At 37.4% G+C, this 60,773-nt stretch overlaps 1 protein-coding gene across 2 annotated transcripts; it reads right to left on the bottom strand.

The window, feature by feature from the left end:
* Positions 1–2,308: 2,308 nt before the first annotated feature.
* Positions 2,309–60,071, bottom strand: ACSS2 (acyl-CoA synthetase short chain family member 2). 2 transcript variants are annotated; one of them, XM_032218016.1, is made up of 18 exons: positions 59,687–60,062; positions 55,433–55,628; positions 38,193–38,284; positions 31,800–31,903; positions 30,747–30,819; positions 29,142–29,217; positions 27,932–28,046; positions 17,687–17,824; positions 15,912–16,082; positions 14,995–15,128; positions 12,686–12,818; positions 11,504–11,560; positions 9,913–9,993; positions 8,418–8,526; positions 7,425–7,493; positions 6,249–6,425; positions 4,324–4,398; positions 2,309–3,704 (listed from the first exon to the last, which is right to left on the bottom strand). In XM_032218016.1, the coding sequence occupies exons 1-18, from the start codon at positions 59,814–59,816 to the stop codon at positions 3,577–3,579; spliced, it is 2,058 nt and encodes a 685-aa protein (XP_032073907.1). In that variant the 5' UTR covers positions 59,817–60,062; the 3' UTR covers positions 2,309–3,576. The 2 variants fall into 2 exon arrangements, with proteins under 2 accessions (XP_032073907.1, XP_032073908.1); XM_032218017.1 differs by lacking the exon at positions 2,309–3,704 and having other exon boundaries at positions 4,344–4,427; positions 59,687–60,071.
* Positions 60,072–60,773: the final 702 nt, after the last annotated feature.

Here is a 60,773-nt window from a genome sequence, read left to right as displayed (position 1 = left end):
GTTACAAAAAAAAATGTGTCAATACGTCTTTAAAAAAATAGCAAATGTGTAATAAGTTTAGAAAACAGATCATCTGATGTGAGGAACATATGTGTTAATGTAGTGTGTTTTTTAACTGAGATTCTTAAATCTCCAAATGCTGTGAAACAATGGAATTTGTCTTGTGGCAGAAAGCAGAATATTCTTCTTGTAATAGCATTGACCGTATACTATCTTTTCAGCCTTTCACACCTTATCACTTTGCTTTAGAAAGATGACATCTCTATATATGTCTCTTTTATTCAAGAGTACTATCTCACTTTGCACGTGGATATCTTGACTACAGCCTTACTCAGTGCATTTTAGAGGACAGCCCTGGAGAATTAATGGAGCTATATGAGGACATAAGCATTAAGAATCAGTGGAATAATTTTCTAAATAATATACTTGATATCAATTGGAAAATATTCTGAAAAATAATTGGTGACAATTATGTGTCTGCTACCCCCACTTTTCCTCCTAAGGTTCTAGCCTAGGACCAGTGGGGGTTTTATTAGGGGGGGGGCTCATAACATTCTGACGTGTTTACCAGTATTATATTTGTAAAGTTGGAAATATTTTATGGTGTGATATTTGATATGCAATGATAAATCCTACATTTTAACAAACCAGCAAGTCTAGTTACTGTCATCAGCATATATGAAAGACAGCAATTTGGTATGACTATATAGCCATGTATGGCCTTACTAAGTGTAAACTGTAGATTTATATAGTCACAATTTGAAAAAGAATAAGTGGACTTCAAATCTGAAGCTTTGAGTAGACAAATTCATGATCCACCAGTACAACCCTTCCATAATGCAGAAGAAATGTTACTGATTTTTGCCTGCATTTTCCTTTAGCTTTATTATGTAATTTAGAATCAACTACAAGTTAGTAGACCATTTTCACTATGTTTGAAGCAAATGAAATCAATAGAACACATTTTATATGTACTTTTATCTGCCCTTGTTGATAAAAGTTTACTGCAACCAATTAATAATAGATACCATAACAAGGATATGCTTTGGATTCAAAGCAAAAACATGCTCTGGGACACAGTGACATGTACACAACACAGCTTTGCAATTATTTAAAGCAGTCATCTCTTCTTGGGAGTGCATGGTTGATGTCTGCAACTGCAACACACGCCTAGAAAAAGATGTACTTGGTTTAGGAAGATGCAGCCAGATGATGGTACATGTTCCAAATCACCTGTTTGCCTCTGAATCCAAAGCAATGCACAACCCTTAGAACGAGTCCCAATTTGAAAACAGGTAGTCTTCAACTTACAACAGTTTAGTAATTGTTCAAAGTTACAACAGCACTGAAAAAAAGTCTTATGACCATTTTTCACAGTTACAACCATTCCAGCATCTCCATGGTCACATGATCAAAATTCAGCCCCTTGGCATTTTAGTCATATTTAAGGTACCCTTTGCTACCTTCTGAAAAGCAAAATCAATGGGGAAGCAAGATTTACATAACTGTTACTAAATTAACAACTGCAGAGATTCACTTAACAACTGTGGCAAGAAAGAGCATAAAATGGAGCAAAACTCACTTAACTGTCTCAGCAACAAACATTTTGGGCTCAATTGTGGTCGTAGGTTGAGGACTATCTGTAAAGAGTTTAATAAAAGTCTTACTTTATGGAACCAGTTATGCTGGGGCCTCTTTAGTAAACTTTACAAATGCAGACAGAAGAAACAATACCAGAAATGTTAAGCAGAACAGGCGAGAATCTTAGTTTATCATTCAAAACAAGGAACATAAAACACCAACTATTATTGTATTATAGGCTTAATCTTTTTTAATTTATTCCAATTAAAACATTTTTCCCATTTCCCAACCATATTTATATCCAAAAATACAGAATTTGTTTCAACAGCTCTTTAGTAAGCCACTGGCCTACTATCGGTGCTGTACAACATAGTTATATGCATATCAATGTTGCAGATCACACACAATACATTTAGACTACCACCAGCAGATTAAAAAATGAGAAATATGCCCATGAGCAAAGATAAAGCAATGGTCACAGTAGTCAAATACACAGTATGAGGGGCATACAGTTGTAAGCTGTTTTAAGGAAAATGCAGACATCTTCAGGGATGCAACAACATGATTACCACAGGCAAAAAAAAATGTTTCAGATAGTAAATAGCAGTTTCTAATATAAAGACATTCCAAGGTAAATAGCACTAAGTGCTGTAATGCCTTGGCAATTTTGAAACAAACCTTTCCCATCTTATACATTTATTAATCTGCAAGGATTAAAGAGTTTGTGTTTTCCTCACTTAAGTACCCATATCGTATCTAAAACTAAATTTGATTTTGCCTTTGCTCTTTCAATGAGAACCACCCTAATTTCAAGAAGCAAGATTAATGAACTATGAGTAAAGTCATCTAACTGAAGAAAAATGTGTCTCTGCTGTTTGGTGGCCATTTTGTTTTGCTTCATAAGAGCAGCAGCTTGACTTTGGTCATACACATGATCTACACAATGATCACATGGAGAAAACAGGATCAATTTGAGTAAATTTAAGTATCTCTGGAAGACTTTTCCTCAGCGTAACCAGGCACATTCCAACAGTCCAGAATCTCTGAATATATTTAGTTATTCATTTCCTTTACGTGATTGTGGAACACAAGCTGGTCACACAATGGCTTCCTTTAATATTTATAGCATCTGCTTCTCATCTGTTAATGAAAATAATAGATATATCTCCCCCAGATTCAATTGGCATTGACATTGCACCAAATATTTCTAGCCAAAAAAAAAAAAAGAGCACCTCCCTCTACAGAATATCTAGGCAAACAGCACAGATTTAATGAGTAGGACAGCTGAAGTTGCATCCATCATGGAACAATATACTGCAAAAATTCAAATGTGTGCATTCAAGCACACAAGCATTTTTGAAAATTAGAATCTGTAGATAGTGTTATTCCTTTGGGGGAACAAAAAAGTATAATAATCCTTTCCAGTCTACATTTCAACAGAGATAACACTGGAAAAATAATTTTACACAGCTTCATATTTGACAGTTTTCTTTAAAATGTCTCATTTCCTATGCTGTGCAGCTGGGGCACTCAGGATAATTTTTGTTAAAACAAATGCTTAATTGTTAAAATATGTATTTCAGTAATACTGCCTCAACATGAGGATTACTGCTTAATCTATTAGTTCTCAAGCCTTTTAAAGGCTCATAACTACAGCTCAGGAGGAAAGCCTCTTCATACCAGCATCTGCATGTTCTAAGCTCCACCAATTATAGCATGTTAAGTGTAAAAATAAAAATAATTGAAATATTGGGTGAATGAGGCTGAAATTTCATATGTGGAGTATTGGACTATAAAATAACACACACAGTGCTAGAGGCACAAAGCTAGATTTACAACATGAAAGGACTGGATGTTGGAGCACCAGTTTGTCTTCTCTTCAGGATCTTCTATTCAGAGCAGCACACAGCAATTTCCCATCTCAAGTCATTGTCTCTTAGGGGCCATACTCTCATCAAATTCTTGCATTTCTGCTATTTTAGTAGGGTAGCCCCGCTACATTATTGTCTCACACCTGTTACTGAAAAGATGGTTTATAACTGCTGGATCTGCCACTGTTGAGGTATCGCCCAGTTCCCGGTCATTTTTTGCAATCTTCCTTAATACCCGCCGCATAATTTTACCTACAAAAAAAAGTACAGTTTTTAAGTTGACTTTGATTATGAGAAAGAAATGAGGGAATTGATTAATTATTAATCCTGTACAGATAATAATTTGTGGCCCTCTAAATCTGTCATGCAAAGAAGCTGGAGTCAAATGATTTGCAAAACAGTAAGATTTATGCAGCTGTGATTCTAGACAATTAGAATACATTCACAAATCCAATTTGACACATAATGGATACATCCAGGGACTATGGATCTTAAAATAATGAGATTCCAAACTGAGATACCAATGTTTGAATTTTTGGGGGGCCTTGTTGTACAAATATGTTTTGCCAAAAGAATAATCACTGTTGTAAAAGGATATACTCTGGCCAAAGCAACTTCGGCCTCGTCCTGTAATAGATATACACACCTACACATAGCTTGTAACACATGTGCCTTTAGTTCAGTAAGTATGTATGTGTGCAAATAAAATGACTGTCTAATTTACAAGCTGTAAATTTACAGATTAGTTGCCCATTAATTTCTAAAGATTTAAATTCTTACACTGATTCCTGAAGCACAACAACAAATATAGCATTTAGTAGCTAGCAAGAGCCTGCAATATACAGTAACAGGTATCAAAATCAAAACATACCTGAGCGGGTTTTGGGCAGGCCAGGAGCATTCTGGATATAATCTGGAGTTGCAATAGGACCAATCTTTTCTCTTACTGCAAATAAGAAAATGACTGTTTAGTTCCTATGAACAAAAAAAAGGAGTATTTTTTTTTAAAAGTCATGTTTAGAAAAGTCATTTGACCTCTTCTATGAGATGGTTGATAATGGGGATCTTGTCTCTATTTAGATATGTTCAGTCTCAGAACTGCAATCTACTACTAGAGGATGATACATATTCTTCTATACAACACACAGGGATTCCATAACATACATTATAGTTGCCATGGGAGCAAATATGTGTAACTCAGAGGTGGCACGTTGCCTGGCTTCTTGTGGCAGTCCCTTAAATATTAGAATTACATGTCTATAACCCAAAAACCAAGTTCAAAAAACTCAAGCAAGGCAACGTGCCACCTCTCAGTTACACATATTTGCTCCCATTACAACTGTAATAATGTATGTTATGGAATCCCTATCAGTGGTGGGTTTCAATTTATTTTACTACCGGTTTGCTCGTGCACTCACTCGCACACTCATATGATGCTTCTGCGAATGCACAGACGTTTTTGCGCATGTGCAGAAAAATCCGAGTGGATGGGCGGAGCCTCCTGCCACTGCCACTACCGGTTCGCCTGATCCGGGGCGAACTAGCAGAAACCCACCTCTGATCCCTATGTGTTGTATAAAATTTGGGAGGTGGAGGTATTTACATCTGGTGATAGTTCCCCTGGAGCCCTGGCCAAGCCTCTTCCTATATGACCTTGGATACTCCCACTCTCACAAGCTCTTGCAGTTATAAATGCAAGATTAAAAATCTTAGAAATCCAAATGCAAACATATTTCCTAGGAAAATCTTAAATCTTAAAATGCTTTCAAATGGCATAAGTATTTTTCAGAAATTATTTTTAACTGGAAAGGGACTACTCGGTAGTTACTTATCCCCCAAAGACTATTGTAGGAAAAAGAAATGCTAGCAATTCTTTCTCTCTGCATATTAAGAAATAGCAGAATTATGTAAAAGTCCTGGGCCAGATAAACACCAAGTATGCCAATGCATTCTTTACTTGCTGACAGTTGGAGAGTCACTATGTACACACTTTTTGCAGAATTCCCACCGTGTTTATGGGTGTACAGTGTGCTCTTAAGTACTGAAAGTGGATGCCAGCTGGCAGCAAGGGCATATCTTGAAAGGCAAGGACTAAATTTAGTTTTGACAGAACCAAAAGGTGTCCTTTTGATTTGAAAAGTACTCTTTCAGCCAGACTGAGGAACAAGGCATTCTGATAGACATGGATTTTTCCCACAAAAGCCACAGCAAAGCTCATGTGTAACCATGGGATAGAGACCACTACATCCATTACAGGACTTCCCTTTTTGCTATACATGTTGATGCTATAACAGCTCCGCTAATGGGGAAGACATTTCATTCCATAAAATATCAGACTGAGCTTGCATAATTTACATATCAAAGGTCCCACGTGATATTTAATTGATTCTTTTATTAGATTGATAGAGTTTTTTTCAAGGCTGGGATCCAGAATTCTGGCAAACCCCCAAATTTGGCAATGCTGGCTAGGAAGCTGCAGCTTTGAAAAATCTGAATTTGTTATGTTTAACCAGGAGAAACTCTAGTAATCTAATTAGATTACACTCAGACTTGAATACGGAGATGGGCATACCATAGCCTTCCCATAAAATAGAAATCCCAACCTTCCCCATTACTGGCGCTGCTGCAAATTAATTTCTGCAAGATCTAGAGGATCACAAATTGCTCATTCCTGCTACATTCTATATTCAGGATCCTTGTGTCCTATTCCCCACAATCTAATAGTTTTTTTATAAGTCTATCTGGATCGATGTACAACTTTCAGCGTGCTTCTCTCACGTCAGCCAATACAATTACCTTGTTTCTTCAGCTCATCAATCAGTTTGTTTGTGAAATCATGTCCATCCTTCAGAGTCACAAAACAGTAGAGGCATTCTCCCTTTACAGGGTGTGGGTGGCTAACTACGGCTGCCTCCGAGATCGAAACATGCTCCACAAGTGCCGATTCAACCTCCGCTGTGCTCAGTAAATGCCCTACAAAAAAAAACCAAGAAACAGTTTTTTTCTAAAATTGGTCGTGTCCCACCATTTTTTTCTTTTTATATAAAACCAGTATATTATTGAATCAAGCTATAGATCAAAATGTAAAGCATAAAGCTGGTCACATTTTTTAATTAATTCCTTTGTTTTCTTTTCTTTATTCTTAGGAAATTATCATACTGTAAATGTTGGAAAATAAAATTTGAGGTTATAAAATGCTGACACTAAAGAAAAGCCGATTTTATAGAGAATGAGAATTTATAGTTGTACAATACAGAATAAAAGTTAGCAATATTAGTAGGCACTTCCATTTCTCCCAACAGTGTTTAATAGTCTGCCATTAAGATAATCCATAGCTTCTTGAGGCACGGCACGGCTTACTAGGATTTTATTTTTAAATAGGTAATATTAATTGTATAATTATAATTTTAGTATATTCTATGGCAGCTTTCTTCATATTTGTATTTGTGAGATACAAATAAAGGATAACCTTTAGGCTACTTGGAGGAAATAAAAATATATCAAATAATATTAGGATATATAAATATAAAAATATAAGTTATGTACAAATTATGCTACACGCAATGTATAGTTGTGTGCTCTAGACATGTAAGTAAAAAAACCTCTTTATTGGTTCACAATTTTAAGGACATAAGCACTTATTTCTTGCCATTTTTATTTTGTAAAGACTGGCTGATGTCCCAGTAAAACTAGCAACATCAAATTACTTAAATTTGTTCATGTCCTGATTTAGTTTTTCTGGTAGGACAAAGGGTGAATACTGGATATTTTTCTCTCTTATAATGGGTTGTATTCTCCAGCAATGACCAAGCACAGTTCCAAACACATTTCTTCTTTCTTATTTGAAAAAAAACACACATCAACTTTGGGGTGAAGACCAAGACCAAGGTCTAAAGATGTTAAAAATTTTATTATGTCAACAAGATAGTTGTGCAAGCAACTTTTATCCTTCCATAAGAATTTGGCTCTTACCAGAAACATTCAGCATGTCATCAATTCGACCTGTGATCCAGTAATAACCATCTTTATCTCTCTTGCAGCCTGGAAGATAGACAAAATTAAAGCCCTGTAGACTTTAAGTTCCTCTCAATCTTTGCCCTTCAATTTTTCAGCCCTTGTATCTGAGTCTGTAATGAATGTGAAGAAATCCCAGGCCAGGAGGTTCAGACCCAGAAGAATTTATAATCAAACCTAAATCATTCATACTATTTAATCCAACAGTTTGGGAAAATCAAATTCTAAAAAAAAACTTCTGAGATTTAAACTCCCTTGGTTATTTCATGGGGTGAGCTGAATTGTGTCTTTGAAACTAAAGTTCTAATTGGCACAGGTGTGTGTGTAAAATATTGATTGTAGGTGTACCTCTACCCAAAATAGTAGCCACTGCATGATTCATGATATTTTTCTTTTTCCTTTCCCTCATTTACTATTAAATTAATTTATTAACTTTTATGTACACCATGTATTATCTTCTGGAATTACTATTCACATCCAGTATTTCTTTGCTGATCTAATAAACTTGAGAAAGGGTAAGGAAGTTGAAATCAGAAATTTACACACTTCCTTCTGAGTAAAAATGGACAAAGAATTGACTTTATCAAGGAGTGGCTTATGGAAGCCTACCCAAGAGGATCTCACCAGGAGCGTGAGAGGTGAGATAGTAAAGATTATGATGGGAAAGGCTGAGAACTCTACTTGAAGAAACTTGAAAAGCTAGTCAAGTGATTGCATGCATTAGAAAATGTACTTCATTTCAGGGCTGTGAATAGTATCTTTAAAAAGCTGAGCTCTATAAAAGAGTTCTGCTTTAGAAGAATTCAGTTGTAACTGCTGGAAACTGAGGAGGTCATAGTAGAAAAGTACATTTATGGGAACTTTTAACACGGTTAAATATTTCTAAATTAATCAGGAAGTAAGTTTCATAAGATAATATTTTTGAGTCAAAGTTCCTTTGTGAAGACTTACCATCTCCAGTCACATAATAACCAGGAAACTTTTGGAAGTAGGTTGCCTCAAACCGCTGCTGGTTTTTGTACACTGTGCGCATTATTCCAGGCCAGGGTTGCTTAAAAACCTAAAAAATGATTATGGGTGAGAAATGCGAGGAAAGTAGAAAACTTCACTGTTTAAGTTCAAGCAAAATACAAAGTATAATGTGATTTATATGATTATATGATTCAGATGTACTATGTATGAACCCAAACAGTTGGGTTGTAAATCATGGTTAATGTTTTAGCCCTCTCTGATCCACGCAACTGTAGTTTGTTCCATATACCATATTTTTGGTATGATAAAAAGAATAGCCCAAGTTCCCAACTACATGTCATCATATTAAGAAAGTACTTGGACAGAGGTCTGCTTGATGTCAAAGCACAGAATTAAAACAAACAAAACAATACAGTATACTGACAAATATTTCACTGTTCAGGAATGCAGCAGTGATAGGCCTTGGAATGTTTCATATTGTCCCCACCTGATTTTTAGAAATGTATTATTTTATAATTTTAGGTGATAGCATAATGAATAAATATTAACACAAACAATAAGGATTAGTCTGCTCTGAAGTCAAACTAATAACTAAGTTCAGAAACAAAAACGATATCATATCAGATAAACAGAAATGTGGTAATCAGACCCAGAGGCTGGATAGCTCCCAAGCAACTTTGTCCTCCAACCTCACCCTGTTATTTTTCAGCTACTGGGCATGAGTCTATTCTGCAGGCATAACTATGTATGGTTTTTTATGTTTTTATTACTCTGTTTGTATTTCCCCTCCCTTTTTGAGCTGTGAGCTGCCCTGAGTCCCTTCAGGGAAAAGGGCGGCATACAAATAAAATTAAACCAAATTAAACCATATCCATGATCTCCTACTCCTGATAAAAAGTTTTGGTAAAAAGCCATGCAAAGTAACCCAAGATAAGTAGACAAAGTGTATTGTGTCTACTTTTAGAAAGCAACCTGAACTTCCTAAACCCTCCCTCAAAACTATACGTAGTGCTGAACAGAGCCAAAATATCCATGGTATAGAAACCCATAACTGGATGTATTATTATTGATTGGTATGTTTAAATAAAAGCTGTGCTCAAACACTGGAGGAGAAAGAGGTGATGTCTTCTATACTTATTTCCTCACTGAAATCTTCCTGTAGTTTATCCAATTAAACAATTACTAATCCTGACAAATTGGAAAATACAGAAGTTTATGAGGGACAATTTGAAGCAAAACAGTCTTCATTGCACAACTACTTGTAACGTGTATTTTTTTTAAAAAAAACAGAAACAAACGTAGAGTTCTCTCATCAGCATCCATTCAGGATCTCAAAATGCAGTAAGGAAACTGAGTTAAGCACAAACAGTCCAGGCAAAACTTGCTATGAACTTGGAATTTGAGCTATAAAACTCCATATAGTGAATACATCATGCTATCCATCATCATCATCATCATCATCATGTTCTCTTACCAGATAACCTTCAGCTTCTCCTTCTAACTCTTCCCCGGATTCATCCAACACTGCAGGGACCACTCCAAAGAAAGGAAAAGTCTGTCCAGAAATATTTTTTAGAAAGATTTTAAAGATCAAATCTAACTATACAGACAGATGGCAGCTAGACTTGAAAAGAACTTCAACCTAGAACTGAAGACATCCTCTTTATACAATAGGAATGGCAACCTTGTTCAATCTGGAGGCTGCAAAGGAGATTCCTGGAATGTGTAGCCGAAAAAGGTGAATTAAAGATATTCAATCTTTTTTAAAAATGTGGCTGAAGGGAGTTTAAAGAGAAAACTTGGTGCTTGATTCTTGCAGAAGTTTGCTACAGAAAAGAGACCTGGAAACACCAAGTAAGCTATACATGGCTTACAGCCTACCTGTGCAGTTATATCAACAGATTTCCAAGGATTTCTTTTTTAAAAACTTCTGTAGCTTTAGCATTAAGTTCAGATTTCAGGGTGGATTTCAGGAATTAAGCCTTTTTTTCTTTAAAGACTACTCATTCACTTAATTGATTTATATGACTGCCCATTTTGCAAATGTGGTCATAGGTGGCCAACAAAATTTAAAAACCATACATCCAAAGGACCAGGAAACAAATAAAACATGAGACAAGCATGCTATGGCAAATGAGAAAACCAGCAACCAATCCACTTGTGGTCAAGTAACTGACCACATGGGTAAAGACAACTGGAAAAAGATGGTCCCTAAAATAACCCATGAAATACTTTATAGGTAGCCCTCAACTCATGATTGCCATTAGGACTGGAATTTCCAACACTAAGCAATACAGTCATAAAGCACAATTGTGTTGTCTAACAATGCATCCCAATTGCATGATTAACTGAATCCCACATTGTGAGGGAGCTTTCTGGCAGCTTCCCACAGCCAAGTCAATGGAGAAGCCAGCAGGAAATTGCAAGTCCCTGGTGGCTCACAAGCAGGCTGGCAAATAGAGGTGTCTGCTGTCAAGTTGGAAGAGCACAAGGGGATGTGCAAGGGGAGCAGAAGAAAGCTCAGTGGGAGTGTGCAGGGGGTGATGAAGATTTGGCAAGGGTCAGGGAGGGTGCAAGAGAAAGAGGCACATGGGGGCACAGGAGTGCGTGATGAGGTCTGGAACTGCATCTGAGGGTACATGGAGGTGTGTGAGGCTGCAATGGAGATGTAGCGAAATTCAGATAGGCGACACAAGAGTGCGGAGAGGTAACGTTAAGGAGGATGCACACCCGTTTGCATTGTGGGGCGTATCGTGATGTATTGGGATGTTTTTTGCCTTTGCTGAGCTGGGCGTGGCCGTGGCCATATCCAGTTCATGAGCCACCAGTTTCACAGGCCTGGGCTAGGGCAAAACAAGCACGGAGTGCTTGGGGAGGATCCATAGGTGGATGAGACTAATCCCAGGAACTTGCAACTTTCCTTGCCAGCTACCCTATTGACTTATATATATGAATGTCTGTGTATATCTCCCTCCTGGTCCAGATAGGGGCACAATTGGTACACAAGATAAAGCTGTACAATAACCCTCCTGCATACAAAGCGAATATGCCAGAGTTATACTTACAGCTGAGCCTGGCTTCATAGGTGTGGCATAAGGGAGAGGAGTCAACACATGACCACCCTGCAGGAAGAAACCAAAACAGCAATGAAACAGTTAAACCAGTGAAAAATACCTCACACAATGTTTTCAGAGCCTGAACTGATTGAACACAGAGGTTTATTCCAGACATTACCACCATCATCATTTCAATTTTCATTTTTAAAACATGCATGTCTGTTTTATTGTATTTAAACCAAGAAAGCATAAAAAGCACCATGAAGGCTATACAAGGAATAATTCTTGCCTAGCACAGCAGAGGGAGAGCTTGGGTAATGAAAGAAAGAGAAAAAACAAATTCTAACAGGATTTGGGATCTTGAGGGATTCTAATAGGATTTTGGAAACCTTGATGGTAAGGAGAAGTTGTCATTGCTTCGGGAAGTAAGGCTGGAGTACTGCAATGTGCTCTACATGGGGCTGCCCTTGAGGAGTATTCGGCGACTTCAGCTAGTCCAGAATGCAGCCGCGCGAGCGATTGTGGGTGCACCTCGCTTCACCCACGTAACACCTATCCTCCGTGAGCTGCGCTGGCTACCTGTCGATCTCCGGATACGCTTCAAGGTGCTACTTGCCACCTATAAAGCCCTTCATGGTAGTGGATCTGGGTACTTGAGAGAACGCCTACTGCCGATCACCTCCATACGACCCATTAGATCTCATCGTTTAGGCCTCCTCCGAGTTCCATCCGCTGGCCAATGCCGACTGGCCACCACGCGGAGGAGAGCCTTCTCGGTGGTAGCCCCAACCCAATGGAACGATCTCCCCGTGGAGCTTCGTACCCTCACCACCCTCCAGACCTTCCTCACAGCCTTTAGAATCTGGCTATCCCGTCAGGCCTGGGGCTAAAGATTGTAACCCGCCCAAATGGTATGAATGTTGCGTTTTAATCATGTACTGTCTTATATGTAAAAGTCTGTCCCCCCCTTCCTTTTGATTGTGAGCCGCCCTGAGTCCCCCCAGGGAAAAGGGCGGCATATAAATAAACAATCCAATCCAATCCAAGAGACTACATGGCACAAATAAGCAGCAAAGGATAAGTGTCTACATTACGACATGCTGTAATGAGTGGGTAGGCAACTTTGAAATCCAGGCCTTGGAGAACAAGGAATCATAAGGATAATAAGAAAGCTGGATATAAAGAACTCACAGTTTCTGTTTGCCAGAAGGTATCCACTATAGGGCATCGTTCTTCACCAACTACCCTATAAAACCACAACCAAGCTTCTGGATTTATGGGTTCTCCAACTGTTCCCAGCACTTTCAGGGATTTCCTGCTGTATCTGAATCAACAGGGTATAGGTTTTAAAAAGAAAATTGTTCCAGAAGGAAAACTTGTTTTACAATTTGATTTCAAAGCTAGCCATTTACCATTACTGAATAAACAAGAACATTTTCAGAAATCCACAATGCCTTTACCTAGTCAAAAGTAGATTTAAGTAAAGCAGAAACACATTAACTTTCCTTTACATAAGCAATTTACCATATTTTTCAGAGTATAAGATGCACCGGAGTATAAGACGCACCCAGGTTTTGAAGAGGCAATTTTTTTAAAAAAGTAGGTAGGTAGATAGAGGGATAGAGAGGGAGAGAAAGAGAGAGAAATACAGTAGATAGGTAGGGATAGAGAGAGAGAAAAAAAATAGAGAGAAAGACAGTAGGTAGGTAGGGGGAAGGAGAGAGTGTAGATAGGAAGGTAGGTAGAAGGATAGAGAGAGAGAAATAGAGAAAGAGAAAAAATACAGTAGATAGGTAGGGAGAGAGAGAGAGTAGGTAGGTTGGTAGGTGGAGAGATAGAGAGAGAAAAATAGAGAGAAATAAAGTAGATAGGTAGGGGAAGAGAGAGAGTAGGTAAGTAGGTATATAAGTAGATGGGGGGGAGAGAGAGAGAAATACAGGTAGATGTTTCCAGGTGTATTTATCCATGTGCTGGAGAAGGAAATTGCTGACAACCTGTAGCACCTAAAACTTGGTTTCTGCTGGCACAGCATTTGACCAATGTAATTCTCATCAATCCCTCTAACTAAACAGCTTTCTGAAAGGAGGAAAAAAACGTTTTGCACTCTGCAAACCTCCCCAAAGTGGCCCGTTTTTTGCGAAAACGGGCCCCTTTTTTTTAAAAAAAAGGCATGAATAGCCTGGGGAGGGGTCTTGCAGAGTGCTCCTAGGGGGTTGGGGGCCCCAAAAATGAGGGAAAAACCCAGCCCGTTTATTTGTCAAAAAAATTGCATGCACAGCCTTATGGAGGTTTATAGAATGCTCCTGGGGGCTGGGGGGGGACAAAATTGAGCAAAAAACAGCCCGTTTTTCGCTCATTTCTGCCCTCCCCAGCCCCCAGGAGCTCTCTGAAAGCTTCCATAAGGCTATGCACAGCCATTTGGTGAAGTGGCGGGGCTTCAGGAGGCAAAAAACACTTCGGTGTATAAGACGCACCCAGAATTTCAGCCTCTTTTTAGAGGAAAATAGGTGCGTCTTATAGTCCGAAAAATACGGTAATTCCAATGTCTTGTGATTTCCTATAATCGTGTGCTAATGACATGCTGCCTGAAATTAAGAAAAACTGAAATCCAAAACATTTAGACAGTTTCAATGATCTGATCTGATCAGTATCTATCCTGAATATTATATCAGATGATTGAACAATAAAAGCTGGCAGAGTTCACAAATTGCACTAATACATGATGGAGCCTGCTTAGGTTTGGTTTAATGTGTTACATGGACCCAACCATTGTGGTTTTTTTTTAAATCATGAATTAGTTTATGTATGAAGCAGCTACCACAAAATTCAACAAAGTTTATTAAAAATAAAGATGTTTAGCACATTTAATCTAGTCTAGATGCAGTATGTACAATTTGAGGTCTCAGATTACATTTAGTTCCCAGTGTCTTAAAAGCAATCCCCAGATTCTCTTAAAACCGGACCATATTTTTTATTGCAACGATAGTGAAATACATTATTTAAATTTAGCTTTTTTCTTGATCATACCTAGTCCTTTGTCCTGCCATGAAATATCCCTTGGAGTTCAGCCCTGATATGAATGCAGGCATCGCAACTGGCCTGAAAAAATATTATGAGGCCCTAATCTGGATATTTTCTAGTCCTACTTCCAGAGAAGGTGGGATCTGCAGTGCCATGTGCCTATTTTCTTCCATGTTTCCAAGACATTTCAATGTACCTTTTTTTAATTTGAAAGAGGTTCAGGCAGGCATTCTCTAGCAGTCACTAGAGCTCCAACTAAAAGCAAGCCTACTCACATGTATTCCCCTTTCCCCTGGCTTTAACATGCAGGACAAAAGTTAAGTATAAACATGTACACAAAACACAGATGCCTAGGGATTTGACTGGAGCAGTCTACTTTGCTCTAGTGTTCTAAACCAGTGCTACATATGTATTTCCAAAGGACTTTCCTGGAAATCACAGGCAATCAGCCTTACTGTTTTCCTTAAAGTCATACTTACTTCTTGACAGGTTCATCTCCATATTTCATGAGGAGGCGAATGGCAGTGGGTGCTGTGTAGAACTTGGTCACTTTGTACTTGTCAATGATGTTCCACATACGGCTAACATCTGGGTAAATAGGGAGCCCTTCAAACTGAAAAGAGATAGCAATTAACAGTGCACCATATTGACTGCTAATTTCAGCACTTGGACCTACATTTTACAGCCTATTATGCTCCCAAAGTTCAGGAAATATTGCTTAGCAGAGGAGAACCTCCACAACACTAAAGCACAGAGTGTCAACTTACAAAGCATCCCTGGCCTGCTCTCGAGTTGCCATAAGCAAGGGGGAAAGGAAACAGCTGGAGCAGCATGGCAGCCAAACACAGAAGTACATTCCATCCTTATCTCCTTCAAGGCTGTCTCCCAGGGCTACCCACAGCAGTGGGAGGGGAGTGATCTCTACAACCGGCAAAACTTCTCTGTTGGTGAATGTGATTTATGACACACCCTGGGGGGAGGCGGGAAACAGGAGCATAATTGGGGCGTAAATTACGTAGGGTCAGAGTTGGCTTCACTTGGGTAGTGCTGACATGGAGCTCGTAATAAACAACTGGATTTCTTTTGAAGCTTGGCTCAAAGCTCATGATTTAATTAGGGCATCTGTCAGAACCCTGACACAGAGTGGAGAAGAAATTCCATGAAACTTTCTTTTAAGCCTGTCGAAACAAGGAAAAACTCTTTCTTTTTTTAAAATCAGTATCAGATCAGAATATAGGTCAAAATATGATTTAGAGAGCTATATTTTTCAATTAGCTTAATCACATCCTCTGCTCGTTGCTGTTAAGAAAGTTGTAAGATAGACCGATGCTATTCACTCTACAAAGGAATTAAATCTAGATATTTCCATACAGTCAGACTTTATCATAGAACTTACTAAGACACTTGTTGCCCCATTTGCCAAGGGTCCATACGTGAGATAGGAATGGCCAGTTATCCACCCAATGTCAGCTGTGCACCAGTAAATATCCTCAGGATGATGATCAAACACATATTTAAAAGTAGCAGCCGTGAAAAGCATGTATCCAGCTATTGTGTGTACAACACCCTGAAATATAGAACACAGAACATCCATGCAAAGGAACATTTTAAATATAAATTAGTTCTCTTTGGCCAGGAATTGCAGCATTGCCTATAGCCAGCAGGAAATTACTTTTAATTTGCTGAATTTATCATATTCCAGTGCATGTCTGCAAGGTATGATCAGATTTTTCAGAAAAATATGAAGTGAAGCCATGAAAACCTGGTATTTCTTTCAGATGTTAGGGCTATATTGTTAGCAATACAGCATACATGTTCATTTGGAATATTGAGTTTTATATTAGACACCTTGTCTTTTGTACTTATTTATTTTTAACTGCATATGTGAATTTTATTTTGGTTTTGTATTGTTTTTGCCCAGGGTTATTTGCTTATGATAAGCTACTCTATAAAGTTTCCAAATAAATAAATAATTATTCTGGAATGTTCCCTTTAGTTTTATCAATCACTCCACAATTAATTCTTAGTGAAAAAGTGCATGTGTCTATAACTTGTGGCCCATACAAGCCTCTTATTTGTACTCTGCCACCTTCCACAGAATTCCATAGTACACAAATCACACTACTGATTTTCCTCCCCAATACAGTACATTTAGAATTATAGCATCCTATACAGGTTTTATTGTAAGAAAACCAAGACAAAACCAGCCCCAATATTCAATATACCATTCTTGAGCAATGTAGAAGGTGGAGTCCTTGGTGCTCTCTCAGCTTGGTTGTTTTCTTGCAGACATTTCATTACCAAACTTGTTAACAACGTCAGTATAAGAAAGTGAAGTTTGCAAAATCCTCACTCTCTTTTAGGGATTAAGCACTAAAGATCCCACAGTTCAACCTTCAGATAGATTCTCTTCTATTGTGTTAGAACAGTGTTTCACAAAGTGTGGTACGGGTACCCCCAGAGGTATGGGAAGAGTTTGATGAGGGTATGCGTTGCACCGGAGTTTGGTGGGGATCACATGGGAATATCACAACAGGAGAAGATATCTTTAATGTTATGAATACATTTATGCAAGAGAACAAAATTGATTGGAATAGATGTGTTGGAATAAGCACAGATGGAGCAAAAAGTATGGTCGGAATTAATAAAGGACTCGTTGCAAGAATTCAAAATGTTGCTCCAAATGTCATATCCACACATTGTTGCATACACAGAGAGGCTTTGGCAACACGTAAGATGCCCGCTGATCTACAGAAAGTTCTGGATGAAAGCATGAAAATCATTAACTACATTTTTTTATGTAGTTATGAGAGGTACTCAGCGTTTTTTATGAGGGGTACTCAGCGTTACGAAAATTATAGAAGGAGTGCACATATGTCAAAAGTTTGGGAAACACTGTGTTAGAAGGTGTCAGCTCCAGAGTTTTTGGAGCTCTGCAAATTAATTGAACAGAACGGGCAGAAAGCATGGCGTTCTTTGATTTTATTATTATAATTATCCTTTATTCAGTACTCTATCTCAAACAGAACTATGAACAATCTATCTCTAGTAGAACTATAAACAAATGAAGTTTAAAAACAAAGTGTAGACATAGCAGTAAAAGAGTACAATTTGACAAAAGTAGTACTATAACCTTCTCCGTAACACCAGTCCAGGAAAATGTTAACATACCTTCGGTTTTCCTGTTGATCCACTGGTGTAGAGTATAAACAATTCATCTTCTGCATCACACCAAACAGGCTCACACTCCTTGCTGGCATTTTTCATGATGTCATGCCACCAAAGATCAACTTCTGGATCCCAAGGAGTCTGAAGGAAACCACACACCATAATACTTAAATGCAGTCTAACCAGGAAAAAAATGCACTCTTGCATTTTTGAATGAAAAATTATTCCACAGTAGCTGAGAAGTCCTGTTTTACTATTTCTAACCCTTATTATTTGCTACAAACCTTCATAACACAATAACACTTGCTTAAACCTGTGGACAACTTGATTTCCTACTTGAATTTAACATATTTCCTATAGCTACTGAGAGACTCTTTAATACTACATTTTTTTTCTTGAAAATAATGGGTTTTTTTCCCCAAATGTAAGGGAAGCTACTAGCTTTATTATTAAAATTAATGTATTACTGGAATCAGAACATAAGATATTGATAAAAGAGAAAGACATATGCTACTCTAGAAGCCACTATTTCTAAAAACATGCTTTGCAAGCTCTGTACCCATCATATTAATCCAGTGAGGTGAGCCAGTATTTTTAAAATGTGGGTGTATAAATGTAGAATGGGGCTGACATACAAATCTGTTTAAGATTAAAGAGTTAGCATTGGAAGTGAAAATTTAAGATTATATTAATGATATTCCTCATTGGACTTGTCATTTGTCTTTAGTGAACATAATGGAATTAAGATATACTAGAAAAATCAGATAGCCAGGGATTACTATACTGTACCAAAATCCAGACATCCACTAGGTGGCATCTTTCTTGTCATCTTGTGGGCATCCAAACATTTTGATGCACACTACTCACAAGTGGTTTCACTACAATTATTATAACATTATAACAATCCAGGGGTTCCTGCCAGTTCTAACCTCTTAGAAAATCCAGCTCCCTCCCCCTGCCTGTCTCCACAGCATCAAGATGAAGAGCGAGAGGAAGAATTCTGGGAGTTGAAGTCCACAAGTCTTAAAGCTGTCAAGTTCGAACACCCCCGGGGTTTTTTTTCCTAAAGGTTATGGGGTGCAAGGGTCTTGTAACTTGACAGCTTTAAGACTTGCATGCTTCAAATGCCAGAGTTTCTGAGCCAACATTTTGGTTGCTAAGCAAGAGCGTTGTTAAGTTTTACAAGTTGGCCACGCCGACCCAGTCACGTGACTGTCAAGCCACTCTCACTCAGTCACATGGCGGCAAGCTACTCCCACCTGGTCACATGGCCAGCAAGCCACTCCCACCTGGTCACATGGCCAGCAAGCCACTCCCACAAAGCAGGCCACACCTACAGAAGAGGTTCTGAAAAAATTTAAAACCCACCACTGAAACAATCATGCTTTTGTTGTTTCTTTTTGACCACTTGAATCATGTTTAAGTTTGTATCCGATTCCATATTAAATGTAGAATTGATTTTTAGGTTTTTTAAGAGCAGAATTAATTTCAATTTTAATATTGATCATTTGAATGATTCTTCGGATCTTGATCAAATCCTTTCCATCACTTTACAGTAGTACTCTTTTTCTACTTTATTCATATAAGCCTCCAATTGTGCATTATGGTAGTCAAGAAAAGCTTAAAAAACCACTTTGAAAACATGCAAATCTGACACAACATGCATTTTAACTCCTTTCTCTAGCAATGTGCACATTTAAGTAGAAAAATCTTCACCACACAGCAGGTATCAGAAGACAATACAATTTTAAAAAGAACCAGAAGAACTTTGCATGCAGAATATTTCTGTCAGTGTTACACATAATGCCTATTAGTTCTGCTTTGTTTCAAGGAGCCACCTTTGGCATAAAAGTGATATAAATATTTGAAACAAACAGAACCACCTAAGCAGCATGTCACAGTGTCCCATCTTTCTACTGAGAGAAGAGCATGCTGAGCCGTGGTAGGATTCAATTTTTTTTACTACAGATTCTGTGGGTGTGGCTTGGTGGGCAAGGCATGGCTTGGTGGGCGTGGCAGGGGGTGGTTACTGCAAAATCCCCATTTCCTCCCGATCAGCTGGGATTCAGGAGGCAGAGAATAGATAGGGGTGGAGCCAGTCAGAGGTGGTATTTACCAGTTCTCTGAACTACTCAAAATTTCCGCTACCAGTTCTCCAGAACTGGCCAGTACTGCTGAATACCACCTCTGATGCTGAGGCTAAAAGACAGCATTTTGCATGTATATGAGCAGCCCTTTGGAAGTCAGCTCCCTCCAAATATGTTGAAATACAACTTTCAGAATGCCTATGCACCCTGAGAAAAGTCTGCAATCCAACATTTCTGACAAAACCAAAGGCTAGGGATTTGCAACATAATCCTGATTCAACATTCAAGGTACAGCCATTCCAAGAACAGCCAACAAAAGTTGAGCCGCAAAAAATTGACAATCCACGCAGTAGGTTTATTAGTAATTCTAGCAAATTACACTAATCAACAAATGCTTTGAGTTTTTTCTATGCAATTCAGACATATAAATTAAATCTCTATTACCGTATATTTCCCTCGTCAGATAAATTATTTAACTCTGATAAACTATTCCCCCTTATGACAATGGCTGGCAGCATCTCAAAAGGTAACGTCTTTGAAGAAAGCATTTACTTCATCAACAAAACTCCATGTTGTTCGTTTTTTAAATTTATATATAATAAGAAAAAACCACCATCCTTAATTCCCAAAGAAATGCCCAGCATAGTTCTGTGTGAAGTTCTTGTATTAAAAAGTGTAAAATTGTTTTTAATAACATTAGCTTTTTTGATCCTAAACATAGTGTTTTGAATGAAGAACCACTGAGTGTTATAATATCAATTAGCAAAAGTTTGGATGGAGATGCCTCAGGCAGAAGGCAGTATAGAGCTAAGCAAACTGTCACTGCTTGGCAACGATTCATGATCAAGACATTCATTATCATTTCACACAAGAATCAAATCAGTATTTTCCAGAGCTAAAAAATTTCAAAAATGGAAGCACTGTCTTTCTACTGGTTCAAAATGTAAATTTGGAGGTATAAAAGAAAAAAAAAACTTCCAAAAGAATTGTTCTGTTTTTGCATGGCTGTCAGATATGGCTTTGCCCTTCATCAGAATGAGTTACATCTAGGCAGTGACCTCTGCAGAGATTCAACCTGCAGCCCAAACTGGATAACTCTAAATAATCCAATCCTCCTACCCCCCTGCAAAAAAAAATAGCAGAAACCAACATCTGTGGTAGAAGCTGATAGAGCAGTAAGTCAAACGAGACTCAGCTGGATATTCAAAGTTTTAGGATGCATAGGCTTGTCTGAAATACTTTACTGTAATAATTGTACTACAAAACAGATTATATATTAGTCCAATAGATAATAAGGCAACCAATACAGCCAGACAAACAAACTGAACATAAGAGGGTGTATTTAAATTGGAAGTATTCTAATTACATCTGAATTAATTAAAAATTCTAAAGATTTTTTTAAGTGAAAACAAACTTGATTTGTTTGGCTTATTCATGCCAGCTTTATTTTTGACGCTGGGTTTTATTTAAAGCAGCCATGTTCATTTAAAAGATTAAAGTAAATTGTAGCCTTGTCAAAAGGAAACAAATGCAGGATTATATAACAAATTCCAACTGAACTTAAAAATTGGTCTCTGAACATTGTAATTCAGGTAGCTGAAAAAATATATACAAAGTTGGCTATTCAAAAAGGCTGGTATGGAAAACTTACATAAGCAGCAATACCAGAAACTGAATATCCTTATGCAATATTATTTCAACTTCTTTACACAGCCTAAGATTCACTGAAATAAGACATAAATAAAACTACTATAATAGAAAGGAAGCAATTTCATAGATATAATGTAGCTTTTTCACTCTATGTACCATTTCTTTATGAATTATCCCATTCTACCACATAATCCCAATATCCAATATCAGGTTTAAAGAAAGAGTTTGCACAAGCACCTTCAAATTGGGATCAGAAAGCTATTTCAGAGATACTGAATTCCTGGGGAAAAAAATAGTTTGCCAATATCAAAGCAAATCCTTCTATAACAATATCATGATGCTAATTAATACCAAAGAATGAGAAAACTTTGTATTATCCCTTCCTCATATATATTCCCACCCTCTTCTATAAATTTGCAACCCCTAACTGGCAATGCTTTTTCTAACTTGAGAATATAATCATAGCCTGAGTTTACCCTTTTCATCAATCCATTTTATTTTCTAATCATGGCTTGTTATGCAAGCCACAATGACACATCACATTGCTAAAATCACCCTTTGCAAACTGTAATGGCTGATTTCCGCAAATATGCTCTGCCGAAACCATGTCAGTCTAACCATGGCTTAGTGGAACATGAGAATCTAAACACCATTGGAAAATATTTCAGAAATAATCTCACTCATCTAAACTCCTAATGCAGGAAATCTATTAGTAGAATAACCCATCAGGTAAACAATCAATCTTTTTTTAAATTGTTTGATATGTTTGCATTATTAGAAAGCTTCCCTATGTTTTCCAAATGATAGATTCCCTCTCTTCCCCACTATCTATATGGCAACTCTTCAAATCAATGAAGATGACTTTCATGTTGCCTCTTCTGCAAAAATGCTGAATTTCTTCAAAGCTTTCCTCTCCGTTTTTATCACCCTCTCTGCCTCATTGCACTTTATAACTACCCTGATGATTTGTTGAAAATGATTGCATAGAATATGAAAATATTCTAAAAATATTTTAGAGGCCACATACCTAAAAATAGAAGATTTCAAGGAATTTGGTTAAAGGCTGTTTCAGAACAATTATCTTCAGATGTATAATCAATGCCAATTGACTATAATCTATAAACCCTAGGCTGCAATACAGTAGTAAATTATGCCTGTTATCGGTTTGTAATCAACTAGTTGCTTCACTTACTAGCACTGATATCACACGGTTCTGTAATTATAAATTCCATTATCAATACTACTTCCATTATTCAGACCCAGTTAGTTTTCCAGAATTGTTCTTTAGAAAACAATACTTTTTCACAGCTGATGTGAGTTTGTGTTTGATCACAAATGTGAAATGATCTTTCACACAATTAAGTTTTGCTAGTCAGCAACAAAAAATAATGCAATCAAAAATTTCAGGGTCAATTTTCAACCTCTTTCAAACAGGAATGTACAGTTTGTTGTTTGTGAAAACAAAACTGAGTGATGGAGGTAATCTGAATGTAATCATTCTGCACAATCTCAGTATAATTGAATCCAGGAAATGAGTTGGCAGTTGCAACTGAACTTATTTCCAAGGAAGCATTAAACCTTTAAGGATACAGATTCCCTCATGGTCTCAATACAAAAATAAATCCCATTTACAATAGCAATAGATATACAATAACAATAGGACTACAAAGTGGTTATTTTCCCTACCCCTCCTAATCCCAGGTTGTTGAAATGTGGTTCCAAGTTCCCTTCAACCTGTTGTGACAGTGACACCCCCAAGAACCATGCAGGTGCTGGAATGAGGTTAAAAGGCCACACATTGCAGTGAGAGAGCAAAAGAGCAGACAAGAGAAGAGGTGTGCTGGACGTGGTAAGCAGAGCAGACGGATGCTGTGAAAAAAACTTCTGCTACACACAGTAAATACCTTTGGCTGGACTTTCTTTGAACTCTCAGTCTTTTTTTTCCTGCCAAAAATTCACAAAGAAGATATAATGTTTGAGAACCAATCAAACTGAACTTGGGCACTTATTATCTGTAAATGCCATGATAGCAAAGATGGGTTGTATAATTAGAAAGCTGAATACCATGATATAAAGTGCTTTTTTAAAAAAAAAGAACATAAAGGAAAAATTGCACACAAGGGATCTGATAACCTATCAATATCTGCTTAGCCAATTCCATTTCAAAAAGCATTTTTCCCACCAGTCTCTTCTATGTGACTGGTTGACCCTCTAATCCAGAGTCTGTGTTTTGTGTAAAGCCCATCCATTCCTAAATGGTAATTCCTATGCTAGAGCAAAACTGCTAGTTGGCAAGGAATGTAAAGATCCATGAAGCGTTATTCCTATTTATTTAAGGTGTATATTACAGGCTCCATCAATTAAGCTGTTAAACTTCCCACTATTCCTTTCTCCAAAAAAAGCCAAACAGCCAACGAATGTGTTGTCATGCCAAGGCAATCACTTTGCCATAGTTTGGTGGCTCTTGATTAAATCCAAGCCACATAAATTCTCTTATCCTAGAGAAGGATCAAATCATGAGATTGATAGATTCCTGAGGATCCTGAAATGGATCTGCAAGGATTTCTGATTTTCAAATTGTTTGACAGCAACAATAAAGCTTTTTGTCCCCTTCCCCTCTTTTTTTTTAGTTGTGTATGAAATAAAATAAAAAAGTTAGAAAAATTGAAATGTATGATTTTGACGTGCATACTTCCTGGCTAGCAGTGGTGGGGTGTATGTGTCTTGTTTCCTCCCTGTCTTCTGGATTTTGTTAACAACTTCTTGATGAAGAATGTTGGAGGAGTTGATGTTTTTTGTCATTTTGGCTGATACTACTAATCTTGAAAGACTTGACAAGAATGTAAGCTGGTTAGCACTTGGATAGAAAGCCACCAAGAAATTTCAGAGCTGTGGGCTTGGACAAGAAAGTAAAATAAATCCTGGAGTAAGGTTAATGGCAAACCACTACTACATTTTTTTTTGCTAAGAAAACTACATAGTTAGTCAGCATGAGTTAAACTTGAAGGAAACTTTTCTTCTTTAAAATAAAAACATTATCCAGTGGTTGGTATTATTTTTTTCATAGACTAATGCAGCAGAGATTACTTTTTATAAATCGCCATGTATAAAGGATAGTGAAATTAGTCTGAGAAGTGAAAGCAAATGTCTCTGCTAGGCAAACACATACCCATTTTTCACTATTTTTTTCCTAATCAATTTGATGAACCTCAATGTTCTAATAAATACAATAAGGAAGGTTTGCCATTCTAAGGGAAAGAGTGGTGCTAATAACAGAATAACAGAGTTGGAAGGGATCTTGGAGGTCTTCTAGTCCAACCCCCTGCTCAGGCAGGAGATCGTATATCATTTCAGACAAATGATTGTCCAATCTCTTCTTAAAAACCACCAGTGATAGAGCACCCACAACTTCTGAATACAAGCCGTTCCACTGATTAATTGTTCTAACGATCAGGAAATTTCTCCTTATTTCTATATTTGTCATCTCCTTGATAAGTTTCCATCAATTGTTTCTTGTCTTGTTTTCAGATGCTTTGGCAAATAGGTTGACCCCCTCTTTTTATGGTAGTCCCTTAGATATTGAAACACTGCTATCCTATCACCCCATGTCCTTCTTTTCACTAGGCTAGGCATAACAAATTCTTGCAACCATTCTTCGTATGTTTTACCCTCCAGTCCCTAATTATCTTTGTTGCTCTTCTCTGCACTCTTTCTAGTCTCACCATCTTTTTTTTTTATCATGGTGACCCAAATTGGGTGCAATATTCCAAATGTGGTCTTACCATAAAGTGATACTAACCAGTAGGATTTTACAATCCAAATCACTTTAGAATCTTGATGTATTTTCAGAGAAAATTGTAAAATCCTTTCTAGTACAAGATTCTAAAGTGATTTAGATTGTAAAATCCTTTCTAGTACACAAAACTAGAAAGTGATTCTGCAATTATAGTTTAGCTTCCTTCTCACCAGAACCATCTGAAGAAATAGGTAGCAAACATCTGAATCTTGTTTATATTTCTTCATTTGCTTTATCATCAGAACTGATGCAACAACCTATTCTACAAGAGTTAAAATGGCTACAGAATGGCAAAAGCTTTATCTATTGGATATACACCCCTTACCAGCCATCTACAGAATTCTCCTGATGCACCAGACAATGTTTCTTATAACTTTTGAAAGATTATGGGAAATTTATCTAATTAATCTGGAAGACATCCAATTAGGCTATATACAATTCAATAGCTACAACCAAAGTTAAGCATCACCATATTGGAATATTCATGTAATTTCACAGTCTGGAATATAGTGTACCTAAAATGAATCTATAAAATTAAAGAGGGGCACTAAGGATTTCATTAAAGACTGTGTGATGTGTTGATGGCTCAATTTTAAAAATCAAGCATTATGTGAAAAATGGATATTTTAGGAATTCTTAAGGACAGCAGATGGTCAGTCACTTAATTTTCCTGTTAACAACAGATACATTAATATAAGAAATATGCAATCTTTAAAGAGTTCAGGGAAACAGCTTATTTATTTGTCACAGATAAATATACTCTCTCTGTCCAATAAGGAAGAGGATATTGGCAAAGGGTTGTGACCAACAGCTTATCTGAAGAACCTAATATAGCAGACTTACATTTCTATCAACGGTGTCTGTCAGAATGTACAGTCAAAGCTCAGGAATGCTTCTTATGTTTCTACTGTTCTGACCTTTAAAAACTGGTACTAGTTTGGCATGGTGAATAAATGCATACTTCCCACCTGGCTGCCAATCGTGATCTCTTCTGGTTACAAGTCCATGTAAAAAGACACGGAAGTCTGTTGTGATAAAGCCAATTACAAGCACTTGCTATAGTGTTGCTATTAATGGATACAAGACTTGTAATTTGCTAAAAATAGGGTCTATATTTGATGAACAGCAAAAACTCAGTGAGATAGTACATCCATATCTACCCAATACACTTCAGTCTGAAAGTTGGGGCTCACATAATAGAAGGCATCTTTCATTCCTGCATTTATGAAACCAATGCATTAAGGAGAAAATTACACAGTCCTCTTTACTACTTCAACATTTAGGTTTGAGGAATATTCAGTTATGTGATCTCCTCCACCACTAATTAATTGTGAAACAATACGACCCAAATACTTATTAGCTTAGTGAGAACTAGGTAAAAGTCAGCAACCAAACTTCTCATTAAATTGTGACTGAATATAAAGGTACATAATTGCATGTTTAAAATAAGGACACTGATTGCAAGACTAGGGTTGTTTGCTTGTATGAATATTGTAAAAGATTGTGGTTATTTAATTAGGTAAGAAATGTCTGCAACAGAGAAAGTAGCTTTTAATTCATAGAAACTTTCCATGAAACAGAAAATGCTTTTACTACTTTGGAGATGTAACAGGAGCAACTAGTTACTATTTATTAATAAAGCAGCACAAGATCAGGAACGGTAGTAAACAGATAAATTGATTAGTTTATAGGAAGACATAGAATATATTTCTATAATATATGTTGAGAGCAAACAGAGGTAAGTCCTCAAAGATATCAAAAAGGCAAGTAAAGAATTATTGTGTCAATGGTTATACTAATATATTTGACAGATATGGTGGAATTTTAACCCCAGGGTTCCCAGCCAGCATGGCAATTTGGGGAGTTGTAGGATTAGATTGGGGGAATGCTTGGTTTAAATGGATTTTTTGATGCTGATTTTAAAATATGTCTTATTTCCAGTAGTAGCAAAACTCCATGCAACAGAAGAGATTCTGAATTACCATTCACATACCGTTGTACTCTTTTTGCTAAAACTGGGAAAAATGACTTTCCTTGATTAAAAAGGGAAATACCCTAAAAGGAATAAAGCACATAATTGCAGCTTGCCACCTGCCATCCTAAGTGTGTTGATGAAAATAGCCCATCTCCCAGTCTAGATCTTGGAGAAAATTCAGACTTAATTTTATTGTACAAATTAGTTGGTGAATTCTTGCTGTTTTCAAAAAAAAAGGAAATAAATGTAACATATTTTTTGATCTTTAGCTAATATGGTTTTCTATATATGCTATGGTGATAAATGAATTTTAAAGAGTTTCTGAATTTTAAAGAATTCCAGAACTTGACAGAGAAGAGAGGAGAGGAGAGGAAAAACAAAATGTAACTTTAATTTCTGTTAACCATGTTTGTTGTATGTTACAGACCACATGTACTTACCTTGAAAAGATTATATAAAAATGAAAAGACAAATATCATCTTCTGTGATCAATAACAGCACAACACATTTATTATCACAAAAGTATCCTACTGGCAACAGAAAGATTATCTCCACATCCCAGCTACCTGCAATACTGAATTACTCCTTAATTGCCCAGTATAATGAAGCACAACCTTGAGGGCAAAAATCTAAACTCCCTCCAGCATGACAGGATATGCAATCACCTTTTTTCCTTTTTCTTTACAACAAAAATGTTTGCTCAAGCCCCACAGATCCACCACGTTTACACAATAACTCACTTGCACACTCTGACAGATCCTTTTCAGAGGTGGAGACTTGCTACTTGACCCATCTTGAACTAGTTCTTCTCTTCCTAGATGCTTAACCACAATACATCTTTCCAGAGGGTTCCCCCTAAAATAGAAGAAAGATGAATCCATGAAAAATGAATCACTTGAAGAAAATCTTGGATATCCCTGATATTTTAATTCAGTAAACAAGCTAAATTCAAGAGGTAGGATAGTTTATATGGATAACAACAATATTTAAAGGAACACCAAATACTTGAATCATGGTTAAAATTGTATCCAGTCTCATATTAACAGGCAGAATAAATGAATTTTAATAAAAAGTCTTAGTCCCCTTGAGTGACCTTTCACAGATTCCAAATCGTCTTCGGGGTGGTTACCCTATGAAGCAGGGATGAAATGCTACTGGTTTGAGCCAGTTCACCCGAACCGGTAGTAAAAAATGCTATCGGTTTGCCCAAACCAGTAGTAAAAAATGCTTTTAAAAGGTTTTTAAAAAAGTTCCAACGATCAGCTGTGGAACAATCAGCTGTGCCACGCAATTTATATTTGCTAGAAAGCAAGAAATCCTGCTTTCTAATGAATCTAAATCATGCGGCAAAACTATTCCCTCCCCACACTGTTCTACTTACCTTTGCAGACTCACAAAAGGCTTCTTAGTGCCTGGGGTGGGCATGCGCATGAAGCGAACCGGTAGCAGACTTCAGAGCATTTCACCTCTGCTATGAAGTCAACCCATAACATGACAAGATCATGACTGACTTTTATTGTCATTTCAAACTATTACTTTGGGAATATATTTTTACATACACACATATATCTATATATTTCCTCATATATGATGTAAGAAATTATGGAGAGGCTGAGAAGAAAAGAAAGTAGGGCAGCTTCTTATCAATGCCATTTCAACTCAGATTCCAAGAAACCTGGAAGAAGCATCCCAATCATTCCACAAGACTCTTCCTTAATGAACTCGCAATAAATGAGGTTGGAAATTCTTTTACAAGTTTTTAAGATTCTGCATCTACCCAAAGCTAACATTAAAATTGTCCTACTGAAATCTGTGCAATGCTTGCTTCTTTGACCTTCTGTCTGGAATGCTAGGGTATTTTTAAAGCTACAGTACATGCTTTTCTTATTCCCAAGGAAACAAATATATCACAAATTCCCTTCATTGAAAAGAACCGTTGAACTTACTTACTTAGCTTTACACTTCTGTAAGGCTTCATCAGCTATCTGCTTCAAGTTAATCAGCTTATCACCTCTATAAAAGGCATCTAAAACAACAAGTCAATCATTAAAATGGCTCATCAGAATAGGCCAGGTCCCTGAAGGTTGTCCATCATAAAGGAGGGACAGAATAGTTTAAAGTAAAAGAAAGAGAGAACAATGGATTTAAGGGAAAGGCCAATGCAGTAACAGCAGCAGTTTCTTCAAAATTCAGGGAATTTGAAAGGATATAGGTTAGGGTTAGATTAGGGAACAATCAGAAGAAACTAGATGTCCTTTGTCATATCTTAGTTCTGGTATTGGCATCCTCATTATTTCATGACAGAATTAACAGAACTTAACAGAATAACAAAGTTGGAAGTCTTTTAGTCCAATTCCCTGCTCCAGCAGGAAAACCTGTTTGTACCATTCCAGACAAGTGGCTGTCCAAACTTGTCTTATAAGTTTCTTGAATAGCTTGAACAACTTGAATAGCTGAATTTTTTTTTGCTGTTGTTGCACATTAAATCATAATGTTGCAGGATCCATTCTGAGTTGGACACTGAGACCAGAGGTTTAGTCTTCTAAGCTTTCAGACTTGTGCTGGAGCTCATCCTCAGGGAACGTTTCTCTCTCCAAAATGTGTCCACTGGGTTGTTCTATATGTAATATTTATGTGGTGTCTGGTTATGTGTGGTTTTTCAATTGTTAATTGGGATGTTATGCTGTAGCACAAAGAAACAACCAATGACTTAATAGCTGGTCACCAACCCCTCAAACAGCAACTAAAAGCCACACACAACCGGGCAACACATAAATAGTACAAATACTACACACAGAACAGCCCAGTGCACATAAGTTTCCACAGGATGGGCTCCAGCATGAGTCCAAGGCTTGGAAGACTAAATCTCTGATCAGGATGACCAATTCCGATTGGCTCCTGCAACATTATCCTGGGACATGTATATTTGCCTTCATTTGTAAAACATAATGGGTCTAACAGTTAAATGAATGTAGGTCTTACAAATCTGAAATCAATGTATTTTATTAGAGAAGGATCATCTAATAAAAAGCATTAATTGAGCAAGCCACGGCCTGCTTTTTTTACTAGAGCATGTTTCTGCTTTATGACAGCTAAGAAAACTAAAGTATTTTAAAAAAATACTTTGGACATTAGATCATAGCAATGAAAAGTTATGAATTAAAAATGTTTATAATTCCATATTACCAGAACACTGTTATATTGTAATATGATTGATGAAACATATTCCTGCATGCTTTAACCTGGAAATAGCTCCTTCCTTTAGCAATAGCAATAGCACTTAGACTTATATACCACTTCATAGTGCTTTTACAGCACTGTCTAAGCGGTTTACAGAGTCAGCATATTTCCCTCAACAATCTGGGTCCTCATTTTACCGACCTTGGAAGGATGGAAGGCTGAGTCAACCATGAGCCTGGTGAGATTTTAACTGCTGAACTGCAGCTAGTCTTTATTTCAAAGATGAAGAGTATAAAGTTATCATTAATTATAAACCCAGTTAGATTATGCTAATTATATACTAAAGAACCTACAGGTTATCAAAAAGATATTTACCTGCAGTTATGAGAAGCGAGCAGTTGGAATCTAGAATCCTCTCACAAAGAGATTCTGCTGAAAAGCCTGCAAACTGAAATCATAATCACAAATATAACTACCGAACAGCAGTAGCCGCAACAATGCCAACTGGAACTATTTTGAATAGGATCCCTGACTGTGAGTAGGAATAATGCAGCTATAAATGTTTTTAGCTAATTAGTTAAAAGGCAGTTGAAAACTCTGTTTGATACAATACAGCAGAACTCCTTAGAAGAAAACCTTTGTTACAATCAGTGAGAAATGCATTACAGATAATTATAATCACAAATTATAGGCATGTTTCATTGAAACCTAGCTTGATAAAAAATGCTGCCTTTTTCCTAATGTATAAACATACTGTTGAGTTAAGAAGTTTTAAGGATATGTGCTTACAAAGTCTCTCTTGAATTAAGGAAAGTAGGTCCCTGTCTGGCTACTGAATGAGTCCAGAAAAAGGCACGGCTCCTTTCAGAAGAAGCCAACAAGTACAGCAACAGCAGTCATGCTAGATTAGAAGACCTTTGCCTAATTCAGGTTCAAATACTGCAAACCTTTAACTTAAAGCATCACAGCAAATAAACATGCTTTGCATAAGTCCATATCTGTCATATTCTGTTGAAGTATTTAATGCAATGTTTTGGGTAAACTCCTTAAAATCTAGGAGATTTTTAAAAAATTAAATTATTTAAGCCTGAGGTCATCTTTGTAAAACAAAGTGATAAAGCAGCCTCTGCTTAGTCAAAAAGGGCGTAGTGGCATACTCACCTACTCGAAAGTGACTCAAAATCACAGGGACAAAAAAGCTAGCTTAGTTTAAATTGCTACCTATGTCATAGTTCATTTCAATTAGGTTTTATTGTACAGTACCTGATCTGCAAAATACAAACAACCATTAGTTGGCAGCAATAAATTGTATCATTTGCTGTACATTTGGATTTGCAGACCACACACAATAGCCCTAATTTCAGTTAGTAACTCATAACCTTCAAGGCTATAATCCAATAAATGTTTTTGTTGAATAAATATTCCTACCACAATAGAATGAAGTGCTCCAATTCTGGCACAAGCTAGCATAGCAACTACCAGCTCAATTATCATTGGCATGTAGATGGAAACTCTGTCTCCTTTTTTCACGCCTGTGAAAAAAAAAAATCTCAGATCAGCCAACTAAAACAATTTTTTAGACAACCGCACAAAACATCATAATAATACCTGAAAAATCAAATGAACTTATTGAGCATATAGACATTGGCTAAATTAAGGATCCCAGACCTAGAGAAGGCATCTTCGCTCTGATTTGATCTAAGCCAGCATCAGGATGAAATAAAGAAATGTTCAACATACACACACACACACACACACACACACACACACACCCTTCTTCAGAAGGACGAGGCCCCGCTGGTCCCCCTCACATTCCTCATCTTCAGGCCACGGCCCCACGCCGTAGAAAACATAGGCGCGTGCACACCCCGCACAATTACAGCCCGGAGCAGGACCAAAGCCCCTCTCCCACCTGGCCCTTCCTCCCTTGGAGGGCTTCAGAGGGAAGCTTCTGCAGAAGCCCAGGTGAGTGAGAACAAGTTCCCACTGTTACAAAATCTCCGAGGCTGTAATTGTACAGGGTGTGCGCGTGCACCTATGTTTTCCACGGAGTGGAGCCGCAGTGAGGCTCTGCGCAGCTGGCAATGACTCTGGAGCCCTGCTCCGCAAAGAACGCCACTGCCAGGTACTTTTAACCATATATTTTGGTCATATGACTGCAGAATGCTGTAAAAAACCATAAATGTAGGCCGGTTGTTGAGTCTTTCAAATGTGATTGGAACACTCAACAAGGTGACCACAGTATGTCTGTGTGCGTATGTGTGAGTGAGAGAGAGAGACAGAGAGACAGAGAGACAGAGAGAGAGGGAATCAGAGAGAAACAGACAGACACACAGAGAGAGAAAGAGAGAGGGGGGGGAGGAAGGGAGGAAGGGAGGGAGAGACAGACAGACAGGCACAGAAAGAGAAAGAAAGGAAGAAAGAAAGAAAGAAAGAAAAGAAAGAAAAGAAAAAAAAGAAAAAAAAGAAAAAAAGAAAGAAAAGAAGAAAAGAAAGAAAAGAAAGAAAAGAAAGTGGAAGAGAGAGGTGAAAGAAGGAAAGAAAGAAAGAAAGAAGGAAAGAAGAAAGAAGAAAGAAAGAAAGAAGAAAGAAAGAAAGAAAGAAAGAAAGAAAACTTATAACCACAATTGAGCCCAAAATTTTGGTTGCTAAGCAAGAGCGTCGTTAAGTGAGTTTCACATTTTCCAAGTTGGCCATGCCCACCTGGTCACATGACTGCCAAGCCACTCCCACAAAATAGGCCATACCTACAGAATAGGTTCTAAAAAAATTGAAATCCTCCACGTGTGTGGTGTGTGTGTGTGTGTGTGTGTGTGTGTGTGTGTATAAAGAGTCTTGAGAGTTAACAAGGTTGTTACTATATTGTACAAAGCTATTACAGAATCTAGCTGTTCTGCTTTGGATACCACCTGAAGATAACAAGCAAATCGGTCAGGGAGAGGATGTGTAGCATCCCTGACAATACTGTGGACCCTGGTCAAACAGCACTTATATGCCATGTGATATGTCAAACAGTGAAAATGAAATTAATGCTATAAATATTACAGCCAAGGAAAACAAATGGCAAAATCAAAATTGTAATTGCTGTGAAAATATTGAGAAATGCTGGGCTACAGAAGCAGTTGGTATAACAGAGACGTGTTAAAATATGAGTGTGTTTTGCTTATGGAGTGGCTCTGTGACTTCTTTAACATGTGTGAAGACTAAATCTATAGCTGAAAATTGAAAGAATTCTGTTATTACTACTTTATAAAAAGAGAAATGTAGCAACAATTAATGTAAATGCACAGGAGGATTTGTTTGTTAAACATGCCTGAGAATGTTGGCAGAATTCTGCCTGAAAGGTGATAATGAGTGAAACTCAGGAAGAGATTGTGGCTTTTATACTAAGCATGGAATTTATAGATTAGCTTTTCAACTTTGCTTTTCAATTTGTCATTGAGAAATAAATGAGGCAGTTTATTGTACATATATTGATTTAAAGAAAGGAATAAGGAATAAGTAATAAGGAAATGATAAATTTGATTTATGGAATGTTTTGTATGGTAGGACAAGGATCAGATTTATGGATAAATGTGTAAGACATGTTTATGGTAATATGAGAGATGTGTTGCTTGGAGAAATGAATGCATTTGTATTTTTATATGCAATGAAGGTTAGGTTGTGTGATGCAATAAAAAGTATGGCTCTGAAAATGGATGTGCACAAACCAAGTTAATTGTGTTTGAAAAGGAAAATGGAGTAAACCATTGTAGGAAATGACTAGTACATATGTGCAAGGGGAACCTTTGCCTTTATTGTATATTTTACATAAATGAAAAAACAGAGCACGTAGATGCAAGTGTCTGCCTTCACAACAAATTTATTGAAGATAGAGAAATTTTGATATGTAAATACTGGCAGTAATGGATAGTAAAATGATCTTCTATGTGGAATGAATGCTGAAAGAAGTAAAACTATAATGAGTGTTTTTCTGCCTAGTATGTTATATGAAAGTGAGGGCTGAGTAACTCAAGGAGAAACCAGAAGTTTATGGGATAAAACAAAAATAGGCAGCATCAAGAATCAATGAATGTTGAAAGAATGTGGACTGAATTTAACAATGAGAGACCAACATGAAAGAGGAATGATCATACTGAGAGAATAAATGAGGATAAAATCTTAAATTTTTAAATTTTATGCTACATAATTTTATTTTATAATGGCTACATGCATCAGTACAGCTAGTAATATTCCTATAATCACTTGTAGTTTGAAAAATAATTGTTTGGACTACCAACATGAAAATATATTTGCTAGCTCTGTGCCAGATATCAAGAAGACAACAGGTGACAGTAATAATTTCAAACACAGTTACTGCCTTCATGCATACTGCCTTACTCATCAGTATATTTCTATTCTATTACTAAGGAAAACTTCGGTATAACTGGTTAGGAACGCTTGAGAAATTTTAGGCTTCATTTAGGGTGGAAAGTTATCAACGTGTATAATGTTTTCATAGTAAGCTGTGATATTTAGCATTCCTCAGAAGGGGAAGACACTCTGGTTTATAAAATATGTAGAAACATACAAAATATACAAGTGTACAAAATCAGAAGAGATGGGTGACAAGATGCTCTATCCGGGTATTTCCCCTTCAAACACTGCTGTCAAAATTACACTCCTGGTTCTTAAATGTTTCAAGCTAAACACCAGGAATGGAGCATCTCAACAAATACAGAAAATAGTTCATGGCATAAATTTATTAAGAGCATGCAGGGAACCAGCTGATCTCAGGAGTGAAACTTTCTATAAAGATCCACAGGCATGATAATATAATATAATAAACATAATATAATAAACATAATAAACATAATATAATAAATATAAAATAGTATAGTATAGTATAGTATAGTATAATATAATATAATATAATATAAATATTATTGACATTAAGGATAAATAATGACAGAATAAAACTAAACTAAAATATGCATATGGAATAGGATATGCTTAGCCATCTTCATTTTTTAAAATGGACCCTTTCCTTAACCTATGTATCTTGCAAAGATGTGGAAAATCTTATCTGACTAAATTCAAAAAGAAGTGTTAATCCTGTTTCAAATGTGGACTCAAAAGAATTGAGACAATGTAGCAAAGTTGAAGTTAATACTAAACTTTTTGTAACTTAACAATATATCAAAAGCAGAGCACAATCTGGGTTCTTAAAGAGCTACTGGTGGTTATAAAAATTACAGTCTTAATTATGGCTGTAAAACCATCAAAATAAGGCTAATCATCATAATAAAAATTATGATCTGGATTGTTAAACATAGGACATTTCCAGTACACTCACAAAATCACCTTATAGAGTATAAGTTAAATACAATTCAAATTCAGATGATCATCAGTTATGGATGGTGAGGATTAGAAGATAACATTTAAGGGACATAACCTCCTTTAGTCTATTCTCATATGATCAGGAACCTAGTGGCAAAGCTTCTGATTTTTCTTCCCAGGTAATATTGTTAATTTTGAGTGTACAACAAGGTCACACTTAATAATTTCATTGTGGATGAGAGAACTGACCTAACATGTAGAATAATGGAATTGCAGTGAATCTCAGAAGTCATCTAATCTGATCTCTGCTGAATGCTTAGACTACAGGTGTCAAACTTGATTTCATTGAGGGCCGCATCAGGGTTGTGTTTGACCTCGGGGAGGGAGGTGGCCGGGGGGGACATGACCAGCTCAACATCATTTGTGTTGGGAGGCACCTATGGTGGCCCGAGTGCTCTGCCAGCAAAAACGGAGCTTGGGAGCCCATTTTTACTGGCAGAGGCACCATGGGCCGGTCCTTCGCTGTTTCCAGGATGGCCCCGCAGGCCAAATCTAAGCACCCTGTGGGCCACATACAGTCCATGGGCCTTAAGTTTGACACCCCTGACTTAGATCATGGTAAATAATCTGGATGACATAGATTTTACCCTAATATGTCCCTAACAGAGCCATCTTTTTCACTGTAATATTAACCCAGAAGATAAGAATACCAACTGCCTCTCTCCAAACTAGAGCAGAGGGGCTTTTACTAGAAGGGCTTCTACTGGTGTTAAATTAACAAGACAGATTCAAATGCTGCTTGATATACCCCATTGCCATCCTGGAGTTCTCCTTGATATGCTCTGAGATGGCCTCTGAAAGGGATTGGAAAACTCCAGAACTCTAATCATGGGACTCTAATCATGGGACTTTAACATTGAGACTGTTGCCACTCTAGTAAGACAAGTCTGGGATTTCATAGCCTCCATGACAATCATGGTTCTCTCTTCCATCAGAAACAAATAACAACTTAGGCAAGCACATATTCTCAATTTAATTTTTGCTTTGCAACATGAGAAGGATGACAACCTAGATACTGGGGTCACTCTGCTTTACTGGTCAAACCATCACTTGTTAAACTTTTGTCATCACCTCTCTCGGGAACAAGTGAGGGTCCTAAAAAAAGTTATCTCCTAAAATGTATTGTCAGAGTTTGTTGCAGAAATCAAATCCAGAAAGCACAGACAGCTATCTGATTCAGCAGGATTCATTAACTTCTCTTTATGTATAATATAATACATAAGTAAATATGCAATACCAACAAGTGGTTCTTCAGTTTCAAATCAGAGCAGCAGACCAGTTTAATTCTGAGCACAGACTCTGAGCTACATAAGTAAGTCACGCCCAAGCTCTGAGACGTCTGGCATGGCTCTCAGTCACCAAATAGTTCCCATTGGTTGACCCAGTTGCCATGTCTATACATTGGCTGATCTTTACCATGTCTCTGCCAGTTCATAAATATTCTGACATGTATAGAATATGATGAGTTCTTCAAATGAGCTAGAAAAATGCACTAGAGAATCCATAACCATTGATCCAATCAAAGCTCCCCTATGAAAAGAAACTAAACTGGCCACTGGCATGATTATACTTAAGTGTCCTAATCACCATTGTGAAATTAGGTTTCTTCCTGGCTTTATGGAGAGTTCTGGATGATGAAACCAGTCAAGAGATTAAATGAGTGCAAATGGTGTAAGGTTCAGCACATGCTGATACAATACACATTAGTTCACAAATTGCTGACTCTGCAGCAAAAGTTAGAAGGTGAGCTGCTATTTTTTAATGTCCATTGTATCTTTAAGTAGCACAGTTTTTAAAACAGTTAAGAACTACTACCATTTGCTCTGGAAACTTTTACTTTAAAGCCCTTGGAGGCATGCTGTGACAAATTTGTTGGGCATTTTGAGGACACAATTCAAGGGGTAATTCTCTGTTTTCCAGGTCTGAAAATATGGACAAAAACATGGGTTCAAGTTACCTAAGAGATTGTCTTCACTTCTTCATTCACTAAGATTACCACGAAAGGATTTGTGCCAAAGCTGACAGTGTGTCATCATTCATGTTTTTCATAGGCAACCATTTTCTCTAGTACCGGTACTCTGAAATCTTCCTAACCCACCAAAACCAGAGAAGTGTCTATACCTTTGGTTGCACTGAGGATTTATCACTTCTCTCAAGTCATCTCTGTAAGAATGTTGGATTAATAGACTTGATTTGTTTTCCTTCACCCTGGTGCTTTTATTAATAATATTGCTTTAATTTATGGTTACATTTTAACAATTTTCTGATTTATGGGGAACATATAAATATAAACAAAAAATCATGATAGCTATTTAAAGGTTGTGTCTTATAGCTTGGGAGGAAAACCATTAATTCATAGTTGGGGACAAGTGACTATCATTCTGGTCAAGATCCGGAGCATCTCTCAACAAAAAGCATGTGAATTCCTACAATATCAGATACCTTGTTCCCGAAGAACATTGGCAAATTGGCAGACTTTGCTCAGCAATTCACTGTATGTAATTTTCATGGAATCTCCTGGCTCATTTCCTTCCCTATAAGAAAAGAAAAAAAGATATATAAATGCAAAAAAAATTGTATTTCAAATGTAAACTTCCCATCAGAGGTGGTATTCTACCGGTTCGGATCGGTTATCCCAAACCTTGGAAATCGTGGGTGGTCCCACCCACCGACCCCGGTTCTATGGTATCCCATTTAGGCACTTTTTTTTAGCCAAAGTGCATGAGCGGAAGGCTGAGCACATGCACGGATGTGGCATTGTGAGCAAAGCAAGCATACACATGCGCGCTCACATTTGCAAAGGTAAGTGAATACCACCCCTGCTTCACATGTTTTACTATAACTAAAAACTAATAAAATAGCTTAAAGCAGCTTGGTGTTCTTTACATGAAAATAGTGAGTGAATAGTTTACGCCACATTGGAAAAACCACAGCTCTGAAATACAGTTAACAAATACACAAAGCAAATAGAAGAAGACCTCAAAATAATAGACAATCAGGGAACCATACGTTCCAATTTCCAAAGTATGCATTTGCACTGACATAGTAAGATTTGCTACTGCATTCTGACTGGTTGCAATTTATCAAAATGTTAATTCACCTATTTCAAATGGAAAATTCCTAAATACGAGAAGTCAAATGTTTAGGAAAAATGTCTTTGTTTTTTTTCCCCCTTTCTTTTCATGTTCAAAGTTTGTGCAAAGAATGTGTTGGTAATGATGAAATATATGCCTGGATAAAGGACTAGGAATATTTTAACATTACACCAATTTGAATGTGAATAAATGCAATCCTATACATATTTACCTGGAATCCTGTGTAAATCAAAGAGGGAACTTCCAAATAGCCATGCACAGAATTTGCAAGCATATTTCTTAAGGAAACAAACAGTCCTATAGGAATGTGTGAAAAGATTATTTTGCTATTTTTGTGTAAAGGTATCTGCCATTAATTTGGGAATAGGAAGCTGGCACCTTAAAACATATGGGAAAGGCATAATTCTGCCCTATAGAGTAGCAGATGTTAGCTTAGCCTTCCAAGCAATTTCTGCCATTGTTCTGTGGAAAAATAGCACTGCTTTCTAAATGAATGGCAGAAAATATTTATCAGCCAAGCACAATTCCTTTGTTCCAGATTGCCCACATGCAGTTCATACTATAAATATATAATTATATTTATATTTATATTTATATTTATAATTATATAAATTTATAAAAATCTTTGCGATTTTTATAAATTTATATGAAAGATGGCATTTAGCTTTCTACCCATGCTCAATCTAAATATCAAGTGCTCCTACAATAACAAATATAGCCATAGTTACTTGAGCAAAGAATACAGACTCTTATGAAGTGCTGAAGAGAGGGATCAGCAATCAGTCAGCAATTAAAACTGGCATATATTTCTGCTTTGCAGATTCAGCTAAGATCATGCCAATTGGCAAAACATGGGAATGCAGCCAGATTGTTAATGCATAAATTTAGGGCTTTTAGACTATTCCATTAATATTACTAGTAATCATAGGTATCACTCATTAACTCTTGACCAAGTCAAACCCCTTCATCAACTGCTAATGTCCTGTCTGCATTAGGTCTTTATCTTCCTATAATTCTTAACAGAAATAAGAAATAGCTGGAGGAGTCAGAGTAGTCATAGAGCATTGGTCAGACAAATGTATTTTTCAATACCATACAGTGAAATTTCCTTTCACAGCTTACCCATCTCCAAATCAAATTTATTACTAAAAATATATATGTATGTGTAGAGAATGACACTATCGTCCTAATTGCAATCAATAATTTTTTTTTACATAATAGCAACATATGTTCCATGGTTTCAATGCTTAAATGTATCTCCACAATTACTTAAAATTGACACAAATTCCATCCTAATTGAGAACTTGCTCAAAATGACCGTCCACAGCAATTTTTTTCTCAAGAGATTTATAACTGCATAACATTTAAAAAGTTCACCTTCATTGGAAAGCACTAAAATCATTTGGCATAATATGGGCATTGTAGAATGTAATTGAGAAAGGTATTCATTCTTTCTTGCCCACGGATAAAGACTTGGCACATGATATAAATTATTAAGGATACTGAAGGGTATTTCAAAATTACAATGATACAAACTGTTCTCTTGAGCTGAGCACAAATTAAAATTATAGTCTTTCAAATATGGAATTCACAAAATGAATCTGAACAAGAAAAAACAAAACTCTGAATAAAGCCCAAATCTAAATGATGTGTTTTATTCCCTTAAACAGAACCATTGATTTAGTTTTATAAGGTGACCAAAACTAGTCAACTTGTAAAATGTAAAATTAGCTTAGCTATCATTTATTAGAAGCCAACAACCTTTCATCTGTTGTGAAAGATGATGGCACAATAATCAGAACATGATGTCACAAATCTGACTCTTTACTAAATAGTAATTGGAGGTTACTACATTCTCTGTTGGCAAGATGGACAAAGGATAACGGTTGCAATATCATATTAGCAAGTTCATTTACGTATTTACTTAAAGCTAAGGTGACAGATAGTAAAATACAAGACAAGCTCACGAATGAAGACAGTCCATGAAAAATTGATCCCACCGTTCTTCAACAAATAGCAAAAGTAATCCGAAGACCAAAAAAATCAAATAAAAGCAGTTGTGGTACTAGCAGCCACTGCAAGCTCAGTTAAGGAAGAAGCAATTATGCCTTTCACAAATATATTATCTGTAAATTTTCTTTCCCACAAAACTATATTAACCAGATATAGATAGCATATTATAGTATCAATATATATAAAGTATGAATATATAGAGAGGGTGGGGGGGGGAGGTTGCTTATAAATATAATAGGATGGGTTTACAAAAACATATACTATTTCTGATGTTTGGATCTATAAATACCAAAACACATTAATCAACCATTCAGAGTCCACTGCTCTATAGCTGGGTGGCTAATAAATTTAAATAATAATTTGAAATTCTAGCCATGATTAAATGTGAATGGCAATATCTTTGCTTTTAAAAAGTTACAACAATTATGTTAGCGATGTTGAAAAGGTATTTGACTCAAAAATCTTTTGCAAGAAGTTTTCAACATATCCCATGAACAAGACTGGTTACTTTCTGTACTAAAGTAATCTTTAGAACTGCAATCAGGTATTATCAGAACTGGAACTTGTACACCTGTTCTTATTTATTCACAATTGTTACAAACTAAAAGGTGAATTGGAAAAAACCAATGTTCAAGGCAGCATATTTTGTGTGCATTACACAATAATCACAAGGACTATGTAGAATTCAAAAATGAGTTGACTCATTAAACTTAATGTGGTTGTTAAAGCAGCTGAGTATTTTTCTCAGTCTTGCGCCAAACTTTGGGGGGAGGGGAGTCAGGCTGCTTTTATAAACAACAGAGATGTGCTACATTTATCTATCGTCTAAAGCACTTCTTCCAGATCATTTTGAAGCATACACATGCCCTTAGTAACTAGTCCTGGACAAAAAAGTTTCAAAAAATTCTGCAATGATCTCCAGGTCCCTCACCTTAATAACTGCATATTTTCTTCAATGCGAAGTCAACCTTATTTTTTAATTAAGTAGGGGTCGTATTGTAGATTTTTATTAAAAAGAAGTACAAAACCTGCAGACTTATATAGGCTCCACCTTTTGAATGAAAAGATGTAATGGAGTTTAGAAACAATGAAAAGAGGAGGCAAAGAAGGAAGTAGAAAAACAAGGACCCAAGAAAAACCAGTTTTAATTGAACAAGCAAATAAAGAAGAAATTGTTTGGCTTTAGGTTTTAGTGTCAGCCCAATTACTACAATTGCTTTCATTTTTTTTCATCTGCAAGCTAAAATTAAGTATTGAAGGCAAATTAATGCAGGTTCTTGATACAGTAGTTATTTGAACAAGTTAATTAGAGGAAAGATAACCTGAAGCCTATCCCAGGGCTACAAGCAACCACAAATCTTTTTATGGGACCTTAAGGACCCATTTATTCTAATTGTTGAAAACAATATTTTAAGAAAAACACTCAGAAATGGGAGATTGATCAAAGGTAAAGTGACCAGATTTTAAAATTGGTAAAGCGAGACACCATTGACGAGGGGGGGGGGTTTCTTGATTAAAAATTTGGTCTATGGAAGTTGATAGGACATTCTAGGCCCAACAAGTTAAAATACTCATTACCTAGTTCAATACTCAAGGAGAAAAGTGGGAGGGGGGAATCGAAGGGGTGCCCAACACGTAGCACAGCATGCCCAGGTCCTTCTTCTCACTTGGCCTCATCTTCACCCTCTGGCTGATGCCCACCACTGGCTGCACCGCAACCAACTCGCCCCGGGTGGGCTGGAAGGCTTCGGGCAGTTCCTGGGCAGCGGGCATCTGGGCGGAAAGGGCTGGCAAGGGGGTGGCGGTGGCATCTTCGGCGGTGGAGCAGAGGTGCAGCAGCGGTAGCGCCAACAGCTGGGCAGCCTCCATCAGGCGGCGAGGCGAGCTGCATGCGAAGCCGCTCAGCCAGCCCGCCCCATGACTCCTGCTAGTGCTCGGCAGCGGGCAACCGCCGCGCAGCCTCCAGCCCCACAGGCCGCCCTCCTGGCATGCAGCCACTATAGACAAAGATAGACCTGGAAAAATGAGTGAAAATGTTTGCAAGAGGAAGCCACGTGGTGGAGCCAAAAAAGGGGCGGGGCACCCTTTCTACAAAAATCGGGACTTTTTTAAAATGACGCGGGACGCGGGACAAATTATTAAAAATCAGGACTGTCCCACCAAAAGCGGGACATCTGGTCACCTTAATCAAAGGAGATTGATCATAATATCCCTCTAAAAATTCCTCCTCAAACTAATTTTTAAAAATTGTAGAGCTGCCAACAAATATATTCAGCAGCACCTAATTTGCCTCACTGCTGTATCCATTCTGACCTTCAGCCTCCCCCACAGAACTAAGCGCAACACAATTACTGATATAAACAACAACAAACAAATGAGAAACAGGAAACATCTCTAGTCAATTTCAAGCTCAAATCTATAAACCAATTTTAAAGTATGAAACTTCAATGAAAACTGATTATACTTTTCAACTGAGAGCTGAACTTAACCTGGAAAAAAGGGCATCAGACTGCCAAATGAGAATTAGAACTGAGATTATTATTTTAGGATACTGTTATATGAGGACCATTAAATTAAATCTGTAGCACTTCCACATGAGGTCTTTGTGTCAGCCTCTTCTAATCTCACAACAATTCACTTGCAAGCATTGGCTGGTATTCAACCAGCTCTATAATAAGTCATTGAAGGTTTACTTGTTGCTCTGAGGGCCCAGTGATGGGACAGCACCTAGCCAACCTTGGCTGCACCCTAGAAACTAGACGGGATCAAATGTGGTCAATACTGTAATCATAAACCTGGTCAGATGCTGTAATAAGACAGCAGAGGCGGACTACAAATAACAGCACGACAAGTAGCAACAATGGTGCATTGGAAAATCTGCAAGAAATGCCATTTGTTTGCAAACAAGAACTGGTGGGACCATAAAATAGAAAAAGTCATAAAAATTGAAGAAACCAAATTATTCTGGAACTTTAGAATTCAGACAGACAAGAACTGCCACATAACATCCCCAGACTTTGTTGATACCACTTTATAATGCCTTGGTAAGGCCACACTTGGAATACTGCATTCAGTTTTGGTCACCATGATGTAAAAAAGATGTGGAGACTCTAGAAACAGTGCAGAGAAGAGCAACAAAGATGATTAGGGTACTGGAGACTAAAACCTGAAGAATGGTTGCAGGAACTGGGTATGTCTAGTTTAAGAGAAAGAAGGACTAGGGGAGACATAATAGCAGTGTTCCAATATCTCAGGGGTTGCCGCAAAGAAGAGGGAGTCAAACTATTCTCCAAGGCACCTGAGGGTAGAACAAGAAGCAATGGGTGGAAACTAATCAAGGAGAGAAGCAACTTAGAACTGAGGAAAAATTTCCTGACAGTTAGAACAATTAATCAGTGGAACAACTTGCCTCCAGAAGTTGTGAATGCCCCAACACTGGAAGTCTTTAAGAAGATGTTGGACAGCCATTTGTCTGGAACAGTATAGGGTTTCCTGCCTAGGCAGAGGGTTGGACTAGAAGACCTCTAAGGTCCCTTCCAACTCTGCTATTGTATTGTATTACTTAATTGTCACTAAGAAAGACAAAAAAGTATAAATTGTGTAGGTGGCAATACCTAGAAACAGCAGAACAGAAGAAAAAGAACTGGAGGATATCACAAAGTACACCTGGAGCATCAATCGAACATCAGCAGCATTGAAAAATTCACATTAGTCAATTGCAAAAGGCAGCTTTACTCAGAACAGCTTACTTCCTGTGATGTAACTCTAACACTGTCAAACAAGATCTGCCTATCCCAGGTCCATGGGTAGGACTCGGTAAGTGGATAAAAATTCAAAATCCAGTCTGAACATCTAGCTGAATGTGCAATCAATCATAATAATGTTTACAATAAAAATATTTTAAAAAGGAAAAATACAAAAACCCAAAAATAACATAAATAAAAGAACACAAAGGGCAGAGAAAACAGATTCAGATAGAAACACAGAAAAAGAAGAAAACAGGCTTCAATCACTCTTGCCAAAGGTCCGATCTTACTATAGCCACATCTTCAGGGCACCTTTCTCTATACAGGTAGGGCGGGAGCTATTCGAATCTCAGGTAGAATCCCATTCCAGGGAGCAGGTGCTACTACAGAGAAGGCATGTTTCCAGGGTCCTGATAGATGGCGTTGTTTAATTGACGGACCTGCCCTCAGCACTTGGATAGGATTAGTATTTGGATAGGAGACCATCAAGAAATCCTAAGTCCTCATGTAGGCTGGAAAGCTGATTAAATATCCCAAAAGAAGGGAATGGTGTGTGGATAGTCTATGGAGTCATCAAAAAAATCAAACTTCAAGCAGGTTTGACTTTTATCAAGGGAACATATTTTCTCATTAGCAGAAATTCCCATCTTCCCCAAGAGTTTAGAACATACTGTAAATGTCTACAAGCTGCTGCCAATTTTTTTCCTCTAGTATAGATATCCACTAAAAATATTAAGTATGAAATTCTTCTTGGATGCACCAATTTTCTGATGGTATGCAGAAAACTATTTTGCTCTATGTTAAACTAAGGTTCAGAATCCAGTTCAATTTCCATAATGAAAAAAAAATGTAATATTAATAAATATATGCTTTCAGTTTCCAGAGTTACATGCATTCATAGAATAAATCCAATAATATTTAGTAGAAATTTAACTCAGTTTAAAAGGCAACAACGTGCCATAGACAATCATTTTTCATTAGACAAAAGGAATTTTGCAACATGTCTTTAGAAAAAAGTTCTTCCCGGTTATAGAAGAAAGACCTGTTTTTGATCTCCAGGTAGCTATAAACTTTGTGGTTATGGTTATGGCTGTTAAATCCGCAGGTCATTAGAAGGCTATTTCAGTATATCCAGCCGGTATATGGACTCTCCCATGTAGACGTATTAAGCAAATATATGAACATACCTATTTACCTAACGTAAATAATGTTAATGTACTTACTTTTTAAAGTCATCTAGTGTTGTAAGCACATGACTATTGAATCTAGAATTGTTTAATTTGAACAGACTGGAAACATACGTTGAAAAGTCCATTTCTTTACAATTCCACATTGATCAGAAAGCATCACACAAGATTGCACACAAGTTTTCATAGAGTCTTTATCGGTATTTCAATGGCCTAGTGATGTTGCCATTTCTCAGCAACACTTTTTACCATGTTGTACAATATCATCAAAATGGAATTTAAAGTAGCCACTGCTTCTCTATGTGCATGAATATCCATTTTGTGCATCAAGATTTAGGACATCACCATTAGTCCCACACAGTTAGCTTAATTAAAAACAATTCTGGATTAATGTAACAGCTTACAGGCAGGAAAGGCCGCCTAAAGCTTTTAAGCAAATTACAGTTGCCTCCCTTTCATTAATTTGCAATTCAAGCATTATCTGCAACATAAATTTGATTTAATCACTGAAAGAGAACTAAAGGTTTTTTCTATAGTTTCTCTTCAAAAATGCACACAAGGTCATAAAGAGAGTTGGGAATACTAAAAGGCCTCATTTGTGCATTATAAAATCTCATTAACTGCAGTATGGCACAGGTATAAATTTATATATCACCATAATGCTATCTTAAACATCAGTGACCATGTTCATGTGGTATTTTCTGAAATTAAACTAGGATACAAGCATAGACATGTTCTCCTTCCACCAAATCCTATTCTTCAATTTCCCCATGTAACCTACCATGTTGATTTTGAAATATTGTTTATCATATGGAATTCTGAATGCACTTTTCAGGATAGACAAACAATTCACAAAAAAGTGTGCTCTAATCTAAGCATCTAAATCTGAGGTGGAAAAACTATGATTATTCAGCTACTGTCAGGTTACAGTTCAGCAACTATAATTAATAGCAAAGAATGTGGGAGTTGCAAGACACCAGCATTTGAAAAGCTGTAGGTCTCTCCCCTCCACAATCGTAACCATACAGTGAAAAGTAATATTTTATCTTTATTTTTTTATAATAAAAAGTATTATTTATCTAATTGACATATTATTGATTTTTACTGTATAGTTCCGGAAGAAATCCTCTATTTTATCTGCAATTAATGGTTCTTACCTACCTAGTAACTATCACACTAAGAATCTTTCCTATGCAGCTTTAGAAATGAATAATGTTAGTTATCTAAGGGTTAAATTCATTCTTATGCAATTCCAAATTTTATTTCAAAATAGCTTAAGCAAGCAATATACACTGTCAATTAAGTTCCCTGAAAATAAGATTTTCCTGATGATGTCTCTTGTTAACTACAGCAGATATGACACCATACCAGTAGAATTGCTGATAGTCAATACATGGACAAGGAAATTCTTCCTAAGAGTTCCTCTACCAAGAGATAAAACCATTTCTGATACTCCAGGTAAGTAGAGAGTAAAGAAGATGATCTTAGCACAGAAAAGCAGAATTTGTTGTCAAAACAACAAGATGAAAAACATGCCCTAAGCTTAAGTCAGGTAGAAGCTATGTAAAAATCTCTCAGAAAGCCATCTCCCTAATTTTCAGGAGTGTAAGAAGGCCTGGAGATAAATCAGTCAGATTTGAAAGATTCTATATTATAGCCAATTTTAATTTAAAAAAATAGTTTAAGTCTTCTGGTGGAATTGATTTCTTGGCCTGGTATATATTCTGAGGTTGATATAATGTTTCTGAGTAGCAATTCTCATAATTGAGTTCATTTATTGGCAATTGTGAACTCGCATCCAATATAGAATAAGTCAAACTTAAATCCTAGAGGTTATGTGTTTTGACATTTAAGAAATAGCAATAGCACTTAGACTTATATTTACAGCCCTCTCTAAGCAGTTTACAGAGTCAACATATTGCCCACAACAATCTGGGTCCTCATTTTACCCACCTCGGAAGGCTGAGTCAACTTTGAGCCTGGTGAGATTTGATCTGCTGGCAGCCGATGGCAGCCGTTGTAGCAGAAGTAGCCTGCAGTACTGCCCCCATTATGGAACAACCTCCCCGTGGAGATCCGTACCCTCACCACAGTCCAGGCCTTCCGCACAGCCCTTAAGAACTGGCTATCCCGTCAGGCCTGGGGATAGGATTACTCTCACCCCGCCCGAATGTTGAGTGAATGTTGTGTTTTTATGATCAATTTTCTTTTAATCACGATTCTTTTCTTTTTAAGTCTTGTCTTGCACTCCCTTCCCTTCACTGTTGTAAGCCGCCCTGAGTCCCCTCAGGGAAAAGGGCGGCATATAAATTTCCAATAAAATCCTAAAAAAAAAAATCCTAAATCCCTCTAACCACTGTGCCACCGCATACAAACTGCTGAATGTACTGATTAATGCAAAAACAACTGTGACAAAAAGCAGCAGTGACAGTGATAGCTTTATATCCCTCTATCTCCTCTCAAAAGTGTTTCTTTAAAGTAGCATTATGAGTCTGCTTTCTTTCATATTCTAAATTTTAAAAATAACATGGGATTTGCATAATCTTTGAAAAACCCACTATGTGTTCCTACTTTTAATACTTTTAGTTTAGGTAAGATTCAGATTCTTTAAGCATAGCTTAAAGAGACAATCCCAAGAACATGCAAAAAATAGATAACATTGTTAAGCACTACCACTTTCAGTTTTGAATATACACCATTCAAATCAGAACGTCTGCAGTAATTGTGTCATCTTTTTGCATCTCCTTAAAAGTGTTGTTTAGAGTTTAAAGCAGTTTTGCTTTAAGGAGTTTCAAGAATCAGATGCTAAAGCATCTTTTCTGACTCTGAATCTGAAGCAAACTACAGCCCGAGCACGCAGCAGATATCGTTTTAATAGAATTAACAGAATTATCAAAAATCCGGTCACTGTTGTTTTAAATTATTGTCATGTATATTTAAGGAAAATTGTTCAATAGCATGTCTCTTACACACAGCAGTACTTATTTCTAGTCATTAAGCAAGCACTCTTGTGTAATTATAGAGTATGAGCAATCATTTTTCAGAGATTATGGTATCTGTCCATCCGTTTTTCTTACTCAATTACCATCCTGGCAAGGTACCAGCATTGTTGAAATGCAATTTCTGAAATGAAGTCTTGCAAAACTATAACCACAGCCAAGTAGAAAGAGAAAATTCTCAATGGCACATATATTAGAAATGTTATTTTAAGACAGAAATATTATAATTTGTACCTGTGTGCACACACATTTGTTTGTTTGTTTGTTGGATTTATATGCCGCCCTTCTCCCAAAGGGCGCTTAATTCTTAATACAGAAAAAAAATGATTCATTAAAAATTCTTATATGAAAAGCAGTTGAAGAGTGTTAATGAACCCTTTTGAGACTTTTGACAGAGTGACTAGAAAAAGAAGGGTCAATATGACGTTTTCCAATGAACTTCTGCAATGTCCCCATGGCAACAAAAGAAGCACAACCTTTATTTGCCCTGTAGACCTGGTGACTGAGGCCTCAGCGTAGCCCTTAACATTTGAAAATGACACAAATTTACAATTCACCATTCTTTGTGATCTTTGGTAGTAGCCCAATATCAACACTATTTCATCTCTTTAAAAATCAAAAGAAGAATCTACTTTACCTATCACGTTAAATCATGGTTACCTTAGCATAAATTACTATAAAGCCCCAATTGGTGAGGTTCATAGATTATGCCAAGCCACAAAATATGGTATACAAATCACAAGGCTAAATTTATCCCCTATACTAAATCCAAACCATCAAATCACTAAGCAATAGGCAAAGCTATCTACAAAGCATAAAAGCAGTCTGAATGAGTATACAGGTGGTCTTCAACTTACGATCACAATTTCTGTTGCTAAACAAGACAATTGTTATTGACTTTTGCCCCATTTTATAACCTTTAAGACCTTTCCTGCCACAGCTGTTGAGTGGATTACTGCAGTTGTTAAGTTAGAAACATGGCTTCCCCATTGACTTTGTTTGTCAGAAGGTTACAGAGTTACATAACTCTGGGTCACTGTAACTGTCATAAATATGAGTCAGTTTCCAAGAATTTAATTTTGATCATGTGACTATGGAGATGCTGCTACGGTTGTGTGAAAAAATGGTCATGTCAATTTTTTCAGTACTGTTGTAACTTCGGTTACTAATTGAACAGTTGTAGATTGATGTCCTACCTTAGACATGAAAGCAATTGGGTGACCTTTAGCCATTCACTCTCTCTCTCAAGCCCAACTCACCTCACAGGGTTGTCGTGGGGAAAATAGGACAAACAAGACATGTATATGTGTATGTGTATGTGTATGTGTATGTGTATGTATATGTATATGTATATGTATATGATAGACAGACAGTTTTCACAAAGTGATAATCTGATGCCTGGATTTTACCTTTGATCAATCCCAGCTATCTAGCCAATTGGAAAAGATTATTGGAGATGCAATCCAAAGCAGCTGGAACGTATCCATATTGCCAATTTCTGGTTTAACAGCTTGGATCAACACTGTATTGTCTGTTTTGTACCTCACAAAAATGCAACATTCATTCATTCATTCATTCATTCATTCATTCATTAACAAACTTGTAAAACAAAATGCAATAATCCTATGTGTATGTCAGTGGTGGGATTCAATTTTTTTTACTACCGGTTCTGTGGGCATGGCTTTGTGGGTGTGGCATGGCTTGGTGGGCATGGCAGGGGAAGGATACTGCAAAATCTCCATTCCCTCCCCACTCCAGGGGAAGGTTATTGCAAAATTCCCATTTCCTCCGGATCAGCTAGGACTCTGGAGGCAGAGAATAGATGGGGGCGGGGCCAGTCAGAAGTGGTATTTACCGGTTCTTGAACCGGTACTGGTTCTCCAGAACTGGTCCGAACCTGCTGAATACCACCTCTGGTGTATGTGTAGCATATGGAGGGACACCAACAAACTTACGAAAAAAACCTACATAAAGGAATCCTACACACCCATCATTTTACATAGAATCCATATGTATTTTAGAGAATAGTTTCAAATATGCATACTTCAACAAAGAACAGAAAGATTACAGGAGGAAGGAGGAGAATTATAAAAAGACTGACTCTACAGTAGAAATGCTCAAAAAAATATTCTTTCTCTTTCTTCTCTTTCCTCAACCCTTTATTAAATTACCACCAATGCTATCTCCAAAAGCATACTAAAAGATCCATGGGGAAAGGAGTCAAGGCAAAAGAGCGGGTTCTACTTTTCCCAGAGGAAAAACATGAGAAAAAAAATACCATAGATAACTTCCTTCTCACTCTTTATCAAAGTGGCCTTTCTCAATCTGCTTTTGTTATACCAGAAAGACTGCTTCATGGACACCGTATCTTTTCTCCCATCTGCAGGGAAGCAATTTAGGGAGGATAGCTCTGAATTATTATTTTTTAAACATAAAAATTTTTAATTTTAATTTGAAACAAGTACAACATCTTTCTTTACATCTATAGAAAGTGTATCAGTCGATCACAAATAAACTTTGGTACATCTCCTCCACAGTCAACAAACATAACTCATATTAACTCGAGCATTTTAACTCAAATATTCATACCTATCACCATCGTCATATATCCATTTTCATTTGACTGTGATTATTATTTAAAAATATTAATAAAGGTAATAATCTTAAACAATACATGCCCACACCAGTGGGAAAAGAAAAAATCAAAAACAAAAAGCAAAAACAAAAAGCAAAAAAAAAAAAGCAAAAAAAAAAAAAAGACAAAAAGGACAAAAGACAAGGCAGGGAAGAAAAAAAAAAAGAAAAAAAAAGAAAAAAAAGAAACACAGGTATATATTATAAAAAAGAAAAAGTATATCAGCTGGTTACAACATGCTTTGGTGCATCTCTTCCATTAATTCATATTAATTCAAATATCTTAACTCAAATGTTTAACTCAGGTCTGAATTTCTAAGGTCCAGAAAGGGAGAGGTTGGTCCATACCACAGCACATACTATTTTCTAACTTTGGCATAAGGAAACTCTACTTTAAAGGTATGCAATATATTTTTTCATGTTTGCAGAGCAAACATCAAGCCCTAAAACCAGATCAGAGAAAATAGATAAAGTCACTTTGCTGAGCTAGAATACCCAATGACTTTCTAAATCAGGAGCTGTGCGCAGAGTAACTTTCCATTTCATAGAGTAAGAATTTTTTAAAATTTATTTTATTGAATTTTTATGCCATCCATCACCCCTGTGCCTCTAGATGGCTTTGTTAATTAGCTGAACAAAAAAAAATTCTCTTAAAATGTCCTTAATGCTTTAGTCTGGAAGAAGATAATCCTCCAGATGTTTATCAAACACCAATTCCTAGCAACCTTGGCAAGAATAGCCACTGATGAGAGATCAATGCAGCTGATGTTTAGCAGTACCAGTTATGACACATTTTTTATACCTAACTAAAACTAGGGATTTGCTATAAAAATTATAAGATTTACACATGGAACAGAGCAAGCGAAGAAAGTTTGCACAAAGAAGCAACCTCATAATAAGACTAACAATAATTCAAATATATTTACCAACAGATTTCACACAAGCAAAAGTACTTAATCACGCAAACCTAATTCAATGTGTTATTATTTAACCATCTTATTATTTTTATGCTTTTATGATGATGTAGTTTTAATTTCTATTTTCATGTCTATAAAGTAAATCATCAAGTCATTTGGAAGTTCAGTGGTATACAATTCATATAACAAATAAACATACATTTATTAAATGTATTGTCATTGCTACGGGTGATTGCCACTAACTTAGACAGGTTGTGGATCTTACCATTAAGCATTAACTATAATAATTAAATTGACCATATAAAGACAAAGGGTATCTGTGTATGAGTTGCAAAAGAGCAATTTGAAGGGAGAGATGTCTCCTTCTCAATGCCACTTAAAAAGATTACAATATACCATTAAGTTCATGCACAGACATTGAGGCAAACTAGAATGTTCTAGAATGTTCCAGAATGTTCCAGAAAAACTAAAGGAAATTTATGGCCTCAAAATGATGCATTGGCATATCACTTCCAGCTTGCATTAAGTGAACTTGTTTTTTCACACCCTTGTAGTTTTGCCCGAAAAAATCTGTTTCCTTGAGTATATCCAATATAAATTGAAACAGGAGGCATATTCAAGGCAAAAAGGATTATATTGAAATTTCTTTCCACAGTTTGCTATCATATCTAGCACCAAAGGATGCAACATTGCCTCACAAAGAAATGACTGGCTACCAGACCATCTTTAATCAATATTGGAACAGCTGTAAAATTCAGATTCTGAAATGTGAAGTATTGCTTTAATATTGAAAAAATGCAACTTATTTGTATTTCCTGTACTTTTTCCTCAGATAGGCTGATAAATCTGACTTAGGAAATAAATTGAAATCTGAAGTCTGCTTAGAAAATATTTCAATATGCATAGTATGGATTTGCCTCTGATGGAGTAATAGCTACAACTACCGTTAGTATGAAATGCTGCAACTAGGGTACTGAAAGGGACTGTTGTGGCCCAACAAGAGCCGTTGGAGCTGCCACCAGACTCCGACAGCGAGGGGCCCTATGAGTTGGCTCTGGAGGATGTGGAGGACCCTGGACAGGGTTCCGACTCCGAGCAGAGCGCAGAGAGGCTGGTTGGCCACCAGGAGGCACCTGAGCATTGGAGCAGTGCGGAGGAGCCAAGGGAGTTGTTCCTGGATGCCCGGCACCGAAGAGCTGATAAGCGTAAGGAACAGTTGTGTGGTTACAGGAGATAATTGCACTCAGCTGGTGGTAATTAGGCTCCTCTCAAGACTATAAGAGGACTGCTTGTGCACACGCCCCGTTGCAGGAGTCAACGCATTGACTAAAAGTTGGAGAACTTTTGTGGCTAGCTTGGCAGGCTGGATTGCTGCCAAGGACCTGTCTGTCTGCTAATAAATTTCTTAAAGTATCTTTGGCTTGGCGCTCTTTGGTGTGGGACGAGGGGGATCAGAACAGGGACCACCTTTTAGTATAAAGTTAAGTCATCTGAAAAAATTGTGATAGCTGCCATCATGCTAAAAAGTTAAGGCTAAATACTTGTGCTGACATACAAAGCATTATATGGTTTAGGATTTGGATATCTGGGCAGTTTTCTCTAGCAAAGGATCAAGAAGGGATACCCTCTTGATTATCATATTTTCCACATTTTCTCTATATGGCCACCCAAAAGAAAGAGCTTCCAGGTGGAACACTTGTGGAATTCGTTTTGCAATCCTTTATGGTTGTTGTAGTTTACTTTTATTATCACCTGAAGACCCTGTTATTTTTATAATCTTTAAGTTACTTTGCATTGGTGTGCCAGTTACTGTATTGTAACAGCATTGCCATAATTTATTTGCTGTTGTTTTATGGTTTTAATTTTTTGCAGCTTTATATAGTTTTATTGATTTGCATTGCTGTAGGAATTATTTTTAATTACAACAATTGGCTAAATAAATGTTAATCATAAGCTTTATAAACACCAATACTATCATAGCTGCAAAAAATGGAAACATTCAGGAGTATAACCTGAGTGAAATCAGTTGGACTTACGTCCTACTAAATGTTGACAGGATTCGTGTCACATTTCCTGATTCTTCTTTTGCTCAGTAAAGCAAAAGGGAACTAAAAACTAGAACTATCAGAAAGAGGAAATAAGTGATATTAATATCCTTGAATACAAGAAACAATGAAGCTATTACATGGCAGTTACTTTTTTAAAATGTTAGGTTTTCAGTGTTATAGTTTTAATTTATTGATTGTCACTCAGGGTTATAGAAGCAAGGAGATGGACATAGGTTTAAATAGATAAATGTGCAAAAAATTAAAAAGTGCATATGTAAATCATTGTGAAAAAGGAATACATGCTAATGTATAAATAGTAATAAACGTTTTTTCAGCAAGTATCTGTTATGCAAAATATTTGCTTTTATGACTACTACACACAGCCAAACTATAGTTTACTGTTCTTCTCAAGCTCTATTATTTGACTAAGATATTAGGCCACAGCTAGAAGAAATGTGACATTTTGAAAGTACTATAACGCAGGGGTATTTAACTCATGGCGTCACAGCGTGACGTATCGCAAGTCCCCCCCCCTTGCTAAACTGGGCATAGGCATTGCCAGTACATAACGTGTCTGGCCCACGGGCCCTAGGATTGACAGTTCTGCTATAAAGCATTGCTTTAACAAACTGAAGCCTGTTAAACAGAAATAATAAGATAAATAAGAGCAGCACCACAAAGATTTTAAAAAATACTTTAGAGAGTATACCCATTTGTTGTTTAGTAAAATATGGTTGCAAATGCATGCATACGTCAGAAAATGAATTTTGCATTACTGTTGTATTAGTGAATGGTTACCAGGTAATCACTAAACAGAGCGGGTTTTTTGCAATTTGCATTGTAGACAGATCATGAAAACTAAGAAATCTATAATATCTGAGGATAATCCCCTCTCCTTTCTCATGCACCTTGCAAGAGAGTTTCTAATGACACAATACTTATTCATCGTTTACCATCATCTCCAATATTTTATCCCACAACCACAATTTAATGTTAAATTTATATCGGAACTCTCTAGAACAAAGTAAGAAGCAGAACATTACCAATAAAATGCTATCTTGTCTCCAAGTTTATTCTCGTAAACATTTCTGTCCAAAACATTGTAGCAAATGTTGGTTGTAGCTCCTTTCATCCATTCAATAAAGATTTTCCCTTTGGTAACATCAAAATTGTACTGCAGGAATGGTCCAGTGTGTTGGTTCCTCCAGTAAAATTCTTTGGCTGTATCACCCCAAAATTCTGCAAAAAAGTTTTAAAAAGATGTTTCAAACACAAGGTATTCGTAAATACTATCAGATATTAGTATCTAAAGACCAACCTTGCAATCTTATGAACACTTACTAAGGAATAAGGAGGCAGGTCTAAATTTTGCTAAATATTGGATATATTCTGAAGCTTATATTAACAGTCATTCTTGGCACACACAAAAAAAAAAAGATCCACAAGCAAGATTTTTTTTCATGATAGAATTTCATTCATGTGCCATTTATTTAGAGGCAAGATAAGAGAATTTGGCAGATTAAAATCCTTCTAGCTAACATCCTGTTTTCCATAGCAACTAATCTGATGTTTCTGGGTACATTCACAAGCAGGACAAAGCAGAAAGTTAATGTTTTGAATTCAGTCATAATTTACTATTTAACTACATACTATCATTATAACTGAAAATATATATTGCCAATATATTGAGTAGAACCTACATTATATGTTCATAAATGCACCGATTATATAATCACAGCCAATTATCTTTTCTCCCAATTTGAAATATTACTAAAATTGTTTAAATAATTTCCTTTTATCTATCACAATATTAAATGTTACTCAGTTTTATAAATAAAAATATTGTGGTCATAAGTTGAGGGCTAGCTATACTTTATATACTTCGTTCTGGAATTTGTATTGGCTCTGTGGTGTTTTAGATTCAAACTGTAGGGGAGCCAACCTGGTACTTGTTGGCAACTCCTTAAAGTAGCCATGCCTTTCCCCACAGCTGTCAATAATCCTGCATTCTGTGATTCTATGTCTGGGTCTTTAAACAGTCCGATGCAACTTTTTACTTTCAAATCCAAACCAATCGACAAGTTGACTGTTTAATATCAATAAACATGTTGGCAAAATCATGTTCATTTAATTCTTAATTGCATGCTTTGTTTTCAGTTCTGTCAATTCTAGTGTTAACGTCAATATATTTTGGAGCCTTACTACAATTTTTTCCTTGAAGCTCATCAAACTCCCTGCCCCTTCCTGACTATAAAAATATATTACTATAATCAAATCAACTGAAAGGCTGACATGCTGAAAATGAAGAATGGTGGTCTCTAAAGTCATCTTGATTTTCAAGCATGCCACTGGGCTTCAAATGAATCCCAAAGACATTTTTGGAAATTAAAAAGCAGGGCCAGAGAAGGGGAAAAGGTTCAGGAGACCATGGTAGAATGGGAGGTTGAAAGGGGAGAAATAGAGTATTTTCTACCAAATGTGTTTACTGTATATACTCGAGTATAAGCCTAGTTTTTCAGCCCACTTTTTGGGCTGAAAAAAGCCGCCTCGGCTTATACTCGAGTCAGTGAAAAATTTGCCCGAAATGGAGGAGAAAAAGGGGCGGGGCCATGCCGCTGGGTGACACTCGTGAATGGCCCAGTGCCCCTGTGAGTTTCCCCTCCCTCTGTGTCAGTTTGCCGCGCAGCGCGCACCGCACCATCCCCCCTCCTCACGTTCTAATGTAATGCAGGGCTGTCTTACGATTCCCCTTCCTCCCCCTCCTGCCGCTCTGCAACGATGTCCCACCTCCTCCTTGTTATGGCAAGCAGCCACATAGCGATGTCCCACCTCCTCTGGTACAGTGATCCAATGATAGGAATCACTGTGCCGTGTGTCATAGGAGGCGGGACATCGCTCCCGCGGCTGCACGGGACATCATCATCACAGCGGGACATCAGCATCATGAGGTGAGTGAAGTATTTCATTGAATACACCGCTAGTTTACTGTTTTTCTTTGAAATAAATATTCAAAAACATTATTGGTATCTTTTTATTTTTGAAATTTACCGGTAGCTGCTGCATTTCCCACCCTAGGCTTATACTCGAGTCAATAACTTTTCCAGTTTTTTTGTGGTAAAATTAGGTGCCTCGGCTTATATTCGGGTCGGCCTATACTCGAGTATATACGGTATCTACTGCTTATTTTTTTTTTGTCCTTTGTTAAAAGTGTGTGTTTGTAGTTTTGCATATTTCTTTTGGCACAATGAGTTATATATGATATGAATAAGTATTTCACTTGTATTTCTCTCTGGATACTACTTATTTTCTTCTGCATAATGAGTGTTGAATTCAGTGAACCTATATTCTACCACTTCTCATGGTAGCAGAAAAGTCTAATATAATCTCTTCCTTATGTACCAATGAGGTATAGAACAGCATATTATGAGTGTATATGTTATAATAAAATAATAAAAGAATGTGTCATCTTCTTTAAATATCTGTCATACTTTGAAACATAGCTTTACAGACATATAGCTCTTGCAAATCTCAATGAGCTTCACTTGTGTTCATCCCTTTATGTTTGTCCAAAACCATACAAACTGTGAGTGGTGCTACATGAAGCAGCCACTAAACAAGGACTACCTGTTGCAAACACTGCCCTCATAGACAACATGGTAGAAACATTGTAACAAAATATATTGGGGGAGGGGGCTTCCATAGATCAGGGGAACTCCTCCAGTTAAAACCCACAAATCTTAAAGGTTGCCAAGGTTGAAAAACACTGGTCTAGATATTAAAATCTGACTGCTTCGTTTCTCTGCTTACCTATTGCTAAAAGGTTGGCACCCAATTGTAATCAGTATCTGGCTACAAGAGCCACTTTAGCATAGTGATTAAAGCTTCAGGCAGAAACTGGAGATTGTCAGTTCTAGTCCCATCTTAGGCACACAGCCTTTTGGGTGACCTTGAACATTCTTTTTCTCAGACATAGGAAGCAAGCAATGGCAAACCACTTCCAAAAAAAACCTTGTCAAGAAAAACGGAAAGAACTCCAAACAGCAACCAGGAATCAAAAACTTACTCAAAGACACCCCCACAAAACTTGCTATAACCAGGTGAATGTTACTAACTTCAGCCAAATCTTTGACAGCCTAGAACTGACAACATATAACCTAGGCACAGTTTTGAGCCAAATACTGGAGGACTAATGTGAATAAGTCTTTTTTTCTGGCAATAGTTATTGCAGGATTCAAGATCCACATAAACATGAACTCATTGACTGAAGTCCTTTCCCCTTTTCTGCTGCTCCGCTGGGAAGTGTATTATCATCTTTCATTTGGACGTTACTTCAATATGCAACACCATCTAACTACATTATCCCGCTCCTAACCAGTTTTGTGATTTTAGCACATAAATACACTTGTGCTCATTTAGATAAACAACTGTGTAAGGAAGCAAATGACCCATAACTACATATTGTTATAAATTAGGGGGGGGGAGTCTGATGAGATTAGTATTGAGTATTGTGCATGTGCAAATATAGAAGCTTCCAAACTGCTGGTCCCATTCATAATCTGATACAACTAATTTCCAAAAGAAAACATATTTGTGGATTACAGTATGCCCACATTTATACCCGTCTAACTTTGAAACTGCTCAACTGCTCTTTCTTTTAGCATAACAAGTTAAACAATAGGGAGGGGTTTTTTATGGTCGAGGTTGGTGAGGTAGTGTTTACTTTATAATCAACAAGAGATTATTTTTCTTCTATTGGGAGAAATAATTAACACGTCGCTAGTTGTAACTTCAGAAACTTGGAGCCAAACAAGGGAAGCACCGTCCCCTTCCTACACACACCCCTCCTTGAAACAACCCAGCAAAGTAATTCCAGCAGAGATGCTAGGAGACACTTGTTGCTCACACACAGGAGAGCAGAGAAACCCGCTTCGCAGCCCGGACTGCCCACCTCAGACTAACGGGTGGGTTCCGGGGCAGCGGCTGGTTCGCCTTCGGGACCTTGATGCATCCGATCCAAAGGATCGGCAACTACCAGTATTACAGGAGGAGGAGGAAGAGGACAGCTATGCGAGCACATGGTAGCAGAGGAGAGGAGAGGAGCTGGATCGTGGCGCCCTTGGGACGGAGGCTTCTTGCTTGCCAGCGTCCTTCTCTCGCCCTCCGGCCCCAGCCTCGGTGCTCCTCCCATCCCGCCTGCCACGGTCAGGAAGTCAGGCAACCGCGAGCGGCCTGGAAGCTTGCCCCGAAGCTGACAGGGAAAGGCGCACCAACCTCGCCCACCGCGGCCTGGCACTCACCCTGCGGCTCCTCCACCGAGCGGCGGTAAAGCTCGCGGTATTTTTCCAAGGAAGACACATGCGCCTCCCGCGCTGGCTCCGGCGGCGCCCGGTAAAGCCTGGCGGCGTGCTCTACTTTGGGCAGCACCATCCTCCGGGCTCCAAGCAAGAGAAGGAGCGGAACGGCAAGCCGCGGCTGGCAGGCAGCGAACGAGTGGCGAGCGCTGAACTAGGAAACACCCCGGCGGAGCTGTCTTTACCAGGCTCCGGCTTCTGGGAGGAGCCGGAGCGGAGGAAAGCTCCGCCCAAGCCTAAGGCTGCTGCTGGGGGAATTGGCCCGAGATACGAGGAAGGGCGATCGCTTGAGCTGGGCTGACCCGACCGCCTCTTCTCGCTTGCGGCTACTCGCGAGCACATCGCGGCCACCTATTCTTTCCTCCTAATGGGTGGTTCAATTGGGTAATTTTAGACTCTGGACTTAATGGGGTGGTAGTAGCTCCGTCCCCTTTAGGTGGCAACGCGTGTTACTTCACACTTGCTTCACTGAACTGACGGCATTTGACGTCCCCTCTTGGTCTTTCAGCTCCACGGAGCCCTGGATTTATGCCCATGAAGTCCTTGGCCTCAAATCGAGAAAAAGTCACACTTGAGCTTATCTCGATCTAGTTTTGTTATTCAGCCCGATCCTGTTCATTTGCCTTAGAGGTTGATTTGATTTTCCCTGACTCAGGGGTCATGCTCTGCGAAATGGATGCAAAATTAGTAGACCCTTCTTTCTGAGCTGGAATCTTGTCTGGTTTTTTATTTATTTTATTTTACTTATGTATTTATTTCAGTTTGTCAAACCTACCAGATAACAGGTATAAGTATAAACATGGACATGGACACAGGAAATAAGTACGAATAAATGGGGACAGTAGGACAGGAATGGTAGGCAGGCTTATGCACGCCCCCTTACAGACCTCTTAGGAAAGGGGTGAGGTCCACGCTAGACAGTTTAAGATTAAAGTTATGGGGGTTTGAGGACATAACAACGGAGTCGGGTAATGCATTCCAGATGTTGACCATTCTGTTGCTGAAGTCGTATTTTCTGGAATCAAGTTTGGAG

The sequence above is a fragment of the Thamnophis elegans genome, chromosome 5 (assembly GCF_009769535.1).
Source record: "Thamnophis elegans isolate rThaEle1 chromosome 5, rThaEle1.pri, whole genome shotgun sequence".
Taxonomy (NCBI): Eukaryota; Metazoa; Chordata; class Lepidosauria; order Squamata; family Colubridae; genus Thamnophis; species Thamnophis elegans.
This window is presented reverse-complemented; position numbering and strand designations above follow the sequence as displayed.

Bases quoted from the DNA above. Each gene is read 5' to 3' on its own strand.
- ACSS2 (XM_032218016.1), bottom strand. From the start codon at position 59,816: ATGGTGCTGCCCAAAGTAGAGCACGCCGCCAGGCTTTACCGGGCGCCG. The intron at 17,825-27,931 runs GTGAGTTATTGT...GGTTTCCTTCAG, and splicing joins GGATCTGTCAGAGTGTGCAA to ACTCCTTGGGATCCAGAAGT. The intron at 4,399-6,248 runs GTAATTGTATTG...TCTTATTTGCAG, and splicing joins TGATGAGCTGAAGAAACAAG to TAAGAGAAAAGATTGGTCCT.